Source organism: Salvia hispanica, chromosome 3 (genome assembly GCF_029641045.1).
Source record: "Salvia hispanica isolate PSC_SH4W2 chromosome 3, Shi_PSC_v1, whole genome shotgun sequence".
Classification (NCBI taxonomy): domain Eukaryota; kingdom Viridiplantae; phylum Streptophyta; class Magnoliopsida; order Lamiales; family Lamiaceae; genus Salvia; species Salvia hispanica.
The window spans coordinates 20,981,161-21,052,080 of NC_142694.1; the positions used below are offsets into that span (position 1 = coordinate 20,981,161).

A 70,920-nucleotide genomic window follows, 5' to 3' on the forward strand; every position below is an offset into this window, starting at 1 on the left:
CATATGTCGTGGTCACATCTTAAACGGTATGTCTGATTCTCTATTTGATGTGTATCAATATGTTGAGTCTGCTAAGGAATTGTGGGATTCTCTCAAAGCCAAATATATGGCAGAAGATGCCTCTAGCAAGAAATTTCTTGTTGGTAACTTTATTAACTATAAAATGGTTTGATACGAGGCCTGTCATGGAACAATACAATGAATTGTTGAGGATATTGGGACAGTTTTCCCAATATGATATGAAAATGGATGAATCCATTTCTGTCTCTAGTATTATTGATAAACTGCCACCATCTTGGAAGGATTTTAAAAATAATCTGAAACATAAGAAGGAGAAGTTGAATTTGGTCGAACTTGGAAGTGACTTCCAAATTGAACAGTCCATACGTGAAATGGAAAAGGGCTCTGTTGGTAATGCTAGAAACATGGTTGGTTCTTCTGTGAACATGGTGGAAGAGGGTGAATCCTCAAAGGCTGGTAAAGAGAAACGTGTGTTTCAAGGGAAACGGAAGTTTCAAGGGAATAACAGTAAGGCTGGGAATAAGAAGCCTAAACTGACTTGCAGGAAGTGTGGCAAATCCGGGCACTTCAAGAAGGATTGTAAGTGTGGAAAGGGTGGAGGAAAAGAAAAATACGAGGCAGGTTCAAGTGGATCCAAGGATCCTGAAAAAGCAATCAGGTTCGTTTTCTGTACCTAATGATCATTCTGTTGAGAATTATTATGCATCAATAATCTCTGAAGCATTTTATGTGCAGGATGATGATCTTTCATGGTGGATTGATTTGGGTGCAACATGTTATGTATGCAAGGATCGTCAATGGTTCAAAGATTTTAAACCAATTGAAGATGGATCTTCTTTGAAGATGGACAACGTTGCAACTGAACCAATCAAAAGAATATGATCTGTTAGCCTAGTATTTACTTCTGGAAATTCCTTAGTGTTAGATAATGTTGTATATGTACCTGGTATTTGTAAGAATTTAGTTTCTGGTATTGTGTTGAATAATTGTGGTTATAAACAAGTGTTAGAAAGTAACAAATACTTCTGTCAAGGCATGGCACTTTTATTGGATTCGGTTATCCATGTGGTATGTTTAAGTTGAATCTAGATGTTTCTTTTGTTAATAATTCTGTTTGCATGACTTCTACTAGTTTTAGTAATCATGTTAGTAAATCAGAATTGTGGCATGCTAGACTTGGACATGTACATTACAAGAGATTGAAAGATATGTCGAAAATGAGTTTAATACCAGCATTTGAGTATAACATTGAAAAGTGTAAAACTTGCATGTTAACTAAAATAACTAGACAACATTTCAATAAGAATGTCAATAAAGTTACTAAGGTATTAGAACTTATACATAGTGATTTGTGTGATTTTCATTCGACTCCCTCACTTGGTAATAAAAAGTATGTAGTTACTTTTATTGATGATGCTACTAGATTTTGCTGTGTCTATCTATGCCATTCAAAAGATGAAGCTCTTGATAAATTTAAAATCTTTAAAGAAAGTGTAGAGCTTCATCATGGTGTGAAGATTAAAGTTCTTCGCACTGATAAGGGAGGTGAGTATTATGATCCAACATATTTTGAATCTACTGGTATAATACATCAGACGACTGCTCCATATACACCACAACAAAATGGTGTAGCTGAAAGAAATAATAGAACGTTGAAAGAAATGATTAATTCAATGTTGTGTTATTCTGGCCTAAGTAAAGGATTTTGGGGTGAGGCTATGTTAACAGCCTGTTATTTGTTGAATAGAGTTCCTAATAAAAGGAACAAGATAACCCCTTGTGAACTTTGGCATAAGAAACCACCAAAACTGAGTTATCTCAGAGTTTGGGGTTGTCGAGCTGTGGTAAGACTAACTGACCTTAAAATGAAAACCATAGGTCAAAGAGGTATAGACTGTGTGTTTCTTGGCTATTCTGAAAATTCTGTTTGTTATAGGTTCTATGTCATAGAACCCAATGACTATGTATCGATGCACTCTATTATTGAGTCAAAGGATGCTGATTTTGGCAATGAGGATAGATTCACGTCTATATCTAAACCTGGAGACATGATTGCAAGGTCTAGTAACTCTGGTGTAACTGGAAAAGTGATTGATACATCTCCTAATGTTAGGAGAAGTGGTAGAGCAAGAAAAGCTAAGTCTTTTAGAAATGATTTCCAATTGTACTTACTAGAAGGATCAAGAAATGAAATTAATTTTCAATATCAATATTGTTTTACTATTGGTGATGATCCAAGGACTTACAAAGAAGCTATGGCTTCAAGGGATTCTGCATTTTGGAAAGAGGCAATCCAAGAGGAGATGGATTCTATAATCCAAAATGGTACATGGAAACTGACTGATTTACCACCTGGATGTGAAGCTTTGAATAGTAAATGGATCTTCAAAACGAAGATGAAGGTAGATGGAAGCATAGACAAATATAAATCCAGATTGGTTATTCAAGGCTTTAGACAAAAGGAAGGAATTGATTATTTTGACACCTATGCTCCTGTTGCTAGGGTTTCCACAATTAGATTATTGTTAGCACTTGCTGCTATACATAATCTTGTAATTCACCAAATGGATGTTAAGACTGCCTTCTTGAATGGTGAATTAGATGAAGAGATTTATATAAAACAACCAGAAGGCTTTGTCATGCCTGGTAATGAACATAAGGTTTGTAAATTGGTAAAATCTCTTTATGGACTAAAGCAAGCCCCCAAGCAATGGCATCAGAAGTTTGATGACCTGGTGTTGTCTAATGGTTTTGTATTAAACCAAGCAGACGAGTGTGTATATAGAAAATTTGATGTTACCGGTAAAGGGATTATCATTTGCCTATATGTGGATGACATGTTGATCTTTGGTACTGACCAAGATCAAGTTGATAAAACAAAGGATTTTTTGTCATCTAAGTTTGAGATGAAAGACATGGGGAAAGCTGATGTGATTCTTGGAATTAAGATCACACGTGGAGAACAAGGAATCACATTATATTGAGAAGGTGTTGGAAAAGTTTAACTTCAAAGATTGTTCTTCCATTAAGACTCCTTTTGATCCTAGTGCAAAACTCGTGCCTAATAAAGGAGTTGCTGTGAATCAGCTTGAATATTCAAAGGCTATTGGATCACTAATGTATGCTATGATTAGTATTAGACCCGATATAGCTTTTGCAGTTGGAAAATTGAGTCGATATACTCATAATCCAAGTTTAATCCATTGGCAAGCAATGAATCGAGTATTTAAATACTTAAAAGGAACCATGGATTATAGGTTGTCTTATTCTGGATTTCCTTCTGTTCTTGAAGGTTATTCGGATGCAAGTTGGATCACCAATATGGAAGATTATTCTTCCACAAGTGGTTGGGTATTCCGTTTTGGAGGGGGTGCTATATGTTGGGCATCAAAGAAACAAACTTGTATCACGAATTCAACAATGGAATCGAAGTTTGTGGCATTAGCAGCAGCTGGTAAAGAGGCTGAATGGCTAAGAAATCTAATATATGAAATTCCATTGTGGCCTAAACCGATAGCACCTATATCTATCAGATGTGATAGTGCAGCTACCTTGGCTAAGGCATATAGTCAAGTGTATAATGGAAAGTCAAGACACTTAGGTGTTAGACATAGCATGATTCGTGAACTTATTATGGATGGTGTGATATCTGTGGAGTTTGTGAGAACTCATGACAACTTAGCCGATCATTTAACCAGAGGGTTAAGTAAAGATCTTGTGCACAAATCGGCTATAGGGATAAGATTAAAGTCCACTACAAATCTCTGATATTAAGATACCCAATTTCCATTTAGTATGACACTAGATGCAGAATTCAATGTGGAAGACTTAATATTTGAAGATTGGAACACATTTGAAAATCATCCCAAGGTATGTGTTCGGACCTACAAGTTAAGGAGGTTGAATGTATATATTCTTAATAGTTCTTTTGAAAAATTGCAAATGTAGGTGCAAAAATAAATGAGCTACCTATATAAGCATGAAGTTTAGCTGCTTCAAGAAGTTGGGACTTGGTTTCGACATGTTTATGAAGGATAAGGACATATGGTAGTAAAATATAGTGTCAAGATAGAACATATTCGTATGTAAACTTTTATGTACGTTATCTTCGTGTATTCAATGTGAGTTCCCAGGCTTCAATCCTTAGAGACACCCGGGGTATTCGAATATTTGGAATGTGTAATGTACTAAGGTGGAATTCAATCATTACGATATTTCATTTATGCAAAAGTTTGAATGTTTGAGATGACTTGTTTTAGTTAATCAAGGATTGCACTAAAATAGGGGAGGATTGTTGGATATTTTAGTGTAATTGGATTAACTTGATTGATCAGTATTATCATAATGAGACATCATATAAGTCTGGAGGTGCGGAGTGCGCGCTTATTTGAATTCATTATGATATTAGCGGCGAAGCCCCTAATAGATGACGGGGGTCCGGAGGCAGCGCCCCCAGGTAGCGGGGTCCAACGAAGTTGCTGTGTAAGAAATTCATCCGAAAATGTAATTTCTGAAAGTCAAAGGACTTGTTTGCAATTTCGGAAACCTTTGAAAATCAGTTAATTTCAGTTATGAAATTAACAGACGCGCTGTTTCATCTTGATAAAAGGCGCTGGTTCGTCTTGTTAAATCTGATTGATTCTTGTTTTGGTTCGTATATTCTTTTTCTCAGATATCAACATAAGATAGTTCTGTTTTTCTCTAAATTGTATCCGATCAAATATTTTGGTAGAACCGCCGAAATTGATTTGAACTGAAAGTGATTTCATCACGACTTTCAGATTATCTGTTCTGTTTCTGTTCAGTATATTGAATCTACCAAACATCTCATCTAAATTTCCACCACACTACAATACACAATATCCGGCTCCGGCGATCACCCCTCCGGCAATCGCGATTGGAACCACGATTGGTTCAACTCCGACTCATTCCCTAGTGCGGAAACGCAATTTACGGCCCCTCCTCAAACCCAATGTTCGCAAGTTGCGGGTGGCTATCGGCCTTACCCGATGGACGACCAAAATGCCTCCAGGTTCGGGTGGGCACCCGAACCCGGATCGGGACTGAGCAACAGCTCTACTTCTACTCCTACTTCTATTCCTACTCCTACTCCTCCTACTCGTGGCACCCGCACCCCGTATACTCCTGATGAGATGATGACGATGTTCAAAGCCTACTTGGCAGTCTCCGAAGATCCGGACGTTGGCACGAATCAAACCGGGGAAACGTATTGGTGGCGCATCACTCGTCTATACAATGAAACCCGGCCGGAGGGAATCATCTATCGTAATGATAGTATGGTGCGCAAGAGCGAGCTCGACATCATCAGTGCCGCCTTGGCGACCTACCAAAGCTTGGAGTTCAAAGCGTTCAAGTACCTCGCTTGTTGGCAGGAGGGGCGCCTTCATCTGAAGTATAGGGGCGGCGTAGTAGCATCCTCCTCCAGCTCCTCTAGCAAACGGTCTAGGTCGGTAGCCATGTCCGACGGCGTCTCCGATGATGTGGCTACCCAGCTTGCCGGAACTAACTTGGGTAGCCCCGACGCTGGCCCCGAGCAGTTCCCGCCGACCGTAAGGAAAGAAGAAGGCGACGGCCACCCGCCGTCGCGCCCCGACTCCATCCGCCCCCACCCCAGCTCGTGCTCCCGCTCCCTTTGTGCCTCCTCCACCCCCGAACAACTCGTTGTGGGCCCTTTTGGGTCAACTCTATTTGAACGATACGTCGAAGATGACTCCGGAGTAACTTGCAACAATGAGTGAATGATCTGGGGTCTCAAGAGACAATTGGGGATAGAAGACTAGTCTTCCACATGTGTAATTTTTAATTTATAGGATTTTAATTATGTATTTTTTTATTTTCTAGGATTTTAATTATGTATATTTATTTTTTAAGATTTTAATTATCTAGTTTTTATTTTTTAGGATTTTAATTATGTAATTTTTATTTTTTAATGTATTTTTATAATGTAGAAATGTTTTTAGTAATTGAAGTATTTAAATTGAATAATAGAATGGTGGGATCCTTGAGCTTGTCCTTGCGGAAGAGCACGGATGTGGGTGTTGTGCTCTTAGCTAAGGACAAGGAGTAAAAGTGGGTCCGGACCCACTTCCGTGCTCTTAGCTAAGAGCACGGATGAGGATGCTCTTACATACTCCATTTAGATTTTAACGGAGTTAAGTATAATTTTATACAATTATTAATTTTTATTATTATTAAACAAAATTAAAAATAATTTAAAATCATGAATAATAGTACTTAATTGTTATGATCATAATAATAATTAATAATTTATTAAATAATTGTAATTATTTAAACTATGAATAATATGTAATAATAATAATTATTTAATAAATTAATAATTAATCAACAATGTCTTGATAAAATATTAAAATTACAAATTTTATTTAATAATAATATAAATAAATAATTATAATTAAATCATGTATGATTAAAATATTAATAATTATATTATTATATTTATTATTATGATAGATAAACAATATTTAAATTCCCATATTTATTATTATGATATAATAGATAAACAATATCAATAATATAATAATTATTATATTATTAATTAATGATTCTTTAATACAGTCGAATGAGCGCGTGGAAGAGCTAAATTTGAATTCCCAAATTTGTATGGTATTCTAATCTGTGAAGGAAGAGACCGTTCCTCGATAATCGTTCATCTAAACTCACACTCCAAAACACACTCTGTTTACAGTCATGTCGAAAACGACGCATCTACACTCGTCCTTCTCTATCAACATTCCAAACCGATTCACAATTTTTCAATAATTTCATTTTTTCACTCAATTAAACACCGATTTATCCCCAATTTCTGGAATGGTCGCCGGAAAAGTCAAAACGGCAATGGGAATGCACAATTCCCCAGCTCGATCGAAGCCGCCGCCGATGCCAACTCCAGATTCCGCTAAAGGTAAAAAAAGCTCCGCCGCTGGCTTCTCCCGGTCCTTCTTCCCGCGCTCCTCCGCGCAGGTCCAGCCGCGCCCGCCGGACGTCTCCGAGCTGATCCGGTTAGTCGAGGAGCTGCGCGATCGGGAGTCGCGCCTCAAGACGGAGCTTCTCCAGCACAAGCTGCTGAAGGAGTCCGTCGCGATCCTTCCGGTGCTGGAGAGGGAGGTTTCCAGCAAGGATTGTGAAATTGAGCGGTTTAGGAAGAAGATCGATTGCTTGGAGGTGGAGAATGAGCAGCTGAGGAATGAGAACGAGTTCCTGCACATCGAATTGACGAAGCAGAATCGTAAATACGAAGACAAGATCAAATACATGCAGGCGGAATTGTGCGATATTAAACGCGCCGTCGCCGAGCACGATGAAACGACGTCGTCTTCTTCTTCATCTTCTATGGCGAATTTCACCAACAATTTCAACAAATCGAATTTCTCAGTGAAGGTTTTGCGCAAATGCGTAACGCAGAGTAACATCGCCTCCAATTTCTGTGAGAGCGTCAACAAGGACGAGTTCAGCGCCGATGCGCCTCCGCTTTCTCGCTGCGATTCCGAGGAGATTCACGAAACTTCAATCTCGATTCGATCCCGAGCGCCGCGGGTTCCGAAACCACCGCCGCGGCCGTCGTCGTCGTCGTCTCAGTCTTCTTCATCGGTCAATCACAGCGACGGTTCCCTTTCCGATTCAGCCGACCGCACATTGGCGGAGATATCCAACATTCCGGTGAAATCCGCCGCGCCGCCACCACCTCCTCCTCCGCCTCCGCCTCCGCCAGCACCGTCGAAGGCCGCTGCTCCGCCTCCTCCCCCACCTCCGCCGAAGGGAGTGAAATCGAAGGCGGCGCCGGCGAAGGTCAGGAGAGTTCCAGAGGTGGTTGAGTTTTACCACTCGCTGATGCGGAGAGATTCGAGCTGTAGACGCGATTCCGGCGTCGGCTCGTTGGCCGGAGCTGCGGCGAAGGATATGATTGGGGAAATTGAGAACCGTTCTTCACATTTACTCGCGGTAAATTTTTTTAATTAATTTTATTTACTTTATTTTTACTGCATTTGCATATGCCAAAATGTCGCATTCACAAAAACACGGTGGTTACTTTAGGTTGTCCTCTCTGGAATTTGTGCAATACCAATTTGAAGATAAAAACAGGGTTTAAATTCAAAATCCATATTGGGAAAATCCAGAAAGCTGTAAAATTGAATGAAACCATGTGGCCTTTTATGACAATCTATTAATTTCAACCATTTGATTAAACCGTTGTAGGCCGCCTAATTTAAGTCCATTTACTGTGTATAAATGTTATCCATAATTTATTGCAGATCAAGACAGATGTGGAGACCCAAGGAGATTTCATCAGATTCTTGATCAAAGAAGTTCACAATGCTGCTTTCGTTGACATTGAAGATGTTCTCCCATTTGTTAAATGGCTTGATGATGAGCTCTCATATCTGGTAGTACCTTATTTTGGATGCAAAAAACTGAATAAATTGCCAATATTTTCTCAATTTATATGCAAAAATGTGAAGGTTGATGAGAGGGCTGTGCTCAAGCACTTTGACTGGCCGGAGCAGAAGGCTGATGCACTGAGAGAAGCTGCATTTGGCTACTCTGATTTAAAGAAGCTGGAGTCTGAAGTTTTGTCGTTTCGCGATGATCCCAGACAGCATTGTGGTCCTGCTCTCAAGAAAATGCAGTCCCTCTTTGAGAAGTATGTTAAATGTCACCTAATTTTGATGGTTGTGGTTTGATAATCACAGAGGTTTAAATTCAAATTCTATGCTTTGTTGATCAGAGTGGAGCACAGTGCTTATAATTTGTCGAGGATGAGAGAATTGGCTGCGAACCGGTACAAAGTTCATCATATTCCAATGGACTGGATGCTCGACACCGGCTTTGTGAGTCAGGTGAAGCCTCACACCTATTCTTTGTGTTTGCAGCTTGTGTGCAAGATTCATATGTTATTTGATAGTATGATCTAATAAAATATCAGTGTGCACAATTAGATCATTGAGAAAAACTATGATTTATTTAGGCTTAACAAATGTTGCCACACTTTCAACAAGAGAAATCTGTCAAATTTATGAAATTGAACTCTCACATGCTCGTATCATTTTTATTTAAAATTGTACAAAATTGCTGCAATAATACAATTGTAATGACATTGACTTGACCTAAGGTTTTGCATCATTTGTCTGTACCATTTGTTTTCGTCTATGATTGTGAAATGACAAAAACTGAATGTGCGTAATTACCTTTGCCATTGTAGATCAAGCTGGCATCTGTGAAATTGGCAATGAAGTACATGAAGAGAGCTTCGGCAGAACTCGGAATGGTGGCAGGTGGACCCGAGGAAGAGGAGCTTATAGTCCAAGGCGTCAAGTTTGCCTTTCGAGTTCATCAGGTAATAAATTGTTTTACGTGATGTTTAACCCCATCGATGTACGTGGTTAGTGTAACAAGACGCGGGTTGTTTATCAGTTTGCGGGCGGGTTCGATGTGGAGACGATGAAGGCGTTTCAAGAACTGAGGGAGAAGTTTCAGTTGTGCCAAAATCAACACCAACAGAAATTCGTTTGCAAGTCTCCTTGCTGATTCTGCAGCAAACTCAGCTTCGGAAAATGGCTTCATTTTTTTGTTGTATAAAGAATTAAAGAAATGGAAATTGAAGATTTGTGAATACAGATTGCCGCAGTCATCTTGCGATCCAAAATATATTTGTTCAAATCAATATTTTGCGATCATGGAAATCATTCCATCTATTTCAATAACTTAAATAACATTGTTGTACATAAAATACATCGAAAACATTTAAATTATAAATCACAAATTTTGTGTAAAATTTGATATTTCTTACAAATTTTAAAAGTGATAAAAAAATCACCAACTTTACTGCAAAATTTCCTCGACGGGCCGTCCTTGCAATGATAAAATTGACATGACCATAGAGATGCAATCAAATGGTTACTACATCTTTGGAAATAGTACTATCATTTTTAGGCCATTAGATTTATAGATATGATGTTAACATGATGTCCCATTTAACCTGGTTAACATTTTTATGAAGAAAGTTGGCATCGTATGTTTTAATCTTTAACCATTTGTTTCATATTATGTGGTGTGAAAACAATAGGAGTAACATTTAATGGACAAAATAACCATAAACTTAGGAGGGCCAAATCTAATAATTATAAAATTGATGTCAATTTTCATAATATGAGGCATCGCTCCTTGGATTTTTCAACCTTAGCTTTCTCTCTTTAAGATAAGTGGAATTGCATACTAGAAATCATGTTTTCAAATTGCTTATGCATATATAACGTTTAACTTTAACCATTCTATGTTTCTTTTAAAAACCCTGATGAATTGATTAATTACTACTACGTCTGAGCATCTTGCTCAACGCTCCATACCCAATAGTATTTTGTTATAAAAATTTATAATTGCTAGATTTGAAGTGTATTTTTGCTCCTTGAATCATTTTCCCTTTCCATCCCCGGCACTAGTCGCGGCCTACTATCCTTAGAAAAATGTAACCATGATATTCTTTTACCACTTTCAAAGTTTAAGAAAAATACCAGATTTTATGCAAAGTTCGTGTTTTATCCAAATCAATATCCCATAATTTTATAAACTAGCACTTAATACTAGTGCAACATAAGATGGTACATTAACATGGAACATAACAATTGAGCTTGTAAACTGTGTAACAATACATTCTCAATGATATATTAGGACTCCATTTAATATGATAATTTTGCAATATTCCAGTTTTTTTTAACATCAATATTTTAGTTTTTAAATAGTAGTTATTAATTTAGAAGTATAGTTTCATCTTTTCTTAACAAGTTGATTAATTCCTCAAATGAGCGCTGCATAAAGAAGCTGGTTCCAAGTATCCGGCAATCCAGGTAAGCACCAATGGCTGCAATCAAGACCCGCGCCACCACCGTATCTCGACGGATGAGCGTCTCTCCGGAGCCCCGACAAGGCCGCAACATCTAGCAAATAGACCGGTTTCGTTAACGTACTCAACACCTTCTTCAAAACTATAGTAGCCGACTCTGGCCTTATCGAATCCGTGGTCCCTTTATCAGGTGCACGTGCTCCATCGCAGTCCCTATCAGTGCACACACACCACATACACTACTATATATTATCACAAAGTGACACAGATGATGCTAAGAATTTATAAAATTATGTAAATAATGAACTTTACCTAGAATGAGAGGGAGAAATCCCTTGAAAGAAGACCTTAGTCTTGGAAGGGTTGACATTTTGGTTGACCCAATGGGCCCACGTGGTGAGGGCATGAGAGAAGGCTTGGAGGCGGTCCATGTCCTTGGCTATGGTGGAACCATATTGAATGAAGTCCCAACCTTGTGCTTTGGGACCAGTGTGGAGCCACCAGTGCCATGTGTTGAATATAAGCATGTCCATTCCTAGCCATGCTTTGCCTTCTTCAATGGAGTCTAGTTTTAAGACAAAACCTTTTGCTTCTTTCACTAGGTCCACCAAATAATGGGTTGTGTGGAGGAATATTGTCACACCAAACTCCTGCATTTTCAAAAATTAAAGCAAAAAATTGTTTATTATGTTGCATTTGCTCTCTACCAACTTAATTAGCTTGCATTTTAAGAGCAAAGTGTTTCTCGATTCTCGAACCAACGTTAAGTTTGTTAGTACCTATAAGTTTGGGATTCTTTTTCTGATAGGGTGAAATTGTTTATTCTTTTAACACAACACGCCAATCCGTGAGTACTAGCCTATTTTATCTTGCGGAAAGAGGGATACATTAACTTAGAGCAAGTATATACTTTCTTACACTATTTGTGAAATTGTTGTTATTTTTAACCGTTCGGTTATAATAACAGGGATTTTCACTTACAACATTATTTTATCTTGTTAAGACTTGATTTTCGTTAGAACTGTAGGGTGTTCGGAATAAATTAACCTCAAATGTAACATGAGAAATTGGGGTTTGTTTAACGAAGGTGGTCTTAGCATTCGGATGAACAGCATGTAGCATGCACACCAACGAGTTCCATTGATTTAGGCTCAGCGAGTCGCCCACAAACATTATCTTCTTCCCTTTCCATCTCCTCAAAAAATCAACACCATCAAATCTGTAGGCAAATAAATCATATATAGCTTAATTAATTTAAGTAAATTGATACAGATTGACATACATCGTTTGACACAGTTTTTAAATTTATGTTTATTTACCCATAAAAAAAATTTGATCTTACCTAGGCAAGTTGCAAGAGCTTGGTTTCCATGAGTAATTGATGTAATCTTTGTCTGGGCGACCATGTTTGAGGCAATCAAATTGAGAATCAATGAAGGGACAGCTCGAAGAATCGTATAGATGAGGTGAAGAAGAATCATACACCCATGCACCACTAAACAAGTTGCACCCATTTGCTAACTCTCCAAAATAATTACTTGTGTTTGCAAATAATTCTGATTTTGCATATATGAGATGTAACACAAAAATTGCTAACAAAGAATGACACTTGAATATTCCCATCCTAGCTTTGCACACTAAAATCTTGAAAACGTAGCACCATTTATATACAATGGGGAATGTTAGTAGTATTAATTATTGCTTCATTATGCACGAATGGAGAGGAAAGTTTTATGGAATTTAAAATACTATATCTGGATATTTAATTTAATTTGTTGCATGAGTATTGAATTTGAAATTATGAAGCCGTTATATTATTCTTTTCAAGTAATTAAGAGTTGTTTAATTTTTAGATGAGAAGACGAATGAGGTACGCAATCCAACTAACTTAAAATTGTCTTAATTGAGTTATACTATTATTATATATTTATATGTATAGAATGTTTTGAGGGGAAAAAATAAATTTAAATATTTCAATATACTAATTTTACACGTTATTGTAAAAATAAAGATAGACGATAGTTAAAAAAAAAGATAAAAAATTAATGTAGTACTATATACTCCCCCCTTCCTTCAAAAAATATACACTTTGAGTTTGACATGAATTTTAATGCAAAATTGATAAAGTAAGAGAGAGGTAGAGAAAAAAAGTAATTAAAGTATTGTTAGCGGGGAATGAATCTCACCTCATTAGAGAGAAAAGAGTTTCCATAATTGAAAAATGCATATTCTTGTTGGACAGATTAAAAGAAAATAATGCATATTCTTGTTGGACGGATTAAAAAGGAAAGAATGCATATTCTTGTGGGATGGAGGGAATACTAAGTTTGCGCATACTCAATTATTAAATGCCTATACTCATAAAAGATGGCGAAGCCATGATTTTGCCGATGGGGGGTCTAAGTCTGTAGTAACAATTGTGGAGTTGCTGATGTTGGTTCTGAGGGGTTACCAAAAAATAAAAATATGAACAGGAAGTTTAAGTTAATGCAAACAATTGGTTAAAATAGTAATTATGGCTAACAATCGTGAAAACTATATATTGAACTAATTAATAAAGTCACTTGATTTTTTTGCCTCAAACGTTTGAATCACATATAAAATTTGTTATGATATAGAGATCATCGATGGTAGACTACGAAAATTTTAATTCAATATTGGTTTCATTTTTTGAAATTTTGATTGATCAAAATTAGTAATTTATAGAATCTGATACATATACATATATATGGAAATCTAAATTTTATTGATACATTATGATATTCAATTGAAACAAATTAGCATAGACAAAATGATATATTTTGTTGAATGTAATTTGTTCAAACTAAAAATCTGAATCAACCAGCTCTAGTCATACACCAAATATCATTTTTGGTGTAGAAAATTTTTCATTTTTAAAATTTTCTATGGAACAACAATAAATATGGGTGTATACCACAACTACTGCAAAACTTTTATGGGACATAAACTCTATAATAGTGTAAAATTTAAGTTCCGTATAAATAGTTCTGAGTACAATTACTTTTTGGTGTCACATACTATCTCCGGTCCATGTTAATTGAGTCCTTAGTGTATTTTAGAAAGTTCTAAATTAATTGAGTCAAGTCTATTTTTGGTAACAAAAAAGTAACTCTCTATTTTACTTTATTATCTCTTCATCTTTCTTACTTTATTCCCTCTTACTTTATTCATCTCCATTTAAGACATTATTCTTAAACTCCGTGGCAAAAAAAATCAACAAGGAATAGAGGGAGTATTAAATTATTTTTTTATTTCAATGCGTGAAGTCCACTCAGAAGGCATATAAGTGGGCTTCTTTTCTAAATATTAAATTATTTTTTGAATTGAAAAAAATTACTTCCTCCGTTCCGGATAATTCGGATCACTTTGATCGGGCACGGATTTTAAGAATTATAATGAAAAGTGAGTTGAAAAAAAGTTAGTGGAATGTGAGTCCTACCTTTATATATTAGTTTTATAATAAAATGTGAGTAGGAATGAGTTAGTGGAATACGTGGTCCACTACCAAAAATGGTAAAAGTGAAGTGGGAAAAATTATGTGCGACGGACCGAAATGGAAAACTGGGACGAATTATCCGGGACGGAGGGAGTATTTGTAAATTAAAATTTATCACAATTTTTTAATTATATCCTTTTTTCAATGGATTTCTATCTAATTTTTATTTATTTTTTTCATTTTGATCATACTATCTATTACACCCTTGTTCTATAATAGTGGAGTTAGAGCACTCCCAATGGTTTGGGGATAAACTCCCTTATTTCTCCCTAACTCCTGCCACATCAGCGCCACATCAGCACCAAAATTTATCCCCAGTTTTTAGCCAACTTTTAGCCAACCTCTGCAATGGTTTCTCCCTTATTTCTCCCTAACTCAACATTTCATTTTTACATCATCACTAATTTAATTGTTTTATTTTTATATATAATAAAGCTAGCTTATTTAATTTATAAGATAAAACAAATAATAGTAATAAAGTTCGTTGTATTAAACACGGGTACACATTACAACGAAGAAAATTAAAAAAAAAAAAAGTACACGAATGGAAAAAAAAAAATCAAAAAAAAAATTCAAAGAAAAAAAAATTCAAGGGCGGTGGGCGCGGTTTCTATTTGCCCACAATTCTTCGATGATATTGTGTTGTAGTGCTTGATGGGCCTCCTTCTGGTGTATGTCCATGAACGCCTGGAACCGTTCATGTTCGTTGTGCGGTACACCCTGGCGGGCGGACTCGGTTGAGACACCGTGACTCGATGATGCAACACTTGGGTCGTTGGTGACGTCGAGGACGCCTTCGTGTTCATCATCGATGATCATGTTATGCATGATGATGCACGCATACATGATATCGGCAATATCCCCCTGGTAGAAAAAGCGCGTCGGGCCCTTTACCAGTGCAAATCGCGATTGGAGCACCCCAAATGCCCTCTCCACATCCTTGCGCGCAGACTCTTGCGCTCGGGCAAAATACCTTCTTCTATCTCCGAGTGGGCATCTGATCGTCTTCAGAAACACGGGCCATTGCGGATAGATGCCGTCAGCCAGGTAGTACCCCATGTTATGCACATTGCCATTGGCCGTGAATTTGATGGAGGGGCCTAACCCGTTGATCCGCTCGTTGAAAAGGGGCGAGGAATTGAGAACATTTAGGTCGTTGTTCGACCCGGCTATACCAAAATAAGCATGCCAAATCCAAAGCCGTTGGTCGGCAACGGCTTCAAGAATGATGGTGGGATGCGTACCTTTGTAGCCGGTAGTGAACTGGCCTCGCCACGCGGTTGGGCAGTTCTTCCACTGCCAGTGCATACAGTCGATGCTGCCCAGCATCCCCGGAAAGCCGTGGGTCCTCCAGTGCCAATCCAGTAGGAACTGGCAGTCAGCTGCGTCCGGCGAGCGAAGGTAGTGCTCCCCAAATATCTCTCGCACGCCCTGACAGAAATTCTTCAGGCACTCGTTGCCAGTCGTCTCGCCGCATTGCAGATACTCATCGAACATGTCGGCGGACCCTCCGTATGCCAACTGCCGGATGGCAACAGTGCATTTCTGTAGGGGCGATAGTCCGGGCTTCCCTGCTGCGTCTCGCTGGAGCCGGAACTCGGGGTAACGCGCGGACAACGCATTAACAATGCGCAGGAAGAGGGAGCGGCGCATTCTGAACCGGCGACGAAATACATCTGCCGGATAACGTGGTTCCTCCGCGAAATAATCTGCGAACAGCCGATCGTGCGCACCAGTGTGGTTGCGAGGGATGTATCGGCGCCGCCGACGGATTGGTCGTTGGGGGGGTGGCTGCTGCATTCGAGCGATCTCGCTTTGTATGTAGCGGGAGATATGATTGTTGATTGGGTTGTTGGCGAAACCCGCTACATCCCATCCGGTGGGAGCGGGAGGTACCTCTTCTTCGGAAGAAGAATGTGATATTTCCTCGTCGGACTGAGCACGAGACGATGAATCAGAACTCATTTAATAAAGATGGAGAGAAAAAAGATTGAAAATTTGTGTGAATGAAGTTTGTGGGTGATGAATGGAGGAAGATGATGAAATATTTATAGGGGTGGAAATTAGAATATGACCGTTGAGGAAAAAAAAAAAAAAATTGATCATCACCGAAAAATCGCCGAACAGCTCCCCACAGTGGCCGGCGATGATCCGGCAATAGCCCGGCGTTAAAACGCCGCTTGGCGTAAAATCGGTAGGAATTTCGCCGAAAAATCGCCGAACTCCTCCCAATGGCCAGCGATAAGTCGGCGATATCCGGCGAAAAATCACCGGATTTTCGCCGTCGCCATTGGGAGTGCTCTTACTGTGTTATTATGGTACGTTCAATAGTAGTAGAATCATTTTTTTAAAGTAAAAAATTAACACATTTCTTTTCATTTACTTTACTGTCTCTTATTTTACTCTCTTCATCTCTCTACGTTTTTCATCTCCTACTTTATTTTTCTTTACTTAATTCACTTAACACAATTTTTCTTAAATCACGTGTAATAAGACACATCTCCGCTACCACAAAACTGAGGAAGTAGGTACCTTATTCTGAAGGAACTGGCAGCGGAAGCGCGTTTCGATTTTCATAATTTAATAATTAATCGAACAAATAAATCACATAATAATCAGATCTATTTAGCAGATTATTTAGAAAAAATCTATTCGCGTAATTCTCATATGTATCATGCTCATAACTTGAATTAATCATGCTTCAAGTATATTGAAACCTAAAACATGCTTTTCTACGGAGCAGAAATAATACCTTATTAATTCTCCAAAGAATTGATGATGGCTAGTTACTTCTCCACGTGACGCTTTGAACACTAGACCACATTTTCTCTTTGGTTCCCGAACTGTATTCCAATATCAGGTGAGCTGATCTCATCGGAATACTAGGACTTAAATAAAGAAGACAGAAGAAATCATTTTCCAATTAGAGAAAAATTTCGAACTCTTCTTACGAGAGGGGGACGAAAATTTTAGTAGTAAAAAAAATTATGATTTCTGTCTCTTTTATTCTCCTATTAATATTAAGTTCCTTTTGGGCACAGACAGGGATCTATGGAAGGTTTTGGATATGGACCCATTCAATTTAGTTTTTACTAATTAAATTGAACCCACAATTTAATATAAGCTTTAAATATTACGAGCAGCCACTACAGAAGTAATATTGCTCGTAATATTGAACTCTCCCCATCCAAATCCGAAATTATAAGTAATCCGAGTTTTCGTTTTAACTTTTATTTCCCGTGCTTAAGATAAAAAGTCCATTAATTAATTAATGTCTGTTATGGACTTAATTAATTAATTTCTTATTAATTCCAAGAGTGGACTTAGCATGAAACGCTTATTTATTATTCATAGAGTGATCAAACTCCAACTAGCTTGGTTCCGAATAATAAAACCTTGTTTTGCGCTCATCTTGAGGACATTATCAAACGAGACTCACCTCGCGCACGATTCAATATAATAGCATTTCTAGCATCGCTAGATATTAATCACCACTACCCAATATATCAGGATTATTGGGTTACAAAAACCTGCACCATTTGATAAGTCAAAGTAATGCATAATCAATACCGTATGCTCAATGTTAACCTACATTGATTAAGAAACAAATATTTATCAAGACCTCGCATTTCAGTAGATAGCACAAAGACAAGTCTTGCTGTTAGATCTGTTCAGTGCTTTACCACACCAATGTCATCTTATTTCAGTAAGGCTTAGAAATATGCGGACTGACATTGCAACCTTTCTCGATGGATAGTCTAATTCCATCTAGGTCGTGAAATTCTTCTTTTTCTTTATTTAGAACTGACCGTATTACCTTTAAGTGGACGCCGCCCACAACCGGTCTACTAAAACAAAGACTTAGACTTTGTTAAGTTAACTTATACTCCCTCCGTCCCATAAAAGTTAAGTCGTATTCCTTTTTAGTCCGTCCCAATAAAGTTGAGTCATTTCCTTTTTTAACTAAAGACAAAACATCTAATCACTCTTATTTTATTCCATCATTTACTTTACCCTCTCTTATCTTTCCTACTTTTTTCATCTCTCCTATTTATTTAATATAAATTCTTAATCTCCGTACCCAAAAGTTTTGTCTCAACTTTTATGGGACGGAGGGAGTACATTTAAACATGCAATAACATCCATTAAATGTAAAACATAACAACATTATGACAAAAATAATCTGTTTTATTCCTTGAAAAATAAAATAAGAGTTTTACAGTATTCAATCATTCGAAACATGATTTCCCGTATATAAACTCTAACATAATTACAGTATTTGATACTCAAAGACCTCTCACACTTATTTTATCTAGTAGTATAAATTTTGCTCTACGTACGGTGGCCGGGCGTCCATGGGCCCAATTAGAATCACACTAGAGAATAATTGCTGGGAGTTGGATCCTTAATTTAATTATGTTGGGTGTTTAAGGATTTTATTTATATAATTTTTAACTAATTGAATAGTTTAACTATGTAATACTCCTATTAATTAACTGTGTGTTTTAATTGGATATCAATGGATAAATTTACATTAAAAAATTAAAAGGAAATAAGAAGGTTAGATCGATGAATAGTTAAGTGAAAAGAGGGTGATTGATAGAGTTGTTTCTTAAATAAAGAATGTTGTAGAAAGTGTTGTAGAGCCCATAGCTACGGTAATATGAATTGTTTAAAAACATGGTTATGGATGGTTTCAATCTAGATATGCATCAATGGTTTCAATTGAGGCCGTTGCTGACGTATATTGATGGACGAGAGTCCCTCCGGAGCTCCGACAAGGCCGTGGCATCAAGACTCAAGTAGATATACCTGTTGCCTCATAGTGTCCTGAACACGTTGTCCACAACTTCAACAATTGCAGACTGTGTAATTGAATTTGATGGTCCTTTATCTGGTGACTAAATTACCAGTGAGAGTACTTTTTTTTTAATTGATAAATGAATTTAAATTTAATGGTGGAGAAAATGACTTACAAGTTATAATTCATTTAAGAAGAAATACAATAGGAGAAATTAACAAAAACAAAAATTACATTGGTGCATTCAACACAATCCCAAAACCACATCTCCGATTACACAAAATTACATTGGTGCATTCAACACAATCCCAAAACCACATCTCCGATTACACGACATGATAGCAACAAATACGAACTCTCACTGCAACAAGCACGATGAAGAATCAAGGCACGAAACCCGCTGCCTCTTACGAGGAATAAACAGTTGCTCAGCCGACTCCACCAACACCGACACTTTCTCAAGAACATCGCTCAAAGCTGCACGAACCGAGCCAACCACAATATCCCCTTCAACCGACGTGATCAAGAACGCGACCTTCACCCTGCTTCCTAATGTGGATATCTCTGTCTTCAGCACCCGAACCGGAAGGCTTCTGATCACCTGCCTCACATCAGACAGCAGATCAGGCCAGTGTTCGCAGCAGATTGAAGCCCTAAGCAAGAACGAGCCATCGCCACTATGATTCTCAATCGTTTCGACTTTCACTTCATCTGTGTCCATCGGGATCTGCAGGCCTTCACTGGCTTGTGACGCAGTCGCCCTCAGCTGTTTTATTTGGCTGACGACTTCGGCTAGTAAAGTTGCCTTGTCCATCTGCTAATCACAGAAATAATTTCCATTAAACTTCAAGAAATAGACAAAAGTATATTATGATCCAAATTAAAATCAAAGCATTAAGCAACACATCAACTTATGTGGAAGAAGACAAATGTGGAAGCAATTTTCACATAAAACAAGTATAAAAGAAAACTACTATTTAATACCAAGTCAAAATTTGCAATGAATAACTACTTAATCTATAGCTTCCCTTTCCCCGAGAGTCGCAATCGCAGCTCAACTTTCCATCTAACTCTTTCGTGATCGAGACGAAAACTGTATATATCATACTATTATATCAACACAAAGACAAAGATTTGCTGTCAAGTTAAAATATACTAATACAGTCATCTACTAGAAATTGACTTGTAAACCTAAGCATGATATTCATCAGCAGGCAGTTAGCCTTCCATCCAACCAAAATCATCGTTCGATCACATCAAAGTATAGCCGGGGGGATAGCTTTGAAAACCAGCTGACATTAAAAAATACAGAAGCAATACTTGACTAACTAATCTAATACTGCAGAAGTTGACATTTCAAGAGTAGAATACCTCTCTCACTTCCTAAATTCAAAGGCCAACATCCCACACACGTCTAATACTTTAATCGAGTATTGTAATAGAACACACACAGTCTACACTCCATGAAGAAAATCGATGCCTAGTTCATCAAAACGCAGACAATTCTTACTATTTTCATCGTATCACCTATCATCAAATTAAAGGACTAAACAAGCAATGCTTCGCCTATACGAAACTATAATCCTAAACAACGATGGAAAATCTAAACAAACTCAAATCCTACTTCTTAAGCACACAAGTAATCAACAATACAAATCAAACAATCAATCCACAGTAATGATAGAAATTGTAAACAAACTTCAAAAACAAGCATTATATTCATTCGAACAGCGGACCTTTTCATTGCTCGGTACAAGCCCTCGGAGGCTCTCCAAATGTGCATTGATTCTTTCCCTTCTCCTCCTCTCTGCCTCACTATGGCTCCTCAAAGCCTCTGCTGTCTTCGTCTCTGAAACCCCTCTTTTTCTCCCCACTTTTCCACAAGCCTTCACTAACTCCCCCTTTTCGCCATCTAACACCAGAGACTGCTTAACAGGCAAAGACAAACACCCCCTATTTTCAGAACTATGCAGCAATTGATTCACAAACTGTCCACCATCAGAGTCGAAGCTAATACCATACTGATTATTATCACACTGCATCATATTACAAGTTAAATTCAAAATTTTAATCTATTTCACAAGATACAATATTCTTAAGATATTCGTTTCAAGACATGCCACAAATAACACATGCTTCAACAATCTTGAAAAATTGAATCTTGAAATATTTTTTTTGGCTGAACTTCAAGAAAAATTGAATCTTGAAATAGGCCTCGGCACAAAATCGAAACTTTTTCACAGAAAGAGGGAAATGAAGTGAAATTAAAGGGAAGAAATTTATGGGTCAAGGCCAGGAGGGCGTGTGGCGAGGGCAAACCAGAAAGCAAGCATCTTTGATTGAGTTTTGAGGGCTGCAACAGAAGGGATTGTGATTATCAGGGATACTGGCATGGACATTGTTTTCATGAAGGAGATTTGAATAAATCAAGAATGAGATGAAAATATTGCAGAAATCTAGTGAACAATTAGCTTCTTTATCATTATGAAGGGGTCGAATTCCTGCATTTCAGAATCTTTTTCAATCTTCTACGAGAATTTTGAATGGATGGGAGGAAGAGGGATAAAATAGCTCAGGTTTTGTTAGTGACTGCGTCTTTGCAAGCAAATAGCCCAACTGAAACACAGACTTAAGTGGTGAAGATTGGGATTGCATTTGGATGTATAAATACGAAAATGAAATTTAAAAGTTAACTGATTTAAGTGGCCGTAAACAAAATTTTGGACCGTTAGTTGACATCTTTTATTAAGAAATGAATCTAAATTTAAAGTCAGTATGTATATGTGTTTGTTAAAAAAGACATTTATTTAGTTATGCAAAGAGCAGTTGAATGTACTCTTTGCATGTACTATACTCCCCTTTTTGAGTGGTACAAGATTTTATATGGAGATATTTTATTTGTTAGATAGAGAGAATAAAGACAGGTCAAATTAAAAATAAAAATGAGTCATCTTCATATGAAAGGGGTTATATATTTATTCCAATGTAACAAAAATTCAATCATGTTTGATGCAAGTGTATTGTGCAACTCTCAGCTGACTCCGAATATCTCTGCCTGGCTAGATAAGAGCATCTCCAATGCAAATAGGTCAGCCATAAGCCAGTCATAGGCCAGCCAGTCTCTCTCCCTGCCACGTCAACAGCACTAAAAATCCACCTGCCACATCAGATTTAGGTCAGCCGCAATAAAAATAATTCAAAATATACTATATTTACGAAATTAAAATTACGATTAAATTACGGATTAAATTTACGACACAGATACGGAAAAATTAATTCATTTCGTTCAAAAAAAGTACAAAGATTTAAAAAAAAATACATGATTTTTTTTTTAAAAAAAAAGGCTTCCACACACGAGCCCCGCCACTCTCTACTCCTCGTCGCCGTCCTCGCCGTCGCTGCCGCAACCCGGGGTATCTGACCCCACGTCGAAACCCCCCATCTGTGCCCTCGCGGTATCCAAATCAACCCGCATGCTCTCGAGCATCGAGTGAAGAAACATCTTCTCCGTGGGGTCAGTTGCGTTCTTCCACTTTTGGAAGACCTTGTACATCTGTATAGAGAGTGTACTCGAGTGGGGCGGGTGGGAGGGCGGTGGACTGGACCTCATGGGGCGATAGGGGGGATCCTCCCCTCGCAGCCCGTTGCGCCCGCTTCTGTCCAACCGGGCGAGGGCGACCAGCAAATGAAGGAGGGAATAGAAACTCCTCAGCATCTGGGGGGAGGTCGTGGGATCCGCCGCTGCTGCCACTGTAGTCGCCGGTATAGTTCAGCCTCTGCTTCTTCGGCCACCCAGCGTTGCACCCCGCATGGAACTTCTCGGAGTCCTTCAACAACACATAGCACTCCCAGAAGTGGAACTCCTTGTACTTCCCCGCCAAGGGGAACTGACTCTCGGCTATCCTCCGGGCGTCCTCCTCATTCTGCCCACTAGTGAGCTGACGGAGGGCGTTGGCGTACAACGCCGAAAAACGGCCTACCGCGGCCCTGATGCGCTCCCACCCCTTCCGGACCTCCTCCCCGCTGAAGTCCTTCCCGTGCGGGCAGTGCCTCCTGTAGGCAGCTCTAATCTTCGCCAACATGTTGACGACCCGCTGGTTGTTCGCAACCAGCCGATCGTCGCACACCTCCAACCACCTCCTGGCCACCCCGGCGTACTCATCCTCCGTCCACTTCCTCCGGCCGGAGGTGTCGTCAACAACGGGCTGCGACGACTCGCCGACCGCCTTGGCCTTCCCCCTCGTCTTCTTCTTCTTCGCCGCGGCCCGCCCCGCTGGAACGGGAGTGTCCGGATCGCCGAGATCGATCCCCATGTCATGCAATGACAAAAGGTCATCGCCAGTGAACTGCGTCTCCACTGGGGTCAACGTGTGAGACGAAGCCGTCAAAAAATCCAGAGAGGGACGATAGACCGTGTCACCCCCCCGGCGACCCCTGCATCCCGGGATGCATACCCATCATCTGCTGCTGCATCTGGGGCATACCTCCCCACCCCTGCCCGCCGCTGGCATGTCCGCCGCCCGTCATACCCCACGGCATGTTCCCACCCCCTGGCGCTCCGGCCATCATCCCCATCAGCTGATTCCAAGGGACGTTAAACCCTGGGCCCATCTGGCCCCATCCAGATCCCACGGGTACCGTGGGAGTCTGAGATCCACTCGTCACTGGACTGGACTCGTTGTGATCCATCGCTCGATGATGCTCTTGTACAGAAAGTTAGAGAGAGAGAAAACTCGTTAAAACAAGTGGTGCAAATGAAAATGAAACTAAAATTGCGTTTATATAGGTTTTTTTTAAAAATAAAAAATCAAAATTCGGCGCTGGCCGATCGGGCCGCCACAATGGCGGCCAGCGCATCGGCCAGCGCCATGCCACCGGCTAGCCCACGCCGAAAATTTGGCCGATTTCTCGCTCGCCTACTCCAATAGTTCGGCTAACCGACCGGCTAGCGACGCGAATCGGCTAGCCGGTTGGCTAGCCGGCATTGGAGATGCTCTAATATTGCCCATAGCAAAGGCTAGGTATTTTATACTTCATCCGTTTCAAAATTCATCCGTTTCAAAAGAATATGTATTTTGGATTTGACATGAATTTTAATAAATAATTGATAAAGTAAGAAAGACATAGAAAGAAAAAGTAATTAAAATATTGTTAGTGGAGAATCGATACCACCTCATTATAGAGAAAATAGTATCCAAAAAAATAGAAAGTGCATATTCTCGTAGGACGAACTAAAAAGGAAGAAGTGCATATTGTTTTGGAACGGAGGAAGTACTTAAAGTATTAATTAATTAAGTGTTTAATTAAGTGTTCTCTTATTAAAAATCACGTTTAAAATACTAATTAAATTATACTAAAAAATCAATCCTAAATTTATGATCTAAAAAGAGAAGTGTGAGTTAATTAATATATTATAATTAATTAAGTATTCTTCTATTATATGTTTTCATTACACTTAAAATACTAATTTAATTATATTAAAAAATTAATTCTAAATTTATAACTAAAAAGGAAAAATGCGAGTAATATGAAACAAATGAGTATAATAAAATGTGAGTAATATGGAACGGAGGAGTATTAATATTGAGGTTTATATATGTCAATGAGGAAGTATTAGTCAAGAGTGATTAGCTTAAGACCAAATTAGTATTATATCATTGTGGTGTATATATGTCAAAGACTAATTAGTTAGTGGTATACATTTATTGGCTCTTTAACGGCGGCTTAAGGTATTGACACGGCATAAAGTAGTAGTAGATCCGAATTCAATCAAGTAGTTGATAGGTGGAGTATAATATATATACAATTAACAACTCACATTTTGTTATCGCTTATTCTTAATTTTTTATATGTGATTGCACATTTAATATTTGAAATTTCATAATCCTTTCGCGTCATGCTATAGACTCTTTGTAATAAGATAGAAGATACAAGACACACGTTATGATTGAACTGTGTTTTGTTTTATAATTATGATGCGTCAATAATGGCCGATGTGTCGATGTTTAAGCATCATATTTTTTTTAAAATAATCATCAATATTGTTTAAGTTTAATTTGAATTATTTATTTTGAATTCTTTGTTTTTGAATTGGTAGCATTCCTTTTCTCTTCCTTCTGTTTAATCATTTGTTAATTTTTTTTTACATAAAATAATGGTTGATCGAGAGAAATTATTTTATATTAGTATACAATATTCGGTTAACTGCCGCTAAACTATTACTTTGACATACACAATCTGAATTTTAATAATTCATATAAATGAAGACCGCATTCAATTATTTTATAGTTGACTAATGAACTATTGGTTTGGGGGTCTCTTTCTCATCAACCATTTTGAGTTCTTATTTGGATTGTCGACTCTAGTAACAGTTTATCTATGGTTTAATCACATCAATCATCTAAACAATATTCTGATATTGTAAATAAAATACAGATTTCCTCCTCATGTTTTAGTTTTGCAATTTGTGAATAAACAACAATAATATGTAACCTCTTTACTATTTAAACTGTTGATCACCTTAGGGCTTAGGGGTCTCGAAACGGGTAGCGGGTATTAGGCGTACTTGCATACCCGACTCGATATCCGTCGGGTATCGGGTACCAGCTGCCCGACGGAAACGGATAACGGGACGGAATTGGGTTATCATATTTTTTAGTTTTGTGAGTACCCGTTTCGACACCCCTATTTATAATTACGGATCGATTAAAAGATCATGTGTATTCCGAATTTTTTTAAAAATCTCTCATGTCCTCACTAGTTAGTCTCAAACCTTTCGGTCTTATTCATCCATCATCTTATGTATTCAATCTAATATACTACTTTGTTTTTTCTAGTCTACAACAGACCATCGTCTTATTTATTCAGTCTAATAGACTACTTTTCTTTCTAGTCTACAACATACCGCTTGATCATTTGATTCAATAGGTGTTGGAATCAAAAGCCCGATCAAAGCATTTTGACCAGATCGTAGTACAAGTGACTAAATATTTAATTTATAAAATTAAATGATATTGAATCTATTTACGTCCGGAGTAGATGATCGTAGTCTATTCATTTTTTCCAAACTGAATTTTGGTGAGTGAGAAATAATGAATTAAAATTGTTCACAATAATAGAGATATGTGATTAATAAATATGCTTGTTAATTAATCCCAAATTGATTTTGCCAGGCCTTGGACTTAAAATCTTGATAATTGTTCTTTGGTCTTTGGCACTGGATGTTGGGCTCGGGGCATTGGCTTTATCCAAGGAAGACTTAATCTTATTGGACTAATAAAATGGACCAAATAAAACAGTCCCGTTGTCCTCAAGTGACGGTAGTAACGTCTGTAACATAACCCCCTTCGATAGACGAAGCCTGGTCTTACTACTCATTAGTAATACTACGCTAGTGTAGTGCATTTTTCTATAAAATCAATGTACAAAGTATAAATTCCATTACTAAATTCTTGGATATGGATCACAAGTAATTTTTGCAAATGAAGTTACATATATTGACATATACACATGTGACATTTGATAAGCAGAGTATTTAGAAGCTTGGGAATGCCATAAATGGATATATCTCAAGCAGTTGGATATGAAGCTTGCATGGCAATGCCACAGATCCCTTGTGCAGCTCCAATATCCCTCTGCATCAAGATGTATCCATTTTCGCCCCAGCTCGTTCCCCACGAGTTCTTCACGATCCAATACTTGGTCCCATCGCTGGTCGCCCCATATCCAACTGCAGTCACTCCATGGTCTAGATCCGTCCCACACTCGCCAGTGAAGACTCCACTCGAATAGAACTGGAAGTCCGAACCACTCGCATCAATAGCCACCGATACTGGCTGATTCGCCACTGCTTTGAGCAGAGACGATTCACTGTTGGCAGGCACATCCTCGTACCCTGTGATCCTGGCTGCATCAGATGATTCCTTCTTCGAGTTGCACGTGCCATCCACTCCTTGGTATGGGTAGTTTTTTTCGGTTGTGAGGCCTTTGTTGTTAATGATATACTGAAACGCGTCATCCATTAGTCCACCGTTGCAGCCCTCGTCCTCGCTTGTGTCACAGTCAACAAGTTGTTGTTCGGATAGCGAGATTAGATTCCCTGTCTTTATCTGGTTGATTCCTTCTGTAGCTGCAACCGCTGAAAATGCCCAACAACATCCTGCATTTTTGTTTCACACAGAATCAAAATAACAATTTCTCTTAAATATATAATTTAAAGTACTCCCTCCGTCCCATAAATGTTGAGACAAAATTTTTGGGCACAGAGGTTAAGAATTTATATTAAATAAATAGGAGAGATGAAAAAAGTAAAAGATTAGAGAGAGTAAAGTAAATGATGGAATAAAAAAAGAATGATTAGATGTTTTGTCTTTTGTTAAAAAAGGAAATGACTCAACTTTGTTGGAATGGACTAAAAAGGTATACGACTCAACTTTTTTAGGACGGAGGGAGTATAATTTGAATACTGAATTGTTTTTTTTTTTTTTTTTTTTATATCGGTACGAAAGAATTTCATATATTATGTCATGTTAGTTGCATACCACATTGGCCTTGATCCTTTATAGCGGTAACGGCTCCTTTCTTTCTCCAATCCATGCTAGCGGGAGCTGCACTCACATTTGCATACCTAAACGACGAAGAAACCTTAGGCGATTTTGAATGAGAAGGCATCATGAATCCGTTTCTAGAGTTCTTGAATTCATCATTCGTTAGATCAGCAAATTTGTTGATGGCAAGTTTGTAAGTCCGACCACCTTCCTCGTTAAACGAATCAATATACTCAACATTCTCCTTGAATATATTGAATCTTTTGGCCTTCTCCGCTTCATCTTTGTACACACGGCCGTTCTCCAACATCCATTTCTCGTGCATCTCTACCATGGATGCATCAGGCACCGTTCGAGCTGATGCTAGAGAATCGCAGAGCTGTAACAGCACGATTGCAGCAATAAGAAGCTTCCAAGAAGGTGCCACAGCCATTTCTTGAAATTTGTTGGCTATATTTGGTAAAGGGAATTAAGTGTTAATATTTTTGATTGAATTGAAAAGGGTGAGTCTATTTATAGATTAAAAAAAAATGGTGAAGTTGTAAAATGACTTTAAAGCTATGATTCGTGGAAGCTCTTCTACTTCATTTGATGGTATATCAGTTTTTATATTGATAGTTTCTTGGTTAGCTCTTTCCTTACTTTCAAAAGTTTGGTAAAATCCAAGATCTCTGTCAAAATTCTTTTTCAATCAAATTTGATGGCGTAGCGTCTGAATTCTCAACCTCAGATATATCCAATTTTCATTTACATCAAGCATGAACCGTTTATTGGCTGTAGTTAGATTTAGTAGTATTATAGTATTAGTATCCCATTTATCATATCGCACCACTTAATTAATTGTTTAATAATATTATAAAAATAAATTTTTTCCTTCCCTCATTAATTGTCCATTTCACTTTATAAATGATATGTAGGCCCAACATTCCACTAACTTCTTTCATTCACATTTTATTAGTCCATCGGTCACTCATTAATTGTCCATTTTGGTTCCGGCCTGAATTTTAAGAAATGTAAAGGAATATGCGTTGAAAAAGTTAGTGGAATATGAATCCAACTTTTATATGTTAGTTTTATAATAAAATGTGAAACTTACTTATCATTTGTGGTAAAAAAGTGAAACTGGACAATTAATGGGGGACAGATGAAAATGACAAAAGTGAATAATTAATAGGAGACGGAGGGAGTATACAATTAATATATAAAAGTGATACTCATATTCTATTAACTTTTGCAACACATTTTCCTTTATCATGGGATGGGGAGTATTCTAGTTGGCCACATATGCCAAATTTCTTTATATTTGGGAGTTTGGCTATAAGGTGAAATTGAAGAGTGTGTTTGAAGATGGGTTTTACATCCAACACAATAAGAAACTTGAAAACTGCACGGATCTTCGGAAATTCATGCTAATACTTGAGGAACAAAAGAAATAGATCTGAAAAGTATCTTGCATTAGTGAAGAGAAAAATTTTGAGATTAACTTAGAAACGTTACAAACACGCCGATTTTTCTTTCACTACAAAAAAAGCGCTTGTTTCCAAGAACCCGAATTGCTAGGAAATGTCAAAAAGTGCTCGGAAATAACCATATACCGAGCATACATCGAGCACAAGATGTGCTCTGCATTTCTCTCGTCGGAAACATTTCCGAGGAAACTCTGAGCGCGACCCCGAAAAGTTTCCGAGCACCATGGATGTGCTAGGAAAAAGACTCAGCCTGAAAGTTTCCGAGCATAGTTTGTATGCTAGGATTTTTCTAGCACTTATTAGTGCTCGGAATTATCCTAATTGTATATGTGCTAGGAAATTTGCTAGCACTAATGTACTCGGAATTCTCCTCAATGTAACGGCTATTTATTTGTGCTCGGTGATTTGCGAAAATTCAATATACAGTGGTTATTATTATTATTATTATTATTATTATTATTATTATTATTATTATTTACTAAATTAAAATAATAAACCATTATGTAATGGAATAATAATACTCCCTCCGTCCCACTTTAGGAGTCCCGGTTGGAATATTCCATTATTGGTAATAGGCCCCACATTCCACTCACCTTTTCCCACTCACATTTTATTATAAAACTAATATATAAAAGTAGGACTCGCATTCCACTATCTTTTTTCACCAACTTTCCTTTATATTTCTTAATACCCGTGCCGAACTCAACCGGGACTTCTAAAGTAAGACGGAGGGAGTATATAGCAAGATCCAAAAAATTGCATAAAACAAAATATCATAGTTTTACACTTCAAAGGAAGTTTGCTGATTAGGCTATTCAAACTAAATTGGTTCACTTCGGAAAAAGATAGTTAAGGAGCTCAAAATAATTGTTTCACTTCAAATGGACTCTAGCCTCTTGTCAATTGATTGAACTGTTCACTGAGGATCTTCAGCTGGTCTTGCAACGACGCTGTTTTCTTGTCCGACTCCTCACGCACTTTGGCAATTTCGTCCTGCATCACAAGCTGCATTCTCTCTTGAACCTCATTTGTAACCTCAACCCTGACTTGTTCGCGTAACTCCTGGACTCGTTGCTCGACCTCAGCTGAGCGGGCAGCTGCAGAGGTGGACGAGCTAGTAGCAAACGGGAAATATATGCTCGTTGCGTGTCCAGCACCAGGGACCTGTTTCCTCTTCTTCACCTTCCCAAAAAGATCGGCAAAGATTGCATCGTAATCAATATTTTCAACCCCTTGTGCCAGTAATGCATCAGCCTTTGCATAAACTTGCTCCTTCAAAAAACAAACACATATATAGTAATTTAGCATATGTCTGGTTTCAACAAACAGCCAAAATTTTGAGTTTATGAGCAGCACACCCTAAATTAAGTGAAATAAGATCAGATTTCTCCTTTCACACTTTATCAATTAATCAATGATCCATCAAATGATTCATTCATGCTACTTTTCATCACATAATCACTGATCTTCAAAGTAATCCATGCTGGTTTTCATCACTTTAATCACTGATCATCAAATTAATCCATTCAAGCTATTTTTTTCAGTTTACTTGCAACTGATCAGAACTAAATTAACTGTTCTAAATCACCTAAACTTGCTCCTTAAACAAACAAACACATATAAAGTAATTAATTGTTCTAAATTACCATGCTCAGTGTAAGAAACATATTAGTAAGCAATTTAAAACGAAATTACTTCAATTTCCGCGGCGCGCTGTGAGCACATCCCATGTGAGTCTTTTCGGGTTAGCCTATGAGTCTTGTTGAAGAGTTCCCAAAATGTAGGGCGCCTCCCGTTATTCTCTCTAGTCTGCAAATATTATCGAAAATGAGTTAGCATTATAAAAAGATGTACTCAAGATAAACCAGAAAATTCAGTTTTAACCATCTTTTCTACTGTCTCAGCAAATGAAACACAGCCATTGCTATGTGTGCCCAGGGCAGTCTCCCGGCCTTGCTTGCGATTTTCAGATGATCGCTTGGATGCCTCAACATGAGCACGTGTCTTCCACTCATTGCAGTAGTCATTCCACAAAGCCTGGGTAAAGTACGCTGGTTTTTTCTTCTTCTGTTTCAAATTATATATATAATCCCCATATCTCTCTTTACATTTATCACCAAAGGCAATCCTATAGAGGTTTTCATCAAAGCTCTCTGTGTTTGCATGTTTCTGAAAAATAAATAGCAAATGCTGGTTAAGGATTGTTTAAATATAGTAAACAAAAGGTTGGACTCTATATATTTATTGTATATTTAAAACAGAGGCCATAAACTTGATAGAGAAAAGTGAAAAGTATATTTATGCCTATGAGTAAATGTGATGGCACGCTGAGTAAAATAAGAAGATTGAAAAATCAATCTTCAATCACAGCTGGTGTCACAAGTATAGAAGACTCCCACCCCATTATGAGAAGCTATGTTTAATTAATTAAGTAATTGAGAGGAAAATGATATGTAATTTCTTGGGGAGTTGAAGAAGCATTAGCAGTTGATAGAGACGGGTTAAGTAGAAAGTAGAAAGGATGTGTTGCCTGACATGGCTATTATCTCAACAGAACTGTAAAACACCATCATCCCACTTTTTTATCATACACTTTTTTATACTCATTGTTTCCTCAGAGTTATACACAACATAACGTGAGTGAAGTGAGCACACTTCCTTCACTTCACTTCACTTCACTCAGAGAGGAAAATAACCAAACAAAACAAAACATTTGCACACTGGAGTTTACTTTATTGGCTAGGATAACAGAGTGAGCACACTTCCTTTCTCCATTTCATGCTCGTATGAACTATGCAGTACTGGAGTTTACAGCTTATCAATAGCTATGGATCCATCTCAAAATAGATTTAATATAAATTGAGGCATTTGATTTTGGATTGAAATAAAAAGAACAACCAAAATCCATACACAATCAACCATAAAATTCATACACATACAGATGCGAAACATAAGCATTGAAGGTCAAACATAATATCAAACATGCAGTCGCCAACCTAATATAAAGTAAACAACAAAATAAGCACAAATCCTCAATACCAAATAACAACAATGAAACCTCACAGACTTCGAAGATCCAGCCCCGATCTATCCAAAAAACACAAACTAACATAATTGTTTACTAAAATTAAGAGCTCGAGGCGGAAATACCGATGCATAAACAGAAGAATCGAAAACTAGCAATCATTTTCTACCTGTTGCTGCGAAGTGAGAGAGAAAACTGCAGCGCCTCTACGAGTGGATTGCAGCAGGGGAATCTTCAACGAAATCTGATGTTTTTCAATTTGAGAGAGCGACGGAGAGATTTGAGGAGACCGGAGGAGCAAGAGAGATGGAGAGATTTGAGGATTTTAGGCGGTGAGAGTTTCAAACTTGAGAATTTTAGATAGAATGAATTTTTAGTGGGAAATTTGTATTATTGAAAGTCCTTATTTTTCCAAGAATTGTGCTAGGAAATTGTGCGTGGGAAACAGTATAGGTATTGTTATTAGTAATTCATTTATTTCTAGAGATACAAAATAAGTAAACAGCTTATTAAAAAAATGATACGTACTACAATTACCAAAAAACAATGATAACTCTATAAGTTTGAATTTACCATCACGTCTGCCCATTTCATAGTAGTATTACTTTTCCCATGAGTTTGAAGATTCCGAGCACCTGAATTTGTGCTAGGAAATGTTGCGATAAACACCGAACAATACCCGAGGACATTTAATTCACTCGCAAATTGGTAGTCGGAAAATGAAAAATCCTCAGATTTTGCGAGCATTTTGTTGGTGCTCGAAAACCGCTCGAATTGTTTCAAAGCTGCTCGGAGGTTTTGCATTTAGCTCGGAAAGTGCACGGAATGGGGCTGATATTAGCGAGCACCGTCAGTGCTAGGAAAAAAGTGCTTGGAAACAGGCGTTTTTTCTGTAGTGTGCCTCATTCATTAGATTAAACAATCCGTCTCGATGAGAATTTATGAATTCTTCGGGAAAGTTCTCTTGTGTGGATTCTTTTGGCAGAAATTGTGTGCAGACTTAGTGATGCTAAATGTTTTAGATCAACCGTCGAAGTCTTTTCTCTTCAATTTTAACCAAAGTGGCATCAAATACATCTTTGCAGTCTTTTCCAAAGTGGCATCTTTGCTTCGTGATATAAATGCTTATGTAGTCTACATTTGGATCAATTTTGAAACTGAGAAATTAGACTGACGGGGAAACATTCTCCAAGTAGAGAAAACATGATTTCAAATAATGATGCAAGAGTCGTGGAAGAATGATTGAACAAAGGGGTTTATCAAACAAACCTTAATTCCTTGAAACGAAATCCATATTATAAAATCAAAAGTTTAGTCAAAACAAATATATAGGAAATAAAACGAAATCTAGAAAATTAAAAATAAACCTCAAAAAATAGTAAATTATCTCTTTCACCCCTAAAACGATGTCAGATGGTCAATATTCATTGTGCAAATTTCTAAGCTCGATTCGCAAGTACCGTGGAAATGTCTACTAGTAGTGGTTATGCTGAGGGTAGAGGTGGCCAAACCAAACCGGACCACCGGTTAACCGCCGGTTCCCAACCGGCGGGTCGGAACCGGATCGGTTCGAAATCCGGTTTCACGGTTATAACGGTTCGGTTATGGTTCCAAAAATACGAAACTGGAACCGGCGGTTAACCGCCGGTTCGGAACCGCCCGTTAAGCGGTTAACCGGGAATATGTAGCTGTCGCCGGTAGGTTCCTAGGGTTGCAGGCGTAGGGCTGAAAAAGGCCGGAAAACCGCCGGTTTGTGTCGGAAAACCGGCGGTTTCTGACACAAAATCGCCGGTTCCCGACGGTTCAGGGCTAGGTTCAGGCGTAGGCGTGTAGGGTTGCAGCGTAGGGTCTGAAAAGGTGTCGGAAACCGCCGGTTTTCGGTCAGAAACCGGCGGTTTTCTGACACAAACCGGCGGTTTTCTGACACAAACCGGCGGTTCGGTCAGAAAACCGGCGGTTTTCGACCGTTTTCAAATTTGAAATTCAATTTTTTTTTTTTTTTTAATATCAGATTTTCCCCCCATTTTTCATCTATAAATATCCCCTTCTTCATCACTTCTAATCACCCCATTCTTGTGTTAACAGGTATTTCTCTCTCAATCTCCAATTCTCTATTCTCTACCTCATTCTCTCAATTTGCTCTCTACTTGTTTACTTAAGTTGTACTTGTATTGTTGTATTTTGTAACTTGTAATTGTATTGTAGAAATTTACATTCAAAGTTTCAAATCAATAAAATTGCAATTCTTTATCGTTATCGTTATCCATTCTCTTTGGATTTTACTATAGAATTGCAATAAAAGTTATATAACTCTAAGATTTAAATAACTCTAAGATTTAAAAAAAAAAAAAAGAACCGGAACCGCCGGAACCGGTGAAAAACCGGCGGTTATTAACCAGAACCGGAACCGGATAACCGGTATCCGGGCCGGTTACGGTTCAAGCTTTCGACGAATCGGAACCGCCGGTTTTCGAACCGTGGCCACCTCTGGCTGAGGGGCTAATTGAAAGTGGAAATGGTATTAAACGAGTGAAACCCTTGTTAAAGAAAACTGTTGCTCACATGCACTATCATTACACAAAATCTCTTTGGGTAACAAAAATGTAAGCCACAAAATATTACTAATACATTATTATTTCTCTAAACCAAAAGAAAAAACACAATACATCACTGGCCTGCAGCAAAGGCCTCGACAGGGAAGGTCTTGGTGATGCCAGCAAGGCTCTTGAAGTTGATCTTCCCCGTTGGCGGATCGACGAGGACGATCTCACTGACAGGCGGCCACAGCATGAGCTCCTTGGCCTTGACTCCCTTGAGCTTCTTAATCCGCTTCTTCTCTATATAGCCCGTTATGCTCGTGTCGTAGCTCACTAGCTTGCTGATCACCTTGAAATTGTGCTCGACCTTCTTCTTCTGCTGAATCCACATGTACCCGGTGGTCCTCACGAACCCGACCTCCACCACATCGGCCAATGGTAGAAGCCCGCATGGCAGCTCGAACTCCTCAAGGAGTGCTACCGCCATCTTCAGCCCCTCGTCGTGGCCTTGCTTCACGGATGCTCCTTCTCTCTCTGCCATTGATGGATGAGGTTTAATTTTCTTGGTTGATGGGAGATTGTTTATAGTGATGAGTGTTAGGTAAGAAACAAATTGTTTGTGGGAGAAAACAAGGTTGTGAAACATTTTTAATTATTGATTATTGTAGTCCTTGTTTTGAGCCTTTGGATTAATTAGGGTGGGTTTTGACGATGCCTGCTTATTTGGAATCGAGGCATATAGTTGAAACTATAGAAATAGTGGCCACAAACAACTACCTCTTCATTCTATTGAAATGAAGGTACAATGAAGTAGATTAGGAATGGAAGAGGATAAGGAATTACCTCTTCATTCTATTGAAATGAAGGTACAATGAAGTAGATTAGGAATGGAAGAGGATAAGGAATGACAAAAATGTAAACTGATTCCTATGTTTTGTAGACTACAAATTAAGTAGAATGGAATTGTCATTCCCTATTTCTTTTCATTTTATTCCTGTATTTGGTATCTATAACTAAAGTTTATAAATTGAGTAGGTATTATTTTTGTCCAACAATAAAGGTCTCATTTTATATAACTTGAATTTTAACTGTTTAAGTATATAAATTAGAGACATCATTACTTGTGATCAATTTTTCTAAAAAACTTGCTAAAATGCTTTTTAAACGCATGTAGTATATTAGAAACATAAACTAACATTTTTAATTTAATAAATATAATTATAAAATTATTAGTTAAACCTTGGGCATTTGTCCATATAAAATATAAATATAAATAAGCCTTTGTATCTATACGGAGTAGGGTTATAATCAAATGCTAAATAATTCTGAATTCAAAACTACGAACTTCAACATAGTGTATTAATATTATCAACCCAAAGACATAACTTTATAAATATAACATGTAAATTTTAATACTCACTCCATCCCAGAAGAATATTTATTTTCTAGTTTTGGAAAGTATTTTCACTCTAATAAGGTGGGACTAAAAATACTTTGATTACTTTTTCTCTCCACATTTCTTTTACTTTACCAATTTTACATTAAAACTCGTGCCAAACTCAAAGTGCATATTCTTTGGGAACGAAGAAAATATACACAAAAACATAAGTATATTAACAGTGTATTAATAAACATATAAAATTGAGATTCTGGATTGAAAATTAGTTAGCATATTAATTCGATCAATACGAAGTATTGACATCATCGTCTGGGTATAGGCAGAGCCATCCGACGGTCCAAAAACTCTAATTAACAAAATGTTATAAAACAAAATTCTATAAATCACGTGACCAAGAAATTGAAATATACAAGCCGGCCCCAAATAATTGTGTTCTATGAAATAATATGGTCCGAAAATATTGCCTCAAAGTTTAGTATATGTCATGCTTGTGGTCAATATCCATTTCCTAAAACAAAATTAACAAGCGATCTAAATGTGTGGGAGAGAGCTAATATTGGCACAAACAAAACATTTCTACCTCAAGAAAATAACTACCAAGCTATGTATATATGCAAACACCGAAACTCAATCAATCCCTTCATTGAGAAGAAAAACACACCCTAAAATGGCAAGTTCTATAAAATTCGCAGTTCTGTTAGCCGGCGCCCTACTTCTATCGCTGGCTGACGTTGCCAAAGCCCAAGACGCGCTGTTCGTGGTCGAGGGCGAGGTCTATTGTGAAGTTTGCCGCATCAATTTCATCAACAAGCTTAGTGTACCTATGGCAGGTACATTACATCTTCTCTTGTCATGTTTTTCATAGAAGTTATTAAAAATAAGTGATGTCATATTGATTTCATATTCCTGAAATGGAAATTATGTTGAGATGGACGCTTTTCTTTGCGCTCTCAATTTTGGTTATTTTTGAAAAAATTTCAGCGCGGGTAATTGCGTCTTTAATTTTGTATTCTTATAAGACAAGTTTGTTGTGTGAATATATTAAGTGCTTTTAAAATCACCAAAAATAATGTTTTATTTTAACTAGTCATCTTCCGCGCGCCATGCAGGTGCGACCGTGCGCCTAGAGTGCCGAGGTGAAGAAATCACAAACATAACATACAAACTTGAGAACACGACCGACTCAGGCGGGCACTACCAGCTAAATGTGGTCGGGGACCATGGCACAGAGGAGTGCGGTGTGACACTAGTGAAGAGCAGTCAGACCGACTGTGACATCCTGCCTAACGAAGGTTGGGCCATCGAGCCAACGTCAAAGATCACGCTGACCAAAAATAGTGGCTTCCATGACAAAGTGCGCCATGCGAACCCACTAGGGTTCACCAAGAAGGAGCGGGACGCTGGCTGCGCCGCGCTCTTCAAAGAGCTCGAGATTAACCCGGATGAAATGAGTGTTTGATTGCTTAAATGTTTTATTTAATTTATTTGATTTTAGAAATAGGTTTCTAATTATTTGGAGTATGATTCAATATATTGAGCAAGATATTTGTGTAGAATGGTGTACGTACTTGTTTAAATCGTTCTCTTGTTTCCGTTGGGAGATAATAAAAAGTCTAATGAATTCCGGGATGATATGTGGTTGATGAATGAATTTAAAGATTTATTGTTAGGGCATCCACAATGGTGTCTTATGTCCGGAGTTCATTTCAGAGTCTATCTCCATTTTCTCCTGCCACGTCAGCAAACCCATCTCAGAGCCTATCTCACTGCAATGAGAGCCCATCCTAGAGCTTATCTCAGAGCACATCTCATTTCCACATCAGAACTATTTTTTTATTTTTATATCAATGTCTAAATAATTTAATTAAGTTAAAATACATAATATATAGATTAATTCTTCGACACTTTACGATATTGAAAAAAAATACAACGAGAAGTAAATTTAAATAAAATTACAATAAAATGATTGGGTTGTTCTTGCCGGCGTCGAAATCGGAAGAGGAATTGAAAGACATTTTTAGTGAGAGAAAAATGTAAGTAGAGAAGGATGTGAGTATGTGAAATGAATGGGATTACGAGGTATTTATAATAGGGGAAGAAATTTAATAAATTAAATAAATAAAAAATGAAATCGGCTTCGGTGCCTCGCAATGGGAGCTGATGGCAGGGCCGATGGAGAGCCAATTAGGGCTGGGTAAATATACCGAAAAAAAGGTATATCGATCGTATCGTATTGAAAAATATCAAAAAATATCGAATTTTCGGTATACCGAAACTTTCGGTACGATACAATACCGTATCGAAAGTTTTCGGTATGAAAACGATATGAATTTTCTTATACCGCGGTATACCGTTTTATATCGAATATACGATATATATCGATATTAACGGTATACCCAAATATATCGAAAATCAATACGTATCGAATTATCGATACATATCGTTTATACCGATGATGATGATGATGATGATAATAATAATAATAATAATAATAATAATAATAATAATAATAATAATAATAATAATAATAATAATAATAATAATATAATTTACTTTTTTTAAGATTAAAAGTTCAAATCATAAATATATCCATATAACTTAATTATATATTTTTTGATCATGAAGATGTGTACAATGTTTATTTTATTATGTTAAAATTATATTAATTTTAGTTTTATTTTTCAGTTTTGAAATTATATTTTTTAGTATACAGGTATTCGAAATGGTATAAAATTTCGGTATATCGTACGAAATATCGATATACCGTTCAGAACGGTATACCGAAGTTCGGTACGATATACCGAAATTTTGAAACGGTAACGGTATAATTTTTTTTCATACCGAAATTTCGGTATACCGAAATACGGTATACCGAAACTTTCAAAACAATAACGATATGAAATTCTTTCATATCGATATTTTCGGTATGATAACGAAACAAATTTTTTGATACGGTATATCGTATCGACTCAGCCCTAGAGCCAATCGCATATCGGCCGAGGCGATGGGGCGGCCTTGGGGCGGAGGAGATGGGGACTGTCATCGGCTCCCTCTCCACAATGGGAACCGGTGGGAGCGAGGGGGGGGGGGTCGCTCGGCCCCCATTGTGAGTGCTCTTAGACTATTAGTACAAATTTACAAGTTACATGATGCACAATATAGTACTTTAAACTATTGTTTACTATGAAAGACGTGTAATAGAGCGCATGAGCAGCGTAGTTGGTTCTGGAAGGTAGAGTTGCAAGAATGACAGATGTGTAATGTAATTAATGTATGTTCATCCTCTAAATGCAGAGATTGAGATGATATTTCTCACATATATCACTCCTTCATTTTCACTATAAATGGTTCATTTTTACAGGCTGTACTTATAATAAAATTGTTTGGTTTATAAAAAATAGTGGGTGGAAAATTTGGATTCGACTTATATATATTAATTTCATAACACAACATGAGTAAAAATGAGTTATTGAAATATAAGGTTCACTTGCTAAAAATATTAAAAATGAAATCACATATTTTGGCAAATGGATGAAAAAACAAAACTGAAACTTTTAATGGCTGACGAAGGGAGTAATTTTAAGATATTTATTGTAAAATAAAATAGGTTAATAGTATAATTATTTAAATACAATGGACTATCAATTTAAATTTTTTATAGAATTATACAAGTCTGCTAATAGCTCGGCTCCTAACTCAGCGAGTTTTGCTAGAGATTGCAATGATGTGTGTTACAAACTGGGATGAAGCTACATATCCAATCAATGATCTAGAGAGGACAAGAGACAAGAGTCACGAAGATAGCCGAGTTAGAGTCGAGATGAGTCAAGGCACAAACGTGCACCGAGATAGGTTTGAAGTTAGGCATGAAATGATCACTATTAGAGACGTGTTGGATCAAGAAGAGAGGCTGGACCGATCAAGAGGAGAGACCACAAGCGAGGTGCAGTGAAACAATAGGGCGAGACACATCCCTACTTGGCAGGCCAATTATAAAGTTCAATTAGTTCATATTTAAATAATTACATGATATGATAATTTATTGAGTCGAGCATGTCTATAATAGTTCATAGTTTTAAATAATTACATGTTATGATAATTTATTGAGTTGAGCATGTCTATATTAGTTCATAGTTTTAAATAATTACATGTTATGATAATTTATTGAGTCGGGCATGTCTATAATAGTTTATAGTTTTAAATAATTACATGTTATGATAATTTATTGAGTCGAACATATCTATAAGCTTTGTTCTGAAATTTTTTTAATAGTTTTTTCCACTGGCGGAGCCACGGTGGGGCCAGGGGGGCCCTTGGGCCCCCAGCCATTTCAGTTATCGCTATATATGCTATATGTACGCAAAAATTAAAAATGACGAATTGGTGCAGTTGGCTTGAAAACCTGTCACTAATTGAAATGGGCAGGGTTCGATCCTTCCTTCTAGCAATATGATTTTGAGTATTTTTTATGCCTCTTTTTGGACTTTAATTTCCCTACCAATTTAATATAATCTTATTTTTTTATGCCGCTTTTGGACTTTAATTTCTCTACCAATTTTATACTCCCTCCGTCCCAAGATAAGTGACCTACTTTTTTTGGGCACGGGATTTAAGGAATGATATTTAAATAAGTTAAAGTGGAGAGAGTAAAGTATGAGAGAGGAAAAGTAGAGGAGAGAAGAGAGAATAAAGTAGGTGGAGAATAAAGTAAGAGATATGACTTTTTGCTAAAAATGGAAATAGGTCACTTATAGTGGGACACTCCAAAAAGGAATACAAGTCACTTATCTTGGGACGGAGGGAGTATAATCTTATAAATTTATTTTATGCTGTAAACAATTTTTCATAATAATTTATCTTGTATAAACTTATTAGCTATTAATTTTGTATAAATAATTTTATTTATAATTATATACAATATAGAATAGAAGAAAGTAATTCTATAATTTTGTAAATATATAAGTACTATACTACTATATATTATTGGTAAAACCAGTTTCAAAATAGTACTATGATCTTTATTATAAAAATATTATTCTTTAACTTTTTTCGATGGTCGACGTTTTTACAGTATCTCTAAATTTTCTATTACTAATCCTCTAATTATTTATCTCATTGTCTATCTCTAGCGCGCAATACTCTACTACTTATGTCAGGGTCATTTCCGCGTCGTTGACAAAGAAACACTACAAAAATTTTAATATATTAATTTGGGCCCCAAGGACTAAAATCCTGGCTCCGCCACTGGTTTTTTCCCAGATCATATTATAAAGAATCAAACCAGTCTATGTATAACTTTAAATATTGGTAAAGCCATTAGTTAATTTGATTCAAATAAAATGATCACAAACTACTCTATCCTTCTGCCGGTACTTCTTTCGTCTCCTTCCCCCTCTTATCTATCTCTAACCCTTGTTTCCTTATCATCATCTCGTATTCTCGAGTTAGAAGACACTTGAAGCCTTCGTTTTGATATTAATCATATCAATGTTATTGGCAAGTGAAACAAAAATAACTATAACTATAACCATATTCTACATTTTTGCAAAGAGAAAACTAGAACCACTGTTACTAATTGATTTTAGGATGAAACCCAAAAATTTTAACAAATATGTTTGGTATCATTAATGGCATGATTCTTCGTGTAAATAATTGTAACTTGCTAGTTCTTGCTATTTTATGTACTTAGGAATTCCTTTCTTTGTTTTTCATTAAATCCTCTTTTACTTGTTTAGTGCAATTCCACTCAAGTAGTGGTGATGGATCAACTCCCAACCCAAATCCAACCTTGATTAACTGAATTATTGGAGCAATCCAAATCTTTGGGAACAAACCAACATATTATCACATGCTATTAATATTCCCAAAATTCTTTTATTCCATAGGTGGATATCAAAGTAGCTTTACTTCATATTCTTAATGGCACATCTAGGTGTCTTCTAATTATCTTAAAGATTAAACAATTTATTATTGTTCGTAAAATATTAATCTCCTCATATTTTGTTTATAACATGCCATTACCATTAGGATCAACAAACTTAAAGCAAATTTCCATATTAAAAAATGAAGAAAAATGTATGATATTTCTGTACTCCCTCCGTTCCGCAATAGTGGAGTTATTTTTATCATTTTAGTACGTTCCGCAACAGTGAAGTATTTCCTATTTTAGCAAAAGGCAACACATTTATTCTTTTGTACTTTTCTCTTAAGTTATTCTCTCTTCATTTTTCAACATTTTTCATTTCTTACTTTATTCTTCTTGTATATAACTAATTTAACACAATTTTTCTTAAATTGCGTGCCGAAATGAAACACCTCTAATACTATGGAGCGGAGGAAGCATAATATAAAATCATACCGCTATTCGTACAGTGTATTGATGAAGCATAAATAAGTCTTATGTAAACCTTTTGGAATTTGATTCTTCTTCTAGAATTCCTTTTACTGTGGGATCTGATCCTACTTTCTGGCGTAAAATCTTTTTGTGGGAAGCGCTCAATCAATTCGAAAAATCACTACGTTAGCTTTAATTATAATTAATTAATGAATATATGAGACTTTTCAAAGATATCTTAGTTTGAATTAACAAATATATCGCACAAAGACATTAGTAGCAATGTTGCATCACAAGCAAATGTTAGGGTTGACAAGTCGTGCAGGTTGGTTTGTTATCGAATCAACTCCATATCAATCAAACTTAATAAGGTCAAATCCTAGTTAAAATTATCGGGTTTTCATTTGGTCCAACCTATTAACTTCGTGTATGTTCGTGTTTAGTTTTTGTGTCATATTAAAAATAGTTGGTCCTACTGTTAGCGTTAATATGTTGCGGTACAATTTAATTTGACGCAACACTATAACGACCTAAACATGATATTACACGATAAAAATTGTTATTTACACCATTAAAACCTGCTATAATATGATTAAAACTTTATCATTATTTCAAATATAAATAATCAAATCAAGGAATAATAGTAGTATTTTTAAATAATAAAAATAATGAAATTAATAATTTTATTTCTTAACGAGTAATTCGAACCTGACCCGATGCAACCCGAAATCATCGGGATTTTATGGTCATCCTAATAAGGATCTAAACCTAAGAAAGCTTAACCTAAACTCATTAACTTCCTGCGTGTTCGTATCGAATTTTCGTGTATCAACCCTAAAAAATGTTTTAAATTGTACAATTATATTACTTTTTATTTTCATACTAATTATATACAACTATGTGTTGCCTCTCCCGAATAAAATAAAAATAAAATGGACAAACTTATTGAATTCCACAACTTTAAGCCCTTAATTATCATAATTACTTTTAATAAAAAAAACGTAATGGCAATGACCCATGTCAGTAGATAAGGCTCTCATTAAGAGTGATTCATCATATATAGACGGCTTATCCCTACCCTAGTTTTAATTTATCTTCGTCACACTACATTTTCTTCCCAAAAATTTTTAAATCATATTTTACTATACACAAAAACTATTATCAAAATAAGGATCAATCAAATATTAATGGTGTATTTTAAACATTTTTAAGAAAAGTACACGTTACATGAGTTTTCTCTTTAGAAACCTCCCCAAGTTTAGAAAATAAATTGGAATAGTGCATCATTTGGCATACATATCGCTCGGTATAAATTAAATTTTCGAGAAAATTCATCATCTACTTTATATTTTTCTTCTTTTATCTTTTTTTTTAAAAGAACAACACCACTGGTTCCCCATCTACTTCTATAATAACTTGAATCCCCAAGCTATTGATTGAAGAGGAAGAGTCTTACCAACTGAGCTGCGCTTCGTTATCGAGAAAATTCACCATCTACGACAAACTGTTTAATACAGCAATTACTTAAAGCTTAGGCTTTTTCTCTAATTTATTTATTTAATTATTTCATACTACTACTTCTACTAAACAAATCGAAAGAGATGCGATCAACAACTTTGACTATTGGTGGCGCATCTCCGCCTCTTCCCGGGGAATAGATGCCGGAATCCGCCGTGCTCTGCCGCGCGCCACTCGACGACGGCATCAAAATCAAGCTGGTGGGGCCCACCGGAGGAGGGGTCGAACATGCAATTACCATGAGAGAAGTCAGGCTGCAGGCAGGGCGGCTTGGCCTTGCGGCGGCCGGCGCCGACGGGAACATTGCGGAGGGCGCCGGCGGCGGTCCAGTAGCGCTGGCAGCCCTTGCAAAAGTGGCGCGGCTGGTTGACGTTGTAGTTGTTGAAGTAGCAGAATTTGGTCTCCGTGCTCTTGCACCTCGGGCACGGGATGATCTTGTCCGGCCGCTTTTCCAAGGCCGGGTCGGGTTTCTCGTGTTCAGGGTCGGGTTTCGGGTGTGATTTTTCTCTAGGGGAGATTGTGGCTCCGAATAATTTGATCCCTGATGGGGTGTTGTTTTCTTGGACTTGAGGCATGTATATGTGAATTTGTGATGTGAGAGAGAATGGAGAAAAAAAGGTTCTAAGTAGAGAGTCTATTTTGTTGTGAAGAAAATTATGTGAATATATGTTTCAAAAAAGCGAAAAAGTGAACCGGAAAGAGCGGGTGGGGAGAGTCTTTATAAGTGAAGAAAAAAGTGCATGGTTGATCTTGATGGAGTGGATTTTGGTGTACAAACAAAATTCACTATTGGATCGTAGAATTGATGGTCTAGATTTACCGTCGTCAATATCACTAGGAAGATGGGATATATAGGTTTTACTTAGTTAAAGCTAACCATTTTCTATATCGTAAAAATAACTCAAGACTAATAATTAATTTAAATAAATCTTGATTTAATTTTTTCTTAACGAAAAATTTCTCCTAATTGCGTAAGTTCAAACCGATAAATTTGAAAATATTTTGTACTCATGATTATACATTTTGAAAAACTTGCTAAAATTTTATCATTTATATGTCAGCATTATAGTGAGTAATTACGATTATTCTATTGGTAACATTGTTTACCGTTATTAATTATGGAGAGATTGTTGGTAAGGATCAATGTGATTTAAATCCATGTGATTCACCCGAGAATTATGCCCCAGTGTTGATCATCCAAATAATCCAAAGACACACAAAGATAAAATGAATCTAGCGCCAAAAGCTAGATCCTAAATTGAATTGGATGGAGGAATAGAAAAAGGAAGAATGTTTATGTGATGAATAACTAGGGTTAGGATTAGTAATATAGGACCTTAACTAAAACAAAGGAAAAACCCTAGAAAAAATCATGAAAAGAAACTATTAGAAAAGACGTACTAAAAGAAAGAAAGAAAAAATAATAAAAAACTAGCAGATCCATAATCTAAAAAAACATGTGTATTTGTACCTCATCCGAGCTCGATAGAGCTTATTGGAGCGTAGAATAATCCATTGTTGTGCTCCGTCCTGTCCTCAGTGCTCTCCTTAGATTGCAGCACTCGCAAAACAAAAAAAAAAATCAAAATAAACTATACAAAAAATTACACTCTAAATTAGTATTATAAACCGTTCTACAATATTAGCTTAAAGCAATAATATTCTCCGGCAACGGCGCCAAAAACTTGATGCACTATTTATTAGCACTAAAAATACCTGCAAGTTTATAGGGCAGATCTAGTATAGCTAAGGGTCAGTACCGGGATATCGAACACAAGGAATAAGATTGCAACTGGCTATTATATACTAAGCGTCATATACTATTTAGAGACACGAAGATTTTGGTTTTATAAACTAGGCATAAAATATAAACAAATAAAAGAAAGTATAAAAACAAAATAATACATGCAGGCTAAAGAATGTAGAGTTTTAGGATCCAACTACTACCACCTAGTGATGATTAATCTCATAGAACCTTTACCTTTACGTGTCTCTAGGATTATTAGGAAAGTCGCGATTCTAGGATAAGCTCTCTCTCGAGTGCAACTACCTAGTAGATTAGACTGTAACTATCAAAGTCTCCTTCTAATAGATTAGATTCTAATTCCTTAAGTTCCTAAGACTCAAGTCCTCACAAAGGGTCCCTTCTCTCGAGTGCAGATAAACCTATGTGTTGTACTCGTTCCTTTTACCACGTAAAACTAGCTATCTCTCGATTAATCTAGTTAAACGAACATAGTTCTAAAGTTGGCCAGATAAAAGAACAATAAAAGCACAAGAACAAGCAAAACAATCACAAGAGCTAGAAAAAGATTCAATTCAATAAATAAAAATATGTTCATAATAGTTTTCCCCAAAAAATCTACAAAAAATGTTTAACTGCTCATAGACAAGTAGTAAAAACAATAAAAGTACTAGACATGAAAGAAATCAATAAAACCCAAGGTCGAATCTTCAATCTTCAGTTTTCTCTTGCCTGGATCTGCAGAGCTCCACTCCAATGGAAGATGGATGAATTATTTGTGGAAGGTGGAATGGAAGAATGTGTAGAATGAGAAGGATTGGAGGCTCTGAGATCAATTATAAATTAGGTTAAGGAGGTATTTATAGGCTAGAAAAAGGTTTAGATTGGTAAATAATATCCTCCAATTAATTGAAAATATGATATTTTCGAATCCTTCAATCAAAAGGAGAGATTTGGGCAATAATATATTCCTTCCTTGAATTTCCACCTAATTTCTGCCAGCTTTGACTGCACTGCGCAACGTTCGTAGAATAGACATAACCTTCTCCACAGAACTACGATTGAGATTTGCGAGATATCCACGCGAAGCTCTTTCGAAGACGAAGAGAATGGTATGGATTAAGAACTGATTGGACTTCAAACTCGTTGGAAGATGGGCTCGAATAGAGGCTGCTGCACCTTGCCATTTTTGTACCTTTTTCTATCTTTTTCTATCATTTATCAACAAACACATCAAAAATACCAAATGTATAAAATATGCAATTTAAGAACCTAATTTCTATGATTGACATTTAAAATGAGACAAATCTAGCCCTTAAAAACATGCAAAATCCGTGTTTGTTAGATAATCATGCGAAACTCTTTCGAAGACGAAGACATTGGTGGACTTTTAGAGCGTTTGGACATCATCTCGGTAGGCCAATTACTGATTGAAACCAGGTGCAACTGAAATCTTTGATGCACGGCTTCCTTGGTTGTATCATCCTCACTTCTTGGAAATGATTTGTTCTCAAATCCGAGTCTTCTCTTTTCCACATATCTTTGGGATGTCATCGACCTTTATTGGATCCTCGCGTGCCTTCTCTCTCATTCCCGGACCCCAATCGACCCACGACTCTCGTCGAAGGAGAGACTCTTGATGTCAAGCATCCGTGGTCATATTAATTGCCCACTGTCGATAATTACGCAGGTAATCCGCCGATAACACTGTTATCCCAATTCCTGATTTCATCAATATTACATAAATATGCACTTCACCAATCAATATTATCTCATTATTATACACCCTTCCTCCCCCATCATGTGTCTTAGTTTTTCATTTTGGTCCGTCCTGTATAAATTGTACTGCTTCATTTTTACCACTTTTGGTAAAAGATCCCATAAGCAACTAACTCATTATCACGCATATTATATTATAAAATTTATAGTATATAAAAGCAGGATTCACATTCCACTAATTTTTTCAACCAATTTTTTTTACTCCCTCTATCCCATAAATTTTGTCACACTTTGATCGGACATGGGTTTAAGAAATGTAGTGGAAAGTGAATTGAAAAAGTTAGTAGAATGTGGATCCTAATTTTATACATAAATTTTATAATAAAATATGAGTGAGAATGAGTTACTGGAATATCAGATCCACTACTAAAAATGGTAAAAAGTGAAATGTGAAATTTTTTATGGAATAGACGAAAAAGAAAAATATGACAAACTTTCTACAGAGGGAGTAGTATATTTCTTAATATCCATGACCATTCAAAGTAGAAAATAAAGTATTAAGGAACGAATGGAGTACAAATTATATTCACTAGATTGTAGTACAAAATATTAAATACTTATGCTATGATGGAATGGAATGAAGGTGAAATGGAATGGATGTTGAAATGGAATGAAGATAGGAATGAAATGTCAATTTCTTTAGATTTCTTTTGCATTTTCATCCATTCACTCATTCATTACATCACACCAAGCAAATAAATAAAACAAGCAAATAAATAAAATAGAAGTAGAAATCACATTCCATTCCACCATTTCATTCTATCATACCAAAAAGCCTCTAAATATTAATCGGGTGCATGAACTTGGGAAGAGTAAAGTAGTACTACTCCTTTCATCCCTTTTGCTATATAATTTATTTAAAAAAAAAGAAAATTAAATAAAATGACAATAAAATATATAAGAAAAAGAGAATATAAAATAAAAAGTAAATACTATTATACACGGAAATCAATCATATATTGGGACGAAATAAGTGATCAATATAAAAATTAGTGCAGTGTAGAGGGAGACGATGGTCGGTTTGAATGAAAAATTTGACGATGAACTTTTTGTCCAAAGTAAAGCATAAAGATAAGTATAAAGCTTTTTTTACAAATATTAAAAAGGATAAAGCTTATAATAATAATCTAAATCTGCTTCTTAAGATAGTATTTCTCTTACAATTAATATATATCGAATTCGAGTCACAATTACTATGTGCTAATTTGAGCTGTTAAGCTAATAGAACATAGAAAATTATTATTCCTTTTTGCTCTTAAAAAAAATACAAGGGCTTTTCATTTTAATCAAGTTTTATAATTTCCTTGTTTTCAAATCAAAGTTTTTCTCTTTTGTCTTTGTGATTGTGATAGACATATCTTTGTCATGTGCTTTAAATTCTTTATCATGTGCTTTAAATTCTTAGCCATTAAGCTTTTAGTTGGTGCAAGTCATCACACTGTCAAAGAGTAAATTGAGAATCATTTCATATTATTATATTTAAAACTTGAAGATATCTTCATTTTAAAGTTTTTCAATTAATCAACGTGTATCGGTTTTCTTGTTTTGCTTATGAAATACTGCTCTCTCTATCCCATAATATAACATACTTGGAGAATATTAGTATATGATTTTAAGTGATGTTATTTTGTGTGGTAGAAAAAAATAATAATATTATATTTATATAAATGTCTGAGAAAGTTTTTTCAAAAAAGAAAATGTGACATATTTTATAGAACAAATTAAAAAGAAGAATGTGATATTTATTATAGGACGGAGACAAGTATATTTCTTTTGTTTTGTGTGGACATATCTTTGTTGTGTGCTTCTAATTCTTTGGAACGAAGCTCTAGACTTTTCCAACATAGACAAGATAGAATAAAAGAAACTCAAAGTTTTGTTTTATTTTCCATAAAAAAAAGTTGTATTTTACTGAATTTGATATCACACGGTGATCAACGATAAATGTACGGAAGCCTCAAACAAATATCTACTTATATTCTTGTGTTTCACTTTGACTTGTCTAAATTTTAAGAAATATAAAAAAAATAAATTTGAAATATTTAGTAGTATGTTTTATAGGACTAACTCCGTCTCTAAAAAACATAAACTGTTACATTATTAGAATGACCTTAAAAAGTAATATGAGTTTTCAAATTTTGGAATAGTTAAACAACACATTACCCCTTCACATTATTTTATTTTTTACACCTTATATCATTACACTTTTGATAATGATGTGGAGCCACTCTCCACTAACTGTAACAGCCCGCCCTCCTAGGGTACAATAAATGCGGCGGCTGCTACCCAAAACCGACTCAAAAGAAGTAAACATAGGCTAGGGTTTCATTTAAAGAGTACTGACCAAACGAATGGGAAGAAATATCAGAGTATTTAATGCAACAACTTAACCTAGAAGTTTAAAGGAAGACATATATCATAAATGATGATCAAAACCCTAAGGGTACGACATAATATCCAAGACAAAGTCACAAGAAAAAGGCTAAGGCCTCAACCGAAAGCAAGATGCAAATATTCCCAAAAGAAATTCTAAAGTGTATCAAAATTCAGCGGAAAGCGACCAAGAGAAAGTATAGCTATGTATGAGGACACAACTACGCTTGAAGTTCAACATATCCATATTAATTAATTAATCTGCTCAACACCCGCCACCGCTCGTCATCATTCAACCTGCACATAAGGAAAACACATGCAGGGCTGAGTATTTTGAAATACTCAGTGAGCTCGTTGCCAAAACATTTTATAAGTTATGCCACCCTTACCAAGTGAACTCGAGTTTTAAGCAGTTATAAGAGAAATATCACGAGTATCACAAAATATATTTTCATAGACTGGCCAGTCAAAATAATCCCCCATTTTCTCATCAAAATAACAATCATTTCATGGTGCGACGAAAGTGTGGCCACACTTTTCGCCCACGAGACCGGCCGACTAGCAAGGACGGCTCCCGATCCCATCGTGTACACAGCCTGGTACGGCTTGCGGCCCATACTCAGACCCGAATTTGTATAAGCATATCAAGTGTCACATTAAAAACAAACATATGCATGGCATAACAGTTAAACCACCCTTATAACACCAATCAATATTTTTGATAAAATAAAAGAGAGTTTTAAGAGTAAAGCCCACCTCGACTGCTTAGTTTTCAAGTAGTTTCGCTTTTCCGTTATCCGGCTTCGCAACCAAAGTTTCACCTTTTAATCACATAGGCACATATCACAAATTAGGTTTAATACTACTCTTACTCATGCATGTTTCATTACTTTTCCCTCTTCCCAATGATTTATCTTATCATTACTAATTAATCAAGATCATGTTTATCACACAAGATTATTTAACCATCAAACACACACCATACAAACACTACACACACACACACACGCGCATACACACACACACGCCACACACACATACGCGGCACACACACACATACATGTTCCCACATCCCTTTTTTATCCCTCTTTTACTCAACCAAGGTGCATGAGGGTTCAAGAAGACCGATTAATCGGTTAGAAGAAGAAAAAGAAGAAGTAGAAGAAGAACGAGCATAACTCTTAAACAAAAAATACCTTTTAGAGAAAAACGATCGGTAGAAAACAAGTATTAGCCTTGATTCTTCAAAGTTCTTGGATTAAACTTCAATTCTTCTCCAAAAGATAGCAAAATAATGGAGAGTAGAAGAAGAAAATTTGAGAGAGTGAGGGGATGGTGGGGGCCGAAAATATGGGGGCTAGGGTTGGGGTTTTGGTTCTTATTTATAGAGTTCAACAAGATCTTTAGGTAATTAGAATAGAATATTTGGTAAGATCTCATTCTCCACAATTAAATAAATAAATATTGTGAAGTAGGGAAGGAGAATTAACAAAAATAGATCCTAGGGCAAATCTCCAAATTTTCGAAAATTAGGCTTCTAGGATGGCCAAGATTTTGTCTTGGTATATTTTACGGAGTAGAATAAAATATCACGGAGCAAAATAAAAATAAGAATTCTCCCAATTTGGAGTGAAAAGTGGCGCCTCCTATGCCTTTTAAATAAGGCATGGATTTTTAAATATTGACTAGAATAAAGTAAGGCAAGATCTCTTGAAGTATGGAAAGATTTGGTAGAATAATTAAATTCTAGGTATGGAAGGAAATGAAATAAGGGATCAAGTAAATAAGCAAAATAATATTTCCTTCCCAACATAGTGATTTTCGAAAATCACTATTAAACAAGAGGCTCGATTTTTCCATCTTCAAAATAAGGAAATAATTGGCTCTCGGATTTTAATTTGGATAAATATCCCAAGGGGGTCTAGGGTTCGAAAATTACAAGAATTAGGGTGACAAGTATTTATGGAAAATTTTCTCTAATATTCTCACTCACCCTTAGATAATTAATTTACCACATAATCTCACAAATTAATAAATCACATGCCACATCATTAAATCAATAAGTTTGACTTTTCAAACTTTCAACACAAACCCTAGACTCAAATCGACCATATCATCTCATGAAATAAATGCATTCTCGATTTCACGTCATCAACAATTAATTCTAGGGCTCTAAAATTAGGGTTCGGAAATTCGGGATGTTACACTAACACTACTTAGTTAGATTGTCAAAATTTGTATGATCTTGCTGCGACAAAGATACTTCTAACAAAGCGAAGTTTCTGCATGCAAGAATCAAACTTAATGTTTCACTATGTAGGTGAGTATTCAAATCATATAAAAGCTTTTTAAGCAAATACACGTGGTTGAGAAACTTTGGATTCAAAAAACCTTTAGCGTCTCAATTAGATAGGTTTATCTAAATCACGCTGTAAGAAAGCAATTTTATCATGTCGAAAATTGTTAGCCAATTCGTTAAAGTTAGTAAGTTACACAATATAACTTGACCCAACACTATAACGACCAAACCTTATGTAACATGATTAAAATTTGATATTTACTACTTCTTTCATCCTATAAAAGATGTCACACTTTCCTTTTTAGTTTGTCCCACAAAAGATGTCACATTCCCATTTTTGGAAAAAGTTCTCTCTCATATTAATATAAAAATTATTTTTTCTCTCTCCTAAAATCTTGTGTCATCCCACAAGTGGAACATCTTTTGTGGGACGGAAGGAGTATAAAATATGATATTATACAATTAAAACTTAATCATGATTTAAATCTAAACAATAAAATTAAAATATACATATTTTTTATTTAATAAAAGTAATTAAATAATAATATTGTTTCATATTGGATAACCCAAAACTAATCCAACCCGATCCAATCCGAACCAAACCCAAAATCATCAGTTTATTATTGAGTCGCACGATAAGGATCCAAACCCAATAAGGCTTGACGCAAACACATTAATTGTCAGCATACTTTATTTCTTACAAAAATTTTATTTTTTTTTTATTTAACTTATTAGTAAACTTGTAGAGTTAATGGAATTTAATAATATAAAGATTCACTTAGAGATTAATTCTATAATTTATTTTTATTTATAATTTATTGAATTTTAATATATATTTAATTTATATAAGTCCGACCAATTATTGAACCAATAGGATAACTTCGCCAAGTCAGATTTAAATTTTTTAATTAGTAAGAATTTTTCAGTTTATAAATTGTTTTGTTATATCAAAAAATTCCTTGCACATAACCCAATACTATAAAATAAATTTCCTTGCACATCATTACCATGAGAATTACTCCATATTTTCTCTATTTGATTTTATACTTTTGAATATCTATACTTTTACTTTTCTAGATCAGCTAATTCCAATATAAACAATCACACTACTATACATCTTTATCTCACTTCAAATAACATATTTTCCTTTTTAATGTCCTATTCTAAATTATACTCCCTCCGTCCCAATAAATATGAAACGTTTGCTTTTCGGCACATGATTTTATGTAGTGTTGTTTTATGAGTTAAAGAAGAGAAAGTAAAGTAAGAGAGAGGGAAAAGTAGAGATAAAGTTATTTCTATTTTAAGAAATGTTTCATTTTTAATGGGACAGCCGAAAAAGGAAAACGTTTCATTTCTAGTGGGACAGAGGGAATATAATTTCATAAAATCTTGTACCAAATAAAAAATGTTCTACTTACCGTGAAATCAAAGGAATATTAATTTTAGAAAAAAGGAGATTATTAAATTTGGAAAAATAAAATAAGATGCCCTTCGTATTTTCAATGTTTTAGAGATACGTCATTTATTGAACCATAAATCAATAGTTTTATTAATTTGATTATCGGTAGGATTTTTAAAACATCAGTGATATGTGCTAAGTATTGGAGAAGAATCCAAACTTTATCGATGGAGTTTGGTCTGTAACAAAATTTCACAGTCGTTTGAGTACATGATTTTTCTTGTAATTTTGTTGAGTGAACCACGAATGGCTTATGCATGCTAGTAAAATAATCTCTTAGTCCGCATAATAAAATCTCATTTTGGTCTAATGTGGCACCGAAATATGTCAAGAAATACTATAAAATTTTTGCAAAATGTGAATTTCATTTTCTTATATTAATTTTGTAATGACATATGAATATAACGAGTTTATAGAATGTGAATCAATAATACAATATACAAATAAATAAAGATATAAAAGAATGAGATTATTTGATAGAGTATCAACAAAGTGCAATATTTATATACATTCATAAACGAATTATGTTGTTGAGTGCTCCGGGCACATTTTCAATTCATTGAGAGATTACTTACTTTAATAAAGTAACCTTTTTAAGATTAAATGAAAAGTAGTTATTTCCATTTGCAGAATCATATTTTTCTCACTTGACAAACAACCATTTTCGTGGTTTAGTTGGAAAGATACGCCCTTTTTTCTTTACTTCTTTAACCATTCTTTAATTGCCATAGCTTATTTTTAAAAAGGGGACATGATCCAATTATTTAAACGGTAACTCCGTTTTGCTAATTGAGTGTTCCATGAGCATCATGACATGGTAATTACATAATTATCCTCAATTTAAAAGTTGGTGTCCATAATTTTCTTATCTTACGAACTAATTGAATGAGAATATGCTTGAAGTGAGGCGACTACCATTGATGAGGATTTTTTTTATCCTTTGTCTATTGTGGTTAGAGATGCCCACGGTTATGGAACCAGCGGTTATGATTCGGAAGTACTGGTTCCGATTTTGAAAATTGTTGAACCAGAACCGAACCGCGAAGTATTTCGCGGTTACTGACCGTGGAAGCCTCGAAAAAATTGATGGTTAATCGTATTCGAGGGGCAATATAGTCTCAAGTTCTCAACATATTTAGCTCGTAGCTATAGGAAAAAGTGGGTCCTCAGTAAATCTACCCCAAAAATATCTAGTTGCATTATGCGTCTTTATGATAATTATACGACTTTTAAAACTTAAAAGCAAGCTGACTGTGTTAGAAACATTGAAATAGCATGTTGCTTGCTTATGTGGCAAATATTCAACTTTGCTTTACTTAAATGAGAAAGTCTTCCCCCCTTTCCATTTATTGGTTTATTATACATTAAATATAAGTGTTTTTTTTATGAATTAACAACAAATTTAATAGCTGTGATTATCACTTTTTCTTTACCCAAGTTGGACATACTGCTGGGAAATTCGAGCATTCAAGACTCATCGATCTCACAAAAATTAAGCAAGTACTATTATAAATGTGTAACCAATCTTTAATATTCAAACCCAATGTATAAGAAGTATAAACTGATAATTACTTTTCTTCATAAATATATATGACAGTATAATAAGGTAAAATAAAGACTGGTAAAACATTTAATAATTATAAGTGGCAGATTTTTTTCTGTTAGATTCACTTTAGCATAAAATGGAAAAGTGAAAGCAAATAAGGGGCAACTAAAATAATGCGAATAAAATAATCATATTGAACGTAGGCAAATAAAGTACTACTAATAATACTATATTGTTTAGGGAAAATAAAAAGAGCAGATTAAAGGTGGAGTGTAGTTAAATATTGAGATATATGCATGCAACATACTGTGGAATCATTAACCCTTTAGCTACTTAAGAGTAATATATTCCAATAATAATACAAAATCAATTACCATTGGATCATAGATTTTCTCCCAAAAACATATCCTCTTTAATTATCGTTTGCTTTCTTCATCACTATGCTTCTATTTTATTATTTCGATCCAAATCTTGTTGTGGAATAAGATAAAGGGAAAAGTATTTAGCCATCTCAGTCATGACTATTTATTTTGCTATCCATTTCATTTTTTCATCTGTCAACAAAGTTAGAAATATTAATCCAGCCACTTTTCATAACAAATTAGTCAGCTTCTGAAAAAAGTGTAGTTTTTTTTAGGTAGTGGCGGGCATAGAATTTTGATATTGGGATCCAAATAAATGAAATATATTTGGGCTTAATTAAATTCAAACAATTTAATTACAGTTGGGTCTAAATGGGTAGTAAAATTTAAAAGATAATGAGCTGGGCTCCCATTTAATTAAATCCTAATTCATATTCTTGAGCCCAAAGTAATATTTAATTCTTGCATAGTACTTCTTACTCAATGAATTAGGGATTTCGAAGAAGAGAAAGAAATGGGGTGTCTAGATTTAATTACCAGACTCTTTTTGGGAAAACAATTCCTAGAAATTGGACCAGTTAAAAAACTAATTGGGTGGGTTGTCTCTTTTTCAATAGTTGGGCTGAAATTAGATTTAGTGGGCCCAATGAAGTTTATAATGAAAATTGGGCTACTTAATTAATTAATTTTTGGAATTAAGTATTTCCCGAATAAATAATTAAGGTACGGATTATTCTTTTCCCGAAATAATTAAATAGAGTATTTATTTGTGAAATTTGATCAAACACATATTCAAATCTCGGGATTTAATTAAACTAATATCACACCCGTGCTAAGCACGGCCAAATTTATTTATATCAAATTATGAATGGCAAATTTATTTATATCAAATTATGAAATACTTATTTGAAATAAAAATTATATTGTAAAAGTCTAAAATTGTAAATGTATTTATTAATAAACATATACAATATCACATTTGATAAAAATGTTTTAATTTTAATTTTATTAAAACAAAGTTGTTATATAATACAGAGTTTAATATAAGTTGGGTAAAAAATTGACACTATAAGAATAATATACTCATAAAATGATCCTCCCTCCGTCCCAGAAAGATTGTCTCATTTCCTTTTTCACACTCGTTTTGCAAAAATAATAATACATAGTTAAAGTAGAGAGAGAGTAAAGTAAAAGAGAGAATAACGTAGAGAATAGTCTTACCTGTATTATTCTTTCTCTTATTTTACTCTCTTTCAACTTTACCTATTTATTATTATTTTTGCAAAACGAGTGCAAAAAATAAACTGGGACAATCTTTTTGGGACGGAGGGAGTATTATTGATAAATGTGCATAAATATAGAAAAAAATTATATGAAAGCTTTATGATGATTTAAACTAAAAAATAAAATTAAAATTACATTTATATCTCCCTAAACTCTAAACCATAACTCTAAACTCTAAACTCTAAACATAGGAAAAAAAACTAAACTCAAACCATAACCCAACCCAAAAGCTAACACATTAGCTTTGTGGGTGTTCGTGTCATGTCAAAAATTTCCAGCCCTACATTTACCATAAGTATCTTATGACTTAATTTATTTTGACATGACACAATAACGACATGAACATGATATTATACAATTAAAAGCTAATATTACACAACCTTGGTCTGTCGTTGATCTGCAATAAGAATACAGAGAAGAAAAATATCAAAGGTTAAACAACTGAAATATAAAATATTCTTCTAGGCAAGTGGAATATTGCCTTGATAGTGTTTATTCTAGAAAATAGGACTGGAGACAGAGATATCATCCGTTGACATCAGATTATAAAGCTTTTTGACTCCATCTTGGTCCGTCATTGATCCACAATGAGAATAGTGAGAAGACAAATCAAATGTTAAACAACTGAACCAGGGGCGGAACCAGAAATACAAATTAGCCGATGCTGAAATTTAATAAAATAATACTCCCTTCGTTTGGCGGTAGTTGAGTCATTTCATTTTCTGCACCCATTTTAGAAATATGTTAAAAAATAGTTAAAGTGGAGAAAAAGTAAAGTAAGAGAGAAAATGATGTTATTAAGACTCTTATCTATATTCTGTCACTTATTTTACTCTATCTTCGTTTTAACTATTTATTAAGTATCATTTTTTCAAAACGGATGCAGTAAATGAAATGACTCAACTATCGCGGACGGATGGAGTAATATTATTACAATATTTAAAATAATAATAATATTTAAAAAATAGTTAATATACTACTATATATATAATTCGATATATTGTTTCGTTAAAATCAAAATACATCTATAAAAAGAGGTATTAGATTCAAAACTAATATAGTTGTTGTAAATTAGTTATTCTATCTTTTAATTGATTCTACATATTATAAAATAATGAAAAAAAATACAATAATGAAATCTATGAAATTGATTAATAAATCGATGAATATTGTGTACATTGTACTGATAAGGCTAATTTCATGCATTGGTTATGAGATTAAATTCTGTGATTTCCTGGGTCTGACAAAGTTTTGTAAGCCAGGTGTGTAGAGAAAATGTCAGATCCAGGATTAAAGGAGTTTGGCAGAGGAAGTGAGCAGAAAGAAGGAAATTCACTAGACGGAGGAGCATCCTAGATAAAAGGGCAGAATGAGAAGTACAATGAAGAATCTAGAAGCTCCACTCCTTATAAATAAGAGCACGCGGCTTACATGAAGATCATCATCCATCATCTTTTAGCTTTTAGCTCATCTTTCTCACACTCTACACACACACTAGGGGGTAGAATTTGGGGGTTCGGTTTGAAATTTGGAAATCAGTTTGTGCCACACCGTCTCTACGCGAGGCGAAGATAGAATTCACATCTTCTGTTTTAAGTTTACGTTTCTGAATTTCCCGAGTCTTCGCTGTTCGAACCTTGGCCATATTTTGTTAAATATCTGTTGAATCTGCACTCGGTTAGCTATGAAAGTTGTGTTAGAGTTTGTATACTAGAAATCACGTTTCGAGTCATTGAATGCTGTAAAACTCTTATTTTATTTTCCAAGGAATAAAACAGATTATTTTTGTCATAATGTTGTTATGTTTTACATTTAATGGATGTTAATTGCATGTTTAAATGTATAAGTTAACTTAACAAGGTCTAAGTCTTTGTTTTAGTAGACCGGTTGTGGGCGGCGTCCACTTTAAGGTAACACGGTCAGTCCTAAACAAAGAAAAAGAAGAATTTCACAACCGAGATGGAATTAGACTATCCATCGAGAAAGGTTGCAATGTCAGTCCGCATATTTCTAAGCCTTACTGAAATAAGACGACACTGGTGTGGTATAGCACTGAACGGATCTAACTAGGCCTGAAAATTTAATCCGCGGGTTTCGAGTATTCCCGACCCAGTCCCAATACCCGACGGGTTTTGGGTACCCGAAACCCAAAATTATGGGTTCGGGTACGGGTTTGGGTAGTTAATGTTAGGATTCTTCGGGTTTAGGGTACCCGAAACCCGTATTAGGGTACCCGACTAATACCTGATTAAACCCGATTAATTATGTATTTGTGATAAATATTTTGGGTTATAAAGTTCTTAGTTTACTATTTGGATTATGTTTGGTTGCTTTGACATTATTTAGATTATATGTTTGGTTGCTTTGACATTTCATTGTTCTATTATCTCGACTTTAATACCTTTTTACATTCGTGTTCGGTTCATGTTGCATTATTTATGTAACAGCCCGGGTTTCTAGGGTACAATAAATGCGGCGACTACTACCAAAACGGACTTAAAAGAATTAAACATAGGCTAGGGTTTCATTTAAGAGTTTTGACCAAAGTATTTAAGGGAACTATCAGAGCAATAAGTCAACGGTTTAACCTAGAATCTTTAATAAGTAAAAGAAAGACACCATAAATTACGATAAAAAATCTCAAGAGTTTGACAAAGTTTTCAAGAAACACCACAAGAAGTCTAAAGCTTCTAAACCGAAAGGAATAAGTGCAAAATATTCAGATAATACTAAAGTGTATCAAAAATTTAGCGGAAACGACCAAGAGAAAGTGCAGCTATGTATGAGGACACAACTACACTCGAAGTTCAAAACATCCATCTTAATTAATTAATATGCTCAACACCCCCCACCACTCGTCGTCGTTCAACCTGCACATAAGGAAAACACATGCAGGGCTGAGTATTTTGAAATACTCAGTGAACTCGTTGCCAAAACATTTTATAAGTTATGCCACCCTTACCATAGTGAACTCGAGGTTTTACAATTATCAAAATAAAGATCAACGAGTATCACAAAAATTATTTCCATAGACTGGCCAGTCAAACAACTCCCCACTTTCCTCATCAATTTCCACAATCTCAACATTTCCATGGTGCGACGAAAGTGTGGCCACACTTTTCGCCCACGAGACCGCCGACTAGCAAGGACGGCTCCCGATCCCACCGTGTACACAGCCTGGTAGGGTTTGCGGCTCTACTCAGACCCGAATTCGTTTAAACATATCCATAGCCCTATAGCCCAATGGAACGAACTCTCAAACTGGGCATCAGATGCACAATATCACAACAAAACAGACATAGACATGGCATAACAGTTAAACCACCCTTATCTCTCCACATTCATAAATTTGCAACATAAGAGAGAGTTTAAGAATAAAGCTCACCTCGAGTGCTTAGAATTTCAAGTATGTTCTTTCCCTTTGTTATCCTGCTTCGCAACCGAGGTTTCACCTTTTAATCACATAGGCATATATCACAAATCAGATTCAACACAAACTCCTAAATCATGCATGTCTCAACGCTTTCCCTTTTCCCATCGATTTATCTTAACATCATCAATCAATCAAGGTCATGTTCATCACATAAGTTCCATTCGCATCTCAACTCTAGATCTAACATCAACATATGTCACATAAGAGTATTTTGCCAACATACACACAACACACACACACGCAACACGCACACACACACGCCACGCACACACACGCAACGCGCACACACACGCACGACGCACACACACATACATATTTTCCATATCCCCTTTATCCCACTTTCACTCAAACAAGATGCATGAGGGTTCAAGAATACCGATTAATCGGTTAGAAAGAAGATCAATCGAGTAGAAAGAAGAAGATTAATATGAGAATACCTTTTTGAGGAAAACGAACGGTAGAAACGAAGTAAAGACTTGGTTCTTCAAAAATCTTGAGGCTCAAACTCTATTTCTTCTCAAAGGATGGAGGATTATTGGAGAAAAGTAGAAGAAAATTGAGAGAGTGAGAAGAGAGGGAGGGGGCGTGTACTTTGGGTGCGGGGCGAAAATTGTGATGGCTAGGGTTAGGGGTTTCTCTTATTTATAGTGCTCAATAAATCTTTAGGTAAATAATATAGAATATTTGGTAAGATTTGATTCTCCATAATTAATTAAAAACAAATATTGTGGAGTAAGGAGGAAGAAATAATACTACCTCTGTCCCTGAAAATTTGATACATATTACCATTTCGGTCCGTCCTTGAAAATTTGATACACTTCACTTTTATCATTTTTGGTAGTGGACCCCATATTCCACTAACTCATTCCTACCCACATTTTATTATAAAACTAATACTTTAAAAGTAGGACCCACATCCCACCAACTTTTTCAACTCACTTTCCATTACATTTCTTAAAACCCGTGCCGGGTCAAAGTGTGGCAAATTTTGGGGGACGGAGGTAGTAAAACAAAGTGAGCTAGGGTTCAAGCATGGGGATTTTCGAAAATTGTGACTTTTAATTAGCCAAGATTTCGTTTGGTATATTTTACGGAGTAGAATAAAATATCACGAGGCAAAATAAAAATAAAAATCCTCCTATTGAAGAAAGGAAAATAGGCGTGTTCTATGCCTTTTAAATAAGGCATGGATTTTTAGTATTAACTAAAATAAGATATGGCAAGATCTCTCGAGGTATGGAAAGATTTGGTAGAATATTTAAATTCTAGGTATGGAAGGAAATCAAATAAGGGATCAAATAAAAATAAAATAAATTCTTCCTTCCCAAAGATAGGTAATTTTCGAAAATCACCTAGAACAAGTATAGGTGTCGATTTCTCTCATCAAGAATTAGAGAATATTTGGGTTTTGGATTTAATTTGGATAAATATCCCAAGAATTAAATTAAATCCGGAAAAATAGAATTCCTTCTCCAAAAATAAAAAATCAAGGGGTTCGAAAATCTCTTAATTATGTGACTAGTATTTATGGAAATTTTCCATAATATTCTCACTCACCCTTAAACAAATAATTCACCTCATAATTTAATTAATCACATGCCACATCATATAATCAACAAATTTGACTTTTCAAACTTCCAACGCAACCCTAGACTCGACTCGGTCAAAGAAACTCATGCAATAAATTCATCCATCAATTAATTCTCGTCTCCCACGTCATCAATAAAATTCTAGGGCTCTAAAATTAGGGTTCGAAAATCCGGGATGTTACAATTTATGTTCTTACTTGTTATCTTTTGAAAATATATGGTTAATTAGTTATGCTTTCTCCATTTTATTTACATGTTCAGTTAATTTCTTAAAAAATGAATCTCTTTTATTTTTCAATTTATACCAAAAAAATTTTATTTTAAAATTAAGTAGTGTCTATTTGTCTAATGTCTCTTTTATATAATATAGGAGTAGAATTATAGTCAATAATTAGTATAAGTATTGTGTTATTTTAATAATTTCTATTCTCACAATTTAATTTATATAAAATAAAAAAACTAAAAATATAATAATTCCGGGTTTATGGGTACCCGATTAGTTGGGTTCGGGTACCCGCATCGGGTATTAGGGTACCCGAATTCACATACGGGTCGGGTATTGGGTATGATATTTTTGAGATTTCGGGTTCGGGTACCCGAATTTTCGGGTTTGGGTACCCACGGGTACCCGAATTTACACCCCTAGATCTAACAGCAAGACTTGTCCTTAGGCTATCTACTGAAAGACGAGGTCTTGATAAATATTTGTTTCTTAATCAATGTAGGTTAACATCGAGCATACAGTATTGATTATGCATTACTTTGACTTATCAAATGGTGCAGGTTTTTCGTAACCCAATAAACCTGATATATTGGGTAGTGATGATTAATATCTAGCGGTGCTAGGATTGCTATTGTATTGAATCGTGCGCGAGGAGAGTCTCGTTTGATAATGTCCTCAAGAGGAGCGCGAAACAAAATTTTATTATTCGGAACCTAGCTAGTTGGAGTTTGATTACTCTATGAATAATAAATAAGCGTTTCATGCTAAGTCCACTCTTGGAATTAATAAGAAGTTAATTAATTAAGTCCATAGCAGACATTAATTAATTAATGGACATTTTTATCTTAAGCGCGGGAAATGAAAGTTAAAACGGAAACCCAGATTACTTATAATTTCGGATTTGGATGGGGAGAGTTCAATATTACTTCTATAGTGGTTGCTCGTAATATTCCAATTAAGCTTATATTAAATTGTGGGTTCAATTTAATTAGTAAAAAGTAAATTGGATGAGCCCATATCCAAAACCTTCCATAGATCCCTGTCTGGGCCCAAAAAGGAACTTAATATAAATAGGAGAATAAAGGAGACAGAATGATCACAATTTTTATTCTTAAAATTTTCGAAAATTTCGCCCCCTTCATATTGAGCTGGTCGAATTTCCCTCTCCTCTTAGGAGTTTCTGTCTCTTTTATTTAAGTCCTAGTATTCTGGTGAGATCAGCCCACACTGATATCGGAGTACAGTTCGGGAACCAGATGGAAGATCTATGGTCTAGTATTCAAAGCGTCACGTGGAGAAGCTGCTAGTCATCTTCAATTCTTTGGAGAATTAATTAGGTATTGTTTCTGCTCCGTAGAAAAGCATGTTTTAGGTTTCAATAAAGCATGATTAATTCAAGTTGTGAGCATGATACATGTGAGAATTTCGCGAATAGATTTTGTCTAAATAATCTACTAAATAGATCTGATTATTATGTGATTTATTTGTGCGATTAATAATTGTTAAATTATGTTAATCCGTCACACCGCTTCCGCTGCCAGTTCCTTCAAGTTGTTGCTATGGTTTCGTTTCATGTTATTATTGTTTTTCTGTTAATTTGGATGCTTTTAGCGACTGATCTGAGTTTTACAGTTGAATCGTGTGGAGATCGTAGTTGATCGTTTGAATCTGGTTGAATCTGTGTGATCGGAGTTGGAAATTGTTGTGGTATGTTATGGATGGCTTGGATCCGGAGCGGATGAAGCGTCTCGTGTTTGGATCTGTTCATTTCTGCATGGTTTTGATGTTTAGTTTCTGTTTTCTCATTTACCTCGTCTAGCAATAGTAGATCTGCTTAATCTTAAATGTTAATCGTAGTTTAATGGTTTAATTCGTATTTTGCAGCTTTTCATCCGTATTTTGCTAATTCGGAAAATGGTCCCCACGATCTGTCTTTCCTCTGTCTGTGCATTTTTAGGAAAAGTTGTTCATCAGGTCTAGTAATATGTTATCGCCAGAGTGTTGTTTCGTTTACATCTTGTTTTTCGGCATGCATTTTTTCGTTATATTTGCCTAGGTCTAGCTGTTAGTATAGTTTATTTACATTTCCCCAGTCTAGTAGTTAAGTCTCAACCCAAAAAAAAAAATGTGTGGCAGCAGAACACTGTTTAGATCCTCTTGCATGTTTACTTACGCCTCCATCTCTGTGGGATTCGATCCCTACTTCCTTATACTAATTCTTTTAGTACAGTGGGTTGAGGGTTTTGAAAAGCAGGAAAAGATTGTGTGCCCAACGACCAAAGGTTTCAACGATCCTCTGAGTTCCTAGATCTTGTGATTTAGTGGATTCTCTGGATTTGAGAAGTCTAATATTATTTACAAAACACACGAACACTTCTTCATGCTCTTCATGTACTTTAAATATTTTAACATGAAACATTAAGTTTATATGGTGAGGAGATTGAAATCATTGTGCTTGCAAACTTTATATGCTTTTAGGAATTAAAATTTGGACAATTTGGTGACTGAGTGTCCCATCATGGTTGAAAAAATGAAAATAAAATGAGAAGGAAAAAAGTAAATTAAAAAGAAAAGAGCAAAATTGGTGAAAAAGAATTTCTCAGCTTGACAACAGTGTAATTGTTTACACTTGGGCTAGGTTAAAATTTAATACTAGAAAATAGTCCTACAAATATGATAAAAGTTAAGGCCCAACAACTAATAATAGTACTACGTGATTTGGAGCCCAATTATAAGTCATCTTCTTCCCTAAAATTTTGTGCGCCGCAGCGTCAATATTTTGGATTCAATACTGGTGGTTCCGTCCCTGAACTGAACTATAAAATATTCTTTCAGGCGAGTGGGATATATGTATAGGTTACGAATCCTTTCAAGAAAATAAATGGGGTCGAAGGAGGAGATTTTGGGGACGCGAGTGTCGGATGGCCTTGAATGGATGCCTCGTGCGGCATTGAATATTTTACGAGTGATTAAAAAATTTAATTGCGGCTCATGTATTCTAATTAGATGTTATCTCGATTTGATAAATGTGTTATTATTTTTATCTCTTAAGGAGACATCTCCGCAAGACACATAAGTCAGAGTAAGGTAATCCGAGTTAAGGAACTCTTAAGCGATCGAGGTGAACTTTTTTTTAAATAAAGAAATACTCCCTCTGTCCCATTAAAAATGAAACGTTTTCCTTTTTTGTTTGTCTCATTAAAAATGAAACGTTTCCTAAAATGGAAATAACTCTATCTCTACTTTTTCATTTCTCTTACTTTACTCTCTCTTCTTTAACTCACAAAACAACACTGCATAAAATTCCGTGCCGATTTTCAAATGTTTCATTTTAAGTGGGACGGAGGGAGTATATTTCAATTATAATTTTTGGCTTTGTTCCCATACTTATTGCTTTGAACATTTTTTTGATGTGAATTGACACTGACACATTTGTCTCGCCATGTATTGTTTTGGATCACCTATCTATTGGGCTTTGCCAATATATTTAAATCGAATTCAGGTCCCAACAAGACCGTAAACCTTGCTCGGACTAGTGTACACCTATGGGGGATCGGACGCTATCTTTCGAGTTGGCCGACTTAAGTGACCGTCGTAAAATGTGACCACATTTCTGATTCACTTGGTCCAGATATGGTATTGACAATGGAAAATGGTTGACCGACCGACTTTGATGGAAATGAAATCTTTTAGTGTATTTAAATCTTTTTAAGAAAAAACTTTGAGGTAGCTCAATGGTTTGCTTGCCAAATCTATGTTTTTTTATGAAATGTTATTTTAATATGTGTCCACTGAGTAAACATAGTACTCAGCCTTGCATATGTTACAAATGTGCAGGTTAAATAGTGCCTATGGAATCTGTTGTTTATTGATGTACCGAATGTGTAATGTCTTCATACATGACTTCGTTCTTTCTCTAGAACGCTTCTGTTACGTTTTCGTTTGAACTTATGTTTCATTGACTATGGATTACTCGAGTTTCCGTACATTCAAATGATACTCTGATTATAATAAGTTGTTTCCCTTATTCGAGAATTTTTATATATGTTATTTCTTTGTTTCTTCATTTCTTTTCCGCTTCTTTAATCGATTATAAGATTAATGGATCATTATGTATTTGGGCTTCAGATTTATTCCAGCTGGGCTAAAAGGCTAAAATAATTAGCTGCCTCATATCATTTGTAATGGCCAATTTGTATGTGGCCCGTTACTTACTTGAGAGGCCCCGATGGCTGCCGCGTGGCATTCCACGAGGATCGTGATTCCTAGCTGTTGGATGTGGGGTTCTGTTTGTTTGCTGAGAAAAATGAACCACCTCACTCTCTATCTCTTATTCTTCACTGTACATACACGCACTCTCTCTCTTCGGAATTTTATCTACATTCTCTCTAGAATCTTCTCTCCCTCTTCATCTCTCTCTCTCTCTCTCTTATGAAATCCTTCTCCGGTCACTTTCTTTGGTTTTGTGAGTTCTGAGTGAGGATCCTTCAACCTCTGTGTTGATTGGTCGGTTTTGTTTGAAATCAAACGATTATGCTCGATCTGTTCCAGTTGGAGGAAGATATTCAGGCGATTTCTTGTGATCTTAGAGATCTGTGACTTCTTGAGGTCCTGGCTGTGTTTGCGAGGTGTTTCGTCAGTCGCGTGTTGAAGCTGTCCGATGCAACGTAGTAATCGGTGTATCCCCTAGGTTTGGGGTTTGGTTGTCTCACGGTGCTAACCTTGTGACTAGTTGGTGAAGATTGAGGAGGTCCATGGCTCTGCATGTGCAACCTGAGCCATATCATAATATTCTCGTTCTCTTTTACTTGTTGTCTCTTGTTTTACATCTATAAGGATCTGGTTCTTGGCTTAGCGTCAGACCCGATGAAGGATTTGACTAGTTCTAGAGGGCTTTACCTTGTATCTGTAACTTGTATCTTGTTCCTCATTTTGATTGTATCCGGTCTGTACTTGAGAGATTGACCATCTTTTGCTTTGTAATTAAAAGATGTCTCTGTAATTAGTGAATCTTGGATTATCTAATCCCTACAAAAATGAATAAAATAGACTTTAAAACAAAATTTGAAAATTTTCTAAGAAGTTTGGAGCACCTTAAGTGTTCGATAAATATAAGAAATATCCATCGAGCACAAGATGTGCTCGGTAATAAATACTCTGAGGTGTTTGGTAATGTATAAATAAACATTTACCAATCACCACGAGCACTTAGTCGAGAAAATTTATGAAGCACTTTAAGTGCGCAATAATTTGTAGTGGTATATCTAAAGAATGTATAGGTGCTCGGTGGGTTTTCCTTTTCATTGCCTACAATATTCGATAAATTAATTGATAGAGACCAAACATGTGAACCAATCCAAAAGACTAACCTAATGAAAAAGAGAGCTTATTTAGCCTTTATATACCCCACGCACCAGTCATTCTTCCATCTAATTTGGAACATTGAGTCTATTACATTTTCATGTGTTTTTGCAAAGCACTTCTGAAGCTCAATAAATAGCTAATTAATTATATCAGTTTAGCGATCACTTTATACTTATAAAATGGTTTTTTAGTGATATAATGTGAAAAAAATGGATTTATTTTAGTGAGATATAATATGAGAATAAAATACATCTATGCATATAATAAAAGGATACGCGGCAAAAACACTGATTCACATTAAAATTCCAGCAACGTGCTAGTAATTACAATAAAATAAACTTGTGCTGTTGCGCATATAATATCAATTAAGCAATTGAATTCTAGCTACATGACAAGATCCAAGTTCCAAAGAATATGAGAACTAATTTAAAAGTTTTCGTAGCCTAACAAAACATGAAAATTACGTTACCAAGAAAAGAAAATTGATAATGATACACAATGAAACACACTAGCATATCTAAAACTAGATCGATATCACGCAACAACCAAATCTCCGCCGGCTTTAGGAAAAAAACATGACAATTTTTAATGCAATTATCCAAAGTCTTCATTTTTTTGATCCAGCAACTAAACAAATACAGTGTAATATAAGTATTGGATTTTTCAAAAAAAATAAAAAAATAATAATAATAAAAATAGCCAAAATACAACACATGAGGTAAGATACTGTCGTTAGCGCATCCTTTACACGAGTAACATAAATATTGTGAAGTCATAGTTACTCCATTCCTCCCTTAATTTTTGTCTATTTTTATTATTTTCGTTCTACCTCTATTTGTTTTCAATTTTCATTTTTTACTATAAAAGACAAATAAATTTTGCATTCCACTCATTCATTTCACTCACATTTTATAATATAGCTAATATATAAAATATTCTTATTTCACTAACTTTTTTCAACTCATTTTACTTTTTTTTAAATTCGTGTCCAACACAAAGTGGACTAAAAATGAAGACTGAAGGAGCATAACTAAAATTTATTGATGATTATTTTTTTTATTATTACCACAAGTCCACTATAAGATAATAGAGTACGTTCATTATCCTATAATTCAAAAAGTGAAAAAAGATCAGGAATGTTATTTTAAAGTCTACGATGAGTACGAACTATTTTGTTTTTCGTTGAAAGATTAAGGAATGCCAATATGCTATTTCAACTATATTTTTTCATTCTTTTTAAAATTTTACTATACCTATTGTGTATTAAAACTCGTGAAATGTTTTATTTTTATGGAAAGGGAGTATTTTGTAAAGTATATTTTGTCTCGAGACATTGCACTAATGTCATTCGTAGTCTGTATTCATTAAAAGTATCACCAGTCATCCTTGACATTGATGTATTTTCGCGGAAGAACTTTTGCACTTTTTTAAACTGTTTTACCACCAAAATTCTCTCAGGCTATTACTTAGATATGTACTACCTCCGTCCTATAATAACTGTCACATTTTTCCATTTCGGTCCGTCCTATAATAAGAGTCATATTTCATTTTTACCATAAATAGTAAGTAGATCTCACATTTTACCAACCAATTTTACTCATATTTTATTATAAAACTAATATATATATATAAATGAGATCCATAATCCACTAACTTATTCTCATTCTATTTTTTTTACATTTCTTAAAACTCGTATCCACGTTAAATATGGAACGGGTATTATTTATGTCTTTTTAATGAGCTTGCCACTTAAATTACACTTGTTCATTCATTTCTATCGTAATGCTCGCTGAGAAGTCATCAAAGCATGTAGCAAATAGTTTGTGTTTAGCTACAAGGTAAGAAATTGAGTGTACATTTTCACGATCAGAATCAGCCAAAAGAGAGACCGAATTTCGATGAATCCGTTTACTATTTTTAGCATCCACCACCATTGTTCTAAGATCTAATGGCGGCTACACTCAACTCTCCCCCATTATATAAACCCCACCCCTCAAAAACATTCCCCAAAAATATGCAACAAAGCAATCAAATTTCACTAACCCACGATCCCAAATCCATGAAACTCCTCCACCGCCTCTCCGGCAACCAGTGCGGCTCCGTCGTCTCCCAAACCATCCACGCGCCGCTGCCGCTAGTCTGGTCCGTCGTCCGCCGGTTCGGCGAGCCGCAGGCCTACAAGCGGTTCGTCAAGAACTGCGGCCTCAGCTCCGGCGACGGCGGCGCCGGCAGCGTCCGGGAGCTCACCGTCGTGTCGGGGCTGCCGGGCCGGCGGAGCACGGAGCGCCTCGACCGCCTCGACGACGAGTCGCATGTCATGGTGGTCAGCATAATCGGCGGCGACCATAAACTCGTCAACTACCGGTCCACGACCACGTTGCACGGCGGTTGCGATGGAGAGACGGTGGTGACGGAGTCGTATGTTGTGGACATTCCGCCGGATAGCTGTGAGGAGGACACGTGTCTTTTCGCGGATACTATAATTGGTTGCAATCTTAAGTCGTTAGCTAAGGTTGCAGAGAGTATGAACTTCGACGATATCTCCGTCTATCAGAAATAGTCTTTTATTTTTTTAATCTTTTCTGTCGAATTAATTATGTGGTTTTTAATCTTTCGGCTTTTGTATGTTCATTTTTTCCTAGGTGAAGGGAGCCTAGTGTTGTCATCGTGTCTTTTTGGGCTTTACATTGCTGTTGTGTAACATCATGTAAATGGCCTTCGGACTTAGAATCAAATTTGTACTACTCTTATTTGCACTTTTTGGAAGTTTTACACTGTTTTAATACTTCCTCCGTTCGTGAAAACTTGTGTTGTCCAGTTTTGTCATTTCGGTCCGTCCACGTAATATTGTCCCTTTGCTTGTTTTCATTTTTGGTAAATGGACCCCATTTTTCACTAACACGTTACACTCGCATTCTATTATAAAACTAATATGTAAATATGAGACCTACCTTCCATTTACTTGTCTTCAAATTTCTTAAAACTCGTGCCGAGTTAAATATGGACAATATTTCGCGAACGGAGGGAGTATTTAAAAGGTAGAGACAATTTCAAGTCAAAAGCTCCATATGCCTCTGCCATATGATGACTCTCTTCCTTTTTATGGCATTGCCACTTTCTTTGGCAGCATCCGATTCAGAACTGAGAGCGTGGTTTTATTTTACCGTCAAGAAACGAAAGAAGACTCAAATCTCTTAAGTTTACCTCAAACGTAACTTCCTTCTTTTTGTTTTGGGTGCGAAGCAGTGGTAAACCAAAATAACTCAACAAGCATTAGCTCTCTTTGACATAATACTACGGGCGGATGAAGATATCTAGTATTTTATTATAAATGTTTGTGTTGGGTTATTTAGAGCACTTACAATGGAGGGTCGATGGAGTGGCCTTCCCCATCGGCCTCCATCGCCTCAACACAGCGG

The 70,920-nt window shown here is 35.8% G+C and overlaps 9 protein-coding genes and 1 long non-coding RNA gene across 11 annotated transcripts; 3 read left to right on the forward strand and 7 right to left on the reverse strand.

Annotated features, from left to right (window-relative positions):
- The first annotated feature begins 6,671 nt into the window (after positions 1-6,671).
- Positions 6,672-9,670, forward strand: LOC125211985 (protein INCREASED PETAL GROWTH ANISOTROPY 1-like). The gene is made up of 6 exons (XM_048111969.2): positions 6,672-8,001; positions 8,313-8,444; positions 8,520-8,701; positions 8,786-8,897; positions 9,260-9,394; positions 9,472-9,670. The coding sequence occupies exons 1-6, from the start codon at positions 6,871-6,873 to the stop codon at positions 9,583-9,585; spliced, it is 1,806 nt and encodes a 601-aa protein (XP_047967926.1). The 5' UTR covers positions 6,672-6,870; the 3' UTR covers positions 9,586-9,670.
- Positions 9,671-10,590: 920 nt separating this feature from the next.
- On the reverse strand, positions 10,591-12,521 carry LOC125216939 (protein trichome birefringence-like 37). The gene is made up of 4 exons (XM_048118730.2): positions 12,240-12,521; positions 11,945-12,116; positions 11,210-11,547; positions 10,591-11,110 (listed from the first exon to the last, which is right to left on the reverse strand). The coding sequence occupies exons 1-4, from the start codon at positions 12,518-12,520 to the stop codon at positions 10,852-10,854; spliced, it is 1,050 nt and encodes a 349-aa protein (XP_047974687.1). The 5' UTR covers position 12,521; the 3' UTR covers positions 10,591-10,851.
- Positions 12,522-19,429: 6,908 nt separating this feature from the next.
- LOC125212104 (transcription factor bHLH30-like) lies at positions 19,430-21,856 on the reverse strand. Of its 2 annotated transcripts, none has more exons than XM_048112159.2 (2): positions 20,952-21,856; positions 19,430-20,032 (listed from the first exon to the last, which is right to left on the reverse strand). In XM_048112159.2, exons 1-2 carry the CDS (start codon positions 21,258-21,260, stop codon positions 19,574-19,576), a joined length of 768 nt encoding a protein of 255 aa, XP_047968116.1. In that variant the 5' UTR covers positions 21,261-21,856; the 3' UTR covers positions 19,430-19,573. The 2 variants fall into 2 exon arrangements, with proteins under 2 accessions (XP_047968116.1, XP_047968117.1); XM_048112160.2 differs by having other exon boundaries at positions 19,430-20,029; positions 20,952-21,851.
- Positions 21,857-26,783: 4,927 nt separating this feature from the next.
- Positions 26,784-28,194, reverse strand: LOC125216240 (senescence-specific cysteine protease SAG39-like). The gene is made up of 2 exons (XM_048117898.1): positions 27,756-28,194; positions 26,784-27,373 (listed from the first exon to the last, which is right to left on the reverse strand). The coding sequence occupies exons 1-2, from the start codon at positions 28,192-28,194 to the stop codon at positions 26,784-26,786; spliced, it is 1,029 nt and encodes a 342-aa protein (XP_047973855.1).
- A 1,770-nt stretch (positions 28,195-29,964) lies between these two features.
- LOC125216773 (uncharacterized) lies at positions 29,965-33,059 on the reverse strand. The gene is made up of 5 exons (XM_089066439.1): positions 32,829-33,059; positions 32,425-32,580; positions 31,115-31,399; positions 30,926-31,039; positions 29,965-30,502 (listed from the first exon to the last, which is right to left on the reverse strand). The coding sequence occupies exons 1-5, from the start codon at positions 33,057-33,059 to the stop codon at positions 30,119-30,121; spliced, it is 1,170 nt and encodes a 389-aa protein (XP_088922565.1). The 3' UTR covers positions 29,965-30,118.
- A 1,788-nt stretch (positions 33,060-34,847) lies between these two features.
- On the reverse strand, positions 34,848-35,333 carry LOC125209503 (uncharacterized). The gene has a single exon (XM_048109103.2). It carries the CDS (start codon positions 35,331-35,333, stop codon positions 34,923-34,925), a length of 411 nt encoding a protein of 136 aa, XP_047965060.1. The 3' UTR covers positions 34,848-34,922.
- A 1,510-nt stretch (positions 35,334-36,843) lies between these two features.
- LOC125210697 (major pollen allergen Pla l 1-like) lies at positions 36,844-37,820 on the forward strand. The gene is made up of 2 exons (XM_048110268.2): positions 36,844-37,021; positions 37,301-37,820. Exons 1-2 carry the CDS (start codon positions 36,859-36,861, stop codon positions 37,648-37,650), a joined length of 513 nt encoding a protein of 170 aa, XP_047966225.1. The 5' UTR covers positions 36,844-36,858; the 3' UTR covers positions 37,651-37,820.
- A 6,157-nt stretch (positions 37,821-43,977) lies between these two features.
- LOC125216938 (dof zinc finger protein DOF1.5-like) lies at positions 43,978-44,694 on the reverse strand. The gene has a single exon (XM_048118729.2). The coding sequence runs from the start codon at positions 44,616-44,618 to the stop codon at positions 44,133-44,135; it is 486 nt and encodes a 161-aa protein (XP_047974686.2). The 5' UTR covers positions 44,619-44,694; the 3' UTR covers positions 43,978-44,132.
- Positions 44,695-49,989: 5,295 nt separating this feature from the next.
- LOC148930358 (uncharacterized) lies at positions 49,990-51,269 on the reverse strand. The gene is made up of 3 exons (XR_016136475.1): positions 51,136-51,269; positions 50,696-50,760; positions 49,990-50,236 (listed from the first exon to the last, which is right to left on the reverse strand). It is a non-coding gene; the product is annotated as an uncharacterized LOC148930358 (long non-coding RNA).
- An 18,230-nt stretch (positions 51,270-69,499) lies between these two features.
- On the forward strand, positions 69,500-70,305 carry LOC125212688 (abscisic acid receptor PYL12-like). The gene is made up of 2 exons (XM_048112919.2): positions 69,500-70,023; positions 70,144-70,305. The coding sequence occupies exons 1-2, from the start codon at positions 69,516-69,518 to the stop codon at positions 70,200-70,202; spliced, it is 567 nt and encodes a 188-aa protein (XP_047968876.2). The 5' UTR covers positions 69,500-69,515; the 3' UTR covers positions 70,203-70,305.
- The last annotated feature ends 615 nt before the right edge of the window (positions 70,306-70,920 follow it).

Coding starts and splice junctions, on each gene's coding strand:
- LOC125211985 (XM_048111969.2), top strand. CDS start 6,871: ATGGTCGCCGGAAAAGTCAAAACGGCAATGGGAATGCACAATTCCCCA. Junction 8,445..8,519: donor ATGATGAGCTCTCATATCTG/GTAGTACCTTAT, acceptor AAAAATGTGAAG/GTTGATGAGAGGGCTGTGCT. Junction 8,898..9,259: donor ACACCGGCTTTGTGAGTCAG/GTGAAGCCTCAC, acceptor TTGCCATTGTAG/ATCAAGCTGGCATCTGTGAA.
- LOC125216939 (XM_048118730.2), bottom strand. CDS start 12,520: ATGGGAATATTCAAGTGTCATTCTTTGTTAGCAATTTTTGTGTTACAT. Junction 12,117..12,239: donor AGCTCTTGCAACTTGCCTAG/GTAAGATCAAAT, acceptor ATTTGCCTACAG/ATTTGATGGTGTTGATTTTT. Junction 11,111..11,209: donor ATTTCTCCCTCTCATTCTAG/GTAAAGTTCATT, acceptor GTGCACTGATAG/GGACTGCGATGGAGCACGTG.
- LOC125212104 (XM_048112159.2), bottom strand. CDS start 21,260: ATGATGCAGTGTGATAATAATCAGTATGGTATTAGCTTCGACTCTGAT. Junction 20,033..20,951: donor TTGTACCGAGCAATGAAAAG/GTCCGCTGTTCG, acceptor TTCTGTGATTAG/CAGATGGACAAGGCAACTTT.
- LOC125216240 (XM_048117898.1), bottom strand. CDS start 28,194: ATGGCTGTGGCACCTTCTTGGAAGCTTCTTATTGCTGCAATCGTGCTG. Junction 27,374..27,755: donor AAAGGATCAAGGCCAATGTG/GTATGCAACTAA, acceptor ACAAAAATGCAG/GATGTTGTTGGGCATTTTCA.
- LOC125216773 (XM_089066439.1), bottom strand. CDS start 33,059: ATGCAAAACCTCCGAGCAGCTTTGAAACAATTCGAGCGGTTTTCGAGC. Junction 31,400..32,424: donor CTCTCACTTCGCAGCAACAG/GTAGAAAATGAT, acceptor TTTATTTTTCAG/AAACATGCAAACACAGAGAG. Junction 30,503..30,925: donor AGCGCGCCGCGGAAATTGAA/GTAATTTCGTTT, acceptor TGTTTTTTGAAG/GAGCAAGTTTATGCAAAGGC.
- LOC125209503 (XM_048109103.2), bottom strand. CDS start 35,333: ATGGCAGAGAGAGAAGGAGCATCCGTGAAGCAAGGCCACGACGAGGGG.
- LOC125210697 (XM_048110268.2), top strand. CDS start 36,859: ATGGCAAGTTCTATAAAATTCGCAGTTCTGTTAGCCGGCGCCCTACTT. Junction 37,022..37,300: donor GCTTAGTGTACCTATGGCAG/GTACATTACATC, acceptor CGCGCCATGCAG/GTGCGACCGTGCGCCTAGAG.
- LOC125216938 (XM_048118729.2), bottom strand. CDS start 44,618: ATGCCTCAAGTCCAAGAAAACAACACCCCATCAGGGATCAAATTATTC.
- LOC125212688 (XM_048112919.2), top strand. CDS start 69,516: ATGCAACAAAGCAATCAAATTTCACTAACCCACGATCCCAAATCCATG. Junction 70,024..70,143: donor GTTAGCTAAGGTTGCAGAGA/GTATGAACTTCG, acceptor ATTTTTTCCTAG/GTGAAGGGAGCCTAGTGTTG.